Here is a 70,180-nt window from a genome sequence, read left to right on the forward strand (position 1 = left end):
CCTTGGCTCTGCAGTGTCACAATTGGACTCCTGGTTAAAGGAGACCCCAAAGTGTCACAATGGATCCTTGTTGCCATAAAGTCTCACTGTGTCACCATATTCTCATCAGTTCCATCAGGCCCCACAGTGTCCCAATGGTCTACTTGGCTCAGCAGTTTTGAAATGGCCTTGGTTCCATGAGGCCCTGCTGTGCCACACAGACCCTTGGTTACACAAGACCCCACAGTGCCACAAGGATCCCCTTTGCTTTCATAACACCCAAAAGTGTCATAATGGCCCCTTGGTTCTCGGAGGCCCCTCAATATCACAATGGACCACTTGGTTTCCTTGGCCTCCCCTGTGTCACAAGGGTTCCTTTATTCCATGAGCCCTTGTAGTGCCACACTGCTCTCCTTGGTTCCATGAGGGCCTGAAGCGTCACAATGTCCCATTGCTTCTATGGGGCCCCAGAGTGTCACAATGGCCCCTTGGTTCCGCAGTATCGCAAAGGACACTTATGGTTCCTTGAGGCCCCAGAGTGTCACAGTGGCCCCTTGTTTCCGTGGGGACCCCAGTGTCATAAGGGTCTCCTTGGTTCCACAGTGTGACAATGCACCCTTGGTTACAGGAAGCCCTGCAGTGTCACAATGGACATTTGCAAGGCTGGAACTGCTCTGGAGCCAGGCTGAGAGAGCTGGAGCTGTTCAGCCTGGGTGTGAGAAGGCTCCAGGGAGACATTGGAGTCCATTCCAGCACCTAAAGGGGCTTTGAGAGAGCTGGAGAGGGACTTTGAACAAAGTGACAGGAATAGAGGGAATGGCCTTCAGAGTGACAGGACAACAGGGAATGGCCATGAGGGGAAGGAGGGCAGGTTTAGATAGGATACTGGGAAGAAATTCTTCCCAGTGAGGATGGTGAGGCCCTGGCACAGGTTACCCAGAGAGGCTGCAGACTCCCCACCTCTGGCCGTGTTCAAGGCCAGGTTGCATGGAGCAATCTGGTCCAGTGGAAGGTGCCCCTAGATTTGCCCCTCCTGCTCTCATTTAGCAGCAGGTTGACATGTTCCTTTTGCAGCCATTTCCTGCAAATACAGCAGCAGAATTAACCTTGCTCTGGATGTTGCCTGCAGCCTCCATCAGCTCCAGCTGAGCTTTGGCTTTCCTAAACACATGAACACACGCTCAGGTCAGATCACTGCATTCCTCCGCCATAGCTTGTCCTCACTTCCACCTCCTGGTCGTTGTGTTGTGGCTCATCCCTGTCATTTGTCCCTGAGGCAGCACAGCCCCCCTGCCCAGCACAGGCCCCACATCCCCCTCAGCAGACACGGCACAGCACAGGGTGTGTTTTGGGTGGGCAAATGTTCCAACCAGAGTGTCCACAGCAGACCTCAGTGTCCAGTTCCAACACCCACATCCCATGCCAGGGTTCACAGAGAGCCCTGCCCTGAAGACTGCCAAGGGCGGGGTGAGGAGGGAGCCTTGGCAGGACTGATGCTGCCCCTACACCAGTGCTGAAATCAGCAAGAAGAAGGAGATCACCACAGAACAAATAGATCAATAAACTGGGGTGAGTGCCCAGGTGTGCCAGTGGCTGATGGAAGAGGCTGGAGGGATGGTCAAAGCCCTGGGGCACCTTCTCACACTGGCCATGCCACCAAGGCCACAGACCAACCTCCTCAGTGCTGCACCTGCCAGTGTGGGATCCTTGCCAGGGGACTGGCACAGCACCACACACCTGCTGGAACGTGAGTCCTGGCCCTGCAGAGTCACTCAGCTCAGCTGACATGGGTGGATTTTATCTCCTGGACACTTCCCAGTTCAGCCCAGCTTCTGCCCAGCTCTGCCCACCTCTTCTGCCCTCAACCCAGCCCAGCCAAATCTGGGTAAACCGCATGGCAGTGCCTGCTTTGGGCTGCTCCAGCATTGGGTGCACTCACCGCACAGCCCTGACCCACTTGAAAGGCTCAGCAGCTGCTGAGGGGTGGAGAGGGAGATCAGGCTCCAGATCAGCCCTAGTGCTGGAGGATGAGAGACTCAGTGATGCTCCAGTAGTCCAACCTGTTCAAATACTTTCCTCAGAACCTTCTTGAGATGAGAGGTGACCACCAGAGGCCAAGGCCAGCCAAGGCTCTCTGTCCTGGCAGCTTTTTTCTCGAACAACCCTTGCATATAGGGAATTTTTCAGGGGGAGTATCAATTTTGCCTCTGGCCACCTCGATAGACAGATGGTTCTTTTCCATAGGAAGAAAAGCACTGAGGCACTATACTCCAGAGGCACTGATGAGAGGCAGCCCTCAGCATTACAAAATCAGCTGGACCTGTCAGGAGGCCCTTGGGAGGCCAAACCAGCCAGATCTGTTCCATGTTCCCTTGGTTCCATGAGGCCCTGTAGTGTCACAATGTTCTTCTTGCTTCTGAGGTGTCACATTGGCCCCTTGCTGCCATGAGGCCCAGCAGGGTCACAGTTGGTTCTGTGGGGTCCTGCAGTGTCACCATGGTCTCCATGATTCCATGTGGCCTTGCAATGTCACAATGGTCTCCATGGATCCACAGTGCCCTGCAGGATCACAATGGTTCACCTTTGGTTCTACCAGGCCCTCTAATGCAACAACGGCCTCTTGGTTCCACAAAGCCCTGCTGCTGCACAGTGGCCCCGTGGTCCCATGGGGCCCAGAAGTGCCACAATGATCCCCTTGGTTCCATGATTTCTCTCAGTGTAACAATGGTCCCTGTGATCCATGAGGCCCTGGAGTGTCACCATAGTCTCCACTGGAAGGAAAGCACAGAGCCCCAGTGCTTCAGGGGCTGATGAACGGCAGCCACCAGAGGCCATGGCCAGCCAGGTCTCTCTGTCCTGGCAGCTTTCATCTGGGAACAATGGAATAAATATCTTGGATTCTGTACCTTGGATATATGGAATTTTAGGGGCAGAATCCTTATTTCAGCCATAAGCACCTGCATGAGAAGGGCAGTACATTCCCATAGGAAGGAAAGCACAGAGCCTCAGTGTTTCATGGGCACATGAGAAGGGACCACCAACATGCCAAGGTCAATTTAGTCAGGCCAAGTCAACGAGACCTGTTCCCTGTTGTCTTGGATCCATGGGACCTCACAGTGTAGCAATGGTGGTGTCATATTGGATCCTTGGTTCCATCAGGCCCCGCTGTGTCCCATTGCCCTCTGGTTTCCGTGGGGCCCCATAGTGTCACAATGGTCCCCTGCTTCCATGAGGCCTTGCAGTGCCCAAATGGTTTCCTTGGTTCCATGGAGCTGCACAATGACACAGTGGCCCCTTAGTTCTATGAGTTTCCGCACTATCAGCAATTGTTCCATTGTTCCAACAAGGCCCTGCTGTGTCACAATGGACTCTTGGTTCCATGAAGCCTTTCTCTGTCACAATGTACTTTTGATTCCATGAGGTTCCAGAGTGTGACCATGGTCTCCTTGGATCTGCAATATCACAATGGGCCATTGGTTCCATTTGGCTCAGCTGTGTCAAAAAGGATTTTGGTTCCATGAGGTTCCAAGGTGTCACAGTAGAGTCCTTGGTTCTGTGAGGCCCCTCTGTAACCCAATCTACATAAATATCAGAATAAAACTCCTTAACACTAATTTGCAATTAAGAGGGCATCACTTATGCAGCCTCGAGGTCTAAAGTGGGGTAACTCATAATCTTACATGGACATGAGATTCTAAAAGTGTTTCTTATATACAGTTGCTACATGTGAATTACAATTTACCCATTATCATAAAACCAATCCCAAGTTCCCAGATTCACTCCTTGTTTCTTCTATCCCTGCACTCTTGAGCCAGATGTCTTCTACTTGTTTTACAACTGTCCTGGCAGGGAGAGCAGGCCCTGCTTGCCTTGTTCCTGTGCTAAAACCTCACAGGCACAGGAAAAGTTGAATTAAGCCTCCTGGATTCAAGCCCAAGGTTCTGTGTGGCCAGGCAGAGGCAGGCAGGACACAGAGCTGTCAGCAAAGGAAGGGCCCAGCCAGGTGGGGCAGCCGGGGGATGACGACAGCCTGCAGGGACAGAGGCGCAGGGCACGGACACCGTAGGACAGCCTGGGCTGCACAGGGCACAGGGATGGGCAGCAGCTGCAAGGCCCTGACAGAGCCAACTCCTGCAGCACTTTGGCCATGGCTGCTGGGCCTGGGCCTGAGCCATGAGGAGGAGACAAGTGACCCTTGCAGGCCTGGGGCCTCATTGCCTCCTTGTCCCTGCTCAGCAGCCTGGCAGGGGCCGCCCCATGGTGCTGCCCTTGGCATTGCACATCCCCACATCCCAGTGGGCCGGGAAGAACCCTGAGCACTGAGGGAGGGACAGGATGTACCTTGGCAGGGGCTGGGGCTCAGGCCTTTGCCCTTGGCATTCCTGAAACACATGCAGGTTTGCTCGACATCAGAGACACCTTTGCCTTGTTTGTCCCCACCTGTCATCACTGCCTCTAGTTTCCTGATCTAACTGATAACACTTTCTCAGTGAGACTTATTAAACTTCAAAAAAGTTTGGAGTTTTTAGTCTTACTTTGAGTTCTCAGAAAGTTTTTTAACCACTCTCTGAGGAACTGAGTCTGATGTAAACAACACCAAAGCCCCAAGAGGGTCATTAAAATCCTGGAACTGTGTCTGTGCTGCTGAGCTGGGCTGGGCTGCCGGCACAGAGGCAACTCTTAGCAATCAAGGAGACCTTCAAAAAGACATTTCTCCTCAGGAGCAGCTCCTCTCCCAGCCCAGCAGGGCTGAGGGCACTGCCAGCAGTTACCTGAGAGCTGTGAAGCAGACAGACACCTAAAGAAACTCGAAGGACAATTCTGAGATTACTCATGGACAAATCTTCATGACTCTTGAAAATTCTGAGCTTCTTCATGGAGAAATCTTCACCACTTCGGATGCAGTAAGTCACTGGCTGCAGGAATCTCCTAAAGCTGACCCAGGACAGGACTGACAGCACTGTAAGGATGGCTCTGCTGCCCTTTCTGCTTTGGGGGAGGATGTGCTCCAGAGCGGGGCTGCCCTGGGCACAGTCAGAGGGACAGGGCAGGACGGCTCCTGCTGCCAGGGACGGCTGCAGGGGCTGAAGCTGGGGCTGCAGCCAGGGTGCCCCGGGCTGTCGTGCAGAGCAGGTGCTGCAGCCCTGAGGGCTCTTGGCCAGGCTGGGGGATCTGTCACCTGCCAAGGGCAGCTCTCAGCCTGCCTGGGAGCTCCCATGGACTGTGGGGAGAAGCTGGAGGTGGAAGGAGCGACCCCATCAGGGCAGATTCCTCTTGCTGTGGAGATGGTGCTGCATGGCCAGGACTGCTCTCAGTTTTCACATAAAGGAAAGGGAAAGGGGCTGTCAGGGTTGTCTGCGTCACTGAGACTCCTGCACTGTCACCCTGGGCATCAGCAGATCTGTCTCAGATCTCCCTCAGAAAGTGCCTCCTCACCCTCCTCTACCTACAGACAGCACCAGCAGCACCTTGGCTTGCAGCATCTCTGTTGGTCTGAGCTGCCCTTAAGGCCCTGCTGCCAGGGAGATGCCCCTGGGCAGTGGCCTGGGCTGGGAGGGGTGTGCAGGGCTGAGCTCAGCCCCCAGGGCTGGGCTGGGCTCTGGGAGCATTGGCAGGGACAAGGCTTGGATAGAGAGAAACAGCTCCCAGTAGGCACAACTCCATGCAGCAGAGAGAGACCAGCCCTTGGAATCTGTCCCTGTCTAGCTGCACATGGAAAGAGAGAAGAGTTTAGAGAAATTCATTTTGAAACGGGAGTCTTCAAAAAGTCCACTTTGTTTTCCGAGCGTGTTTTAAGTGTGTCCATCCTGAAACAGAGGGAGGTGAAATGAACAAAAGGCACCTGTGTGGGGACCAGCAGGTCTGACTGCACTAGGGCACAGGGAGCTCTTTTTTCCCTCTGTGCTTCCCAGGGTTCAGGTTAAGAGTGATGCTGAAAATGAGGCAGTAACTCAGAAGCACAAAGATCAACTCAAAAAATTACTGAATTTCCTCCAAAACAACAGAAATAGTTTAAACGGATTCCTGATAATTCAGCATAGGATTGAATCAAGGAAATCTGTCACAGCTGGTCAATGTTCTTTCAACAGCTCACGATGCACAAAATGAAGAAATGTCCAACAGAAGCTCCATCAGCCATTTCCTCCTGCTGGCATTGGCAGACACGCGGCAGCTGCAGCTCCTGCACTTCTGCCTCTTCCTGGGCATCTCCCTGGCTGCCCTCCTGGGCAACGGCCTCGTCATCAGCTCCGTAGCCTGCGGCCACCACCTGCACAGCCCCATGTTCTTCTCCCTGCTCAACCTGGCCCTCACCGACCTGGGCTCCATCCTCACCACTGTCCCCAAAGCCATGCACAATTCCCTCTGGGACACCAGGACCATCTCCTACAAAGGATGTGCTGCACAGCTCTTTCTGTTTGTGTTTTTCATTTCAGCAGAGGTTTCCCTCCTGACCATCATGTGCTACGACCGCTACGTGTTCATCTGCAAACCCCTGCACTACGGGACCCTCCTGGGCAGCAGAGCTTGTGCCCACATGGCAACAGCTGCCTGGGCCAGTGCCTTTCTCTGTGCTCTGCTGTACACAGCCAATACATTTTCCCTGCCCCTGTGCCATGGCAATGTCCTGGGCCAGTTCTTCTCTGAAATCCCACAGATCCTCAAGCTCTCCTGCTCCAAATCCTACCTCAGGGAATTTGGGGTTTCTGTTTTCACTACCTCACTAGGACTTGGCTGTTTTGTGTTCATTGTTTTCTCCTATGTGCAGATCTTCAGGGCTGTGCTGAGGATTGCCTCTGAGCAGGGACGGCACAAAGCCTTTTCCATCTGCATCCCTCACCTGGCTGTGGTCTCCTTGTTTGTCAGAACCGTAGCCTTTGCCCACTTGAAGCCACTTTCAGTCTCCTCCCCATCCCTGGATCTGGCATTGTCAGTTCTGTACTCGGTGGTGCCTCCAGCCCTGAACCCCCTCATCTACAGCCTGAGGAACCAGAAGCTCAAGGCTGCAGTGTGGACTCTGATCACTGGACGATTTCAGAAACATTAAACTGCTGGCCAGTTTCTGCAAATCACTTGTAATAAACTTGTAATGATTGTGTCATCTTTGATAGCGTTGGTTTGATTGTCAGATTTTTTCCTTTTAGTTTTCAGTGATGTTCACAAAGCAATGATGTTCATTGTGTCCTTTCTTCTTTTCTTTCTCTCTAAGTTTTCTGTGGCCACAGACTGTGTCAGTGAAGAACTGCGCTCTCAGTGGCTTTTAAAGGAACTAAAGCATCTCCCAGGAGAGTTTTCACTGGAGATCCCGAGATTTTTTCCCTTCTCTGGAGCTGCAGCAGCAATGTCTGTGTGCAGAGCTGGGGGCAGATCAGGGCAGGCACAGCAGCTGTGCCCAGGAGCAGCAGCCCTTGGTGTTGGCAGTGCTGCTCCCGTGGCCCTGCCCCGCTGCCCTCCTGGCCCTGGTGTTGCTGTAGGGCCTGAGGGCTCTCGGGAATTGGGCACAGGGCTGGGGGTGGCAGTGCCGGGGCTGCAGCAGGGACAGGCCATGGGCACCGCTGGGGCAGCGCTGATGCCTCAGGGCAGGGCCTGGGGGCTCCCGGCTCCTTGCCCAGGCTCTCTCCAGAACACGCCCAGGCCAAAGCTCAGCAGAGAAAAGCCCCGTGAGCAGCCCCAGGATGGCTGTGGACAGGGTGGGGGCAAACAGCATCCCACCATGGGAGCCTCCCTTGGCTGTGTGGGGAAGCTGAGGGACCTGGGCTCCTGGACCTTCTGAATAAGAGGCCCAGGGCTCATCCTGCAACTGCTTCAAAGGTGGTTTCAGAGAATCACACAATCAGCAAGGTTGGAAATTACTTTGGAGATCATCAAGTCCAACCTGTGCCCTGACACCACCTTGCCTCCCCTGATCCTTCTCTCCTCCACGATAAAATGCCCAGACCCTTAAGCCATTCCTCATAGGACGTGTGTTCCAGACCCTTCACCAGCCTTGTTGCCCTTCTGTGGACACGCTCCAGCCTTTCAATGTCCTTCCTAAATTGGGGGCCCAGAACTGGACACAGCACTCGAGGTGCTGAGTCACCAGTGCCAAGTACAGGGGAAGAATCAGTGCCCTGGTCCTGCTGGCCACACCATTCCTGATCCAGGCCAGGAGCCATTGGCCTTCTTGGCCACCTGGGCACACTGCTGACTCTTTTCCAGCCTGCTGTCCAGCAGTCCCCTCAAGTCCCTTTCTGCCTGGCCACTGTCCAGCCACTCTGTCCCCAGCCTGTAGCACTGCAGGGGTTGTTGTGGCCAAAGTGCAAGACCCGGCCCTTGGTCTTGTTAAACCTCCCATTGTGGGATTTGGGCCCTGGATCCATTCTGTCCAGGGTCCTGTGCAGAGCCCTCTTACCCTCCAGCAGATCCACACTCACACCCAGCTTGGTGTCAGCTGCAAATTTGCTGATAGTGGACTCAGTCCCCTCATCCAGACCATCAATGCAAATATTGAAATCCACACTGGCTGGGTCTGATCCCTCGGCCATCCTGTGGGTGCCATGTGATGGCACTCAAGGTGATCTGTTCCATAACTTTGCTGGGCACCGAGGTCAGGCTGACAGGCCTGGAGTTCCCCAGATCCTCCTGCCAGCCATTCTTGGGGATGGGCTCACATTGGCACCTCCAGTCCTCTGGGACCTCCCTGGGGAGCCAGGACTGATGAGAAATGATGGAGAGCAGCTTGGGGAGCTCATCCACCAGCTCCCTCATCCCCCTAGGAGGGGTCCCATCTGGTCCCAGAGACACCTGTGAGCATCTGAGTGGCTCAGCAGGTCAGCAGCTGCTTCCTCCTGGATTACAGGGGGGCTGTTCTGCTCTCTGTGCCCATCTACCAGCTCAGGAGAACACTTGTCCTAAAGACAACCTGACTGATTGTTGAAAACTGAGGCAAAGAAGGGGTTAAGTACCTCAACCTTTTCCTCATTTTTGGTAACCACATCCCCCCAATAAGGAATGGAGATTTTCCTTACCCATCCTTTTGCCATTAATGTATTGATAAAATCATTTGTATTATCATTAACAGAGGCAACCTGCTTAAGTCTTAATTGAGCTTTCACCTCTGTAATTTTCTTTGTTCATGACCTAGCAACATTCTTTAATATTTCCTGAGTTTCCTCCCCGTCTGTCCAAAGGTGATGCACCCTCTTTTTTCCCCTGAGTTCTTGCAAAAACCTTATGCCCAGCCAGGGCAGGCATTTTCCTTTCCAGCTCATATTTTGGCACAAAGGGACACGCTGTTCCTGCTCCTTCCAGATTTCTTTCTTGAAGTGTGTCCAGCCATCTTGAAATCTTTTGTTTTTAAGGGCCGTTTCCCTTAAAAAAATTGGTACCTGATTTGGCACTCCCCAAATCTGCATCCTGAATAGGTCAAAGTCTGCTCTCTCTAAGTCCATTGCAGCATTTTGTTGATGCCCCTCCTTTTTTTCACAGACGATTTAAAACTCAATAATTTCATGGTCACTTTGTCTGAAAATGCCTCTGACCACCATTTATCTCCCACCAGCCCTTTTCTATTTTGGAACAGCAGGAGACAGAGCTTTCCTTGGCAGTGGGAAGACAAGGAAACCTCCCCAAAGCTTGAAAGGTTCAGTGTGGAGGTGATCAAAAAGAAAAGTCCCTCTAGGGCAGAATTTTGGTGCAGGAGGTGTCCCAGTGTGAGGCTGGGCCATGGCCTGGCTCTGTGTGCCAGGAGCCGGCAGCGCTGGGTGCAGGGAGCCCAGGGAGGGCACAGAAATGCTGGGCTGAGAAATGCTGGGGGGACAGTGAGATGGGCGTGTGCAGCCGGCCAGGGCACAGCAGCAGCACGCACAGGGGGCACAGCCTGCAGGACACATGGCCAAGGGCTGGGCAGGGCTGGCAGGGCCACAGGCACCCAGGCCTTTGTCCCCTGGGCTCTGCCAGCGCCTCTGCAGGCCCCACAGAAGGAACTTTCCTTTCAGGGGCTGCACTTTGCTCCTGCCCGGCCCCTCCCTGAGGAGGCTGGCAGGCCTTGCAGCTTTGTGCCATTTGTCCTTGCTGCCCCTCCCATCCCACTGCCCCACAACCAGCCCCGAGCCACCCGGGAGGGACAGGCCCTGCTGTGCCAGGCCTGGGCTCAGGGCTTGGCCTTTCTGCTCCCTCCAACCAGCCCAGGCCTTGCTCAGCATTGCAGTTCCCTGCTCACAGCCTGCGGCTCCCTGCAATCCTGGCCTCAAGGATCTGCTCTCAGCAGTCCGTGGGGAGCCTTTGGCACTCCCTGCCCTCAGTGGGGCCCAGGGATGCTCCAAGGGACTTGGAGTTTTGCTTCTGCCTCCTTGAGCAGCTTCTTCAACCCTCTCTCCATGCCTAAGCGTCCTGGACTCAGCCCCAAATCCAGTGTGGGGCTCATGAAAATACAGAATACCTTCACGAGCTCTTTCTCTCTCTTAATTTGTCTTCAAGTCTCCAGGGCTTGTGCAGCTGCTTGGAGTCAGTTTGGAGTTCTCTTATGGAGGAAGATTTCCAAGTGCATCTCATGATTTTTTTTTCTTTTCTTTTTTTTTTTTTTTTAATCAAGGGCACTTTTTTTAATATTTCAGTTCATTGAAGAAGTGACAGAAGCATTCCCCAAGTGATCTTAATTCGGAATGTCTCCTTAGGAGGTCTGGGCATGGTGAAGAATGAGCCCCTTGCAGGCTGACCTTGTTTGGACAACCTGCTCCTCACCCCAACCTCACCATATCTAACCTCACCCACCAAGGCCTGACATCCCAAAACATAAAAAAATTATGTTTTTTAAAAAATAAAATGTAATTATTTTTAAATTATAATTATATTTTCCAGATTTATAATGTTATTACTGTTCTTTACATACCTAATTTTATATTTATATTGAAAAAGGTATACATTTTTAGCAACTAAAAAAAAATTGGCCATTTGTTCTAAGTAACACTATTCCCTTCATTAATTCATTGACCTCTATTGGCTATTGATTTGTCCCTTCTTATGCTAATTAGTCCTGTTTTTAGTCCTTTTGTAATCGTATTCATCATTTTCTCAGACAGGGTAAAAGGGGCTACTTTGGGGTCCACGGAGACGTTTCTGGGGCACATTTGGGGATGTTTTGGAGCTGGGGAAGGAATTTCTAGAGAACTTAAGGGTCTGGAGGACACTTGGGGGAGCCGCGTGGGCCCTTGGCGGGGCACTAAAGGATTCTGTCGGATAATTCGGGGTCCGGGCGGGCACTTGGGGGGCCCTGAGGAGACTCTCTGGGGCGCGGGGGATGATGGGAGTTGTAGGCGCGGGTAGAACACGGTGTAACGGGGCCGCGGAGCATCACGGGAGTTCGAGGCGCATCTCCAATGGCTGTCAGTGGGGCGCGGGGCATGGCGGGAGATGGAGTCACGGCTGCAATAGGGCTCTGTGTGTGCCGCGGAGCATGCTGGGAGCTGTAGTCCCGGAAGTGGCCCGAACGGGGCATTTGGGGTCCGGGAAGGCGCTTGGGGGACACTTTTGTGTCCGAGCCCTGACTTGAGGTCCTCTGGGGGAATGTGTAGGGTTCGGGAGGAATTGGGGGGAACTTGGGGAGCTGCAACCGGGCTCTTGAGGCTGTTACAAATGGCAGGACACACAGTTTCCTCCTTTAAATGCCTTAATTAATTAACAAGGGTCTCGAGGGGTGGCCTAGGCTGCTGCTGCTCTCTTTTGTTCACACCGCTGAGGAAGAGGTGCAATCCACTTTGCTGCTCGTGCTGCAAAGTGAGAGTTCTTGCCTCGTGGGGTTTCCAAAGATCTCTTCTTGGCTCATTGAGTCCAGGGGTGTTTTGCTCTTTAAGTACTTTGTAAGTTACGGTGAGATACAAAAGGCTTATGAAAAACCTTGGCATAAATACCCTTGTGTATGGTCAGTCTAGTGCTGTCTTTGGCAGATTTAAACTTTGAGTTGGCTCGTTTTGGCCAGGGGCTCTTGGTGTTGATATGGTCCCATCATGCAGCTGGGCTCTTTAATTCCCATAAGGGTGGCAGCAGCAGCCTGACTGACAGGCCGGTTGTCAGCAGGAAGTAGGAAGAGGATCTGACAGGAAGTGGAGCAAGCAGGGAACAAGCCAATGGGACAGGCTGGGTGCAGGCAGGGTGCAGGCAGGAAAAGCAGCAGCAGAAATGGAGAGCAGTGATGCCAGGGAGCAGCAACGGTTTGACTCGACGGAAAGGCGACGGAATCAGGTAAGTGGGATTTTGGGGTAAGGGATACAGAGTGGACAAAACTGCCAAACAGCATTATAACTCTTGAACTAAATTTAACAAAACATTACAACTCTATAACCAACAACTTATAACTTCATAACAATTCTTATCTATCACAAGGCCATGGGGCATGGCAGGAATTTTAGGCGCAGAACCGTGTTATGAGGGGCTCCGAGGCCAGGGGAGTTGATTGGAGATGAATTCCCTGAAGTCGCTCCAACGGAAATCTGTGGGGTTGGAGCATTCATGGGATCCAGGGATGCTTGGGGGGGGGGTGCTAAATGGACGCTGAGGGAACAGTTAGGGATCCTGGAGGGTCTGGGGGGCAATTGTTCACTTCAACGTGTTTCTTTGCTCGTGAAACATATGTATTGTATTTAAAACTTAATATTCCATAGGCGTAGGTTCCATAGGCATAGATATCAATAGGTCTAAGTTCAAAAGCAAATGTTCCATGTAACAGAATGATGTTCTCTACTGTTAAGAGCAAAATTAACACAAACAAACAAAAAAGAGAGTGTTAACAATTGATGAGAAAGGAACAGAAAAGTTTGTTACGCCACTGTAAACTTTGAGTCTACATTTCAAATAACAAAGGTGACCCATCAGAAGGAGGATTTCTCCTCAGGAGAAATGTCTTTCTAGAAGTTTTCTTTGTTGCAAGAAGCTGCCTCTGTGCCAGGAGCCCAGCCCAGCTCAGCAGCACAGACACAGCACAAGGACTTTAATGACTCTCCCGTGGATTTGGTGTTTACATACAACTCTGTCCCTGAGAGAGTGTTCAAAAAACTTCTCAGAACTCAAAGTCAAATTGAAACACTGAAGTTTCTTGAAGTTTTAACGGGACCCACAGAGAGACCAAATGGAGGAAGTGTCCCCAGGTTCCATCGCTGCAGGCACTGATGACAAGTGGGGACAAACAAGGCAAAGGTGTCTCTGATGCTGAGCAAACCTGCATGTGTTCCAAAAATGCAAAGGGCCAAGGCCTGAGCCCCAGCCCCTGCCAAGGCACATCCTGTCCCTCCCTCAGTGCTCAGGGCTCTTCCTGGCCCACTGGGATGTGGGGATGTGCAATGCCAAGGGCAGCACCATGGGGCGGCCCCTGCCAGGCTGCTGAGCAGGGACAAGGAGGCAATGAGGCCCCAGGCCTGCAAGGGTCACTTGTCTCCTCCTCATGGCTCAGGCCCAGGCCCAGCAGCCATGGCCAAAGTGCTGCAGGAGTTGGCTGTGTCAGGGCCTTGCAGCTGCTGCCCATCCCTGTGCCCTGTGCAGCCCAGGCTGTCCTACGGTGTCCGTGCCCTGCGCCTCTGTCCCTGCAGGCTGTCGTCATCCCCCGGCTGCCCCACCTGGCTGGGCCCTTCCTTTGCTGACAGCTCTGCGTCCTGCCTGCCTCTGCCTGGCCACACAGAGCCTTGGGCTGCTCCAGACTCCTTCGGGGGGACATGTTGCCCCACAGCCCTTCCCTGGGAGTGCAATTCCTTTCTCTTTGTCCTCAGTCTGGGCCTCCCCAGGTGTCCTTGGCATTAAGTCTTTCTTTGTCTGGCTGTTCTCTCGTATGTGAAAAGGATCCACCATCTCTTAATCCACCCTTCAATCCCTCCCAGGGCTCTCCACTGCTGTCCTCAGTCTCCACTCCAGTGAGCACAGAGCTCCTTTGTCCCTCTCTTGTGGTCATGTGGTTGAGGCATCCAAAACCTATGTTGGGAGAGCTCTGGGCCCTCTCCAAGTTTTTGAGAACTTAAAATGTTCTGCTAATAGTTTAAGAAAATTACCAGAGGCTAAGGCCAGACAGACCTGTCTGTAATGGCAGCTTTTGTCTGGGAGGAATCGTTGGGTAGACAGAAGTTTGGATGTAGAATTCCAATTTTGGCCATTGGCACCTAGATGAGAAAGGCAGTTTTAATCTACTGGAAGGAAAGCACTGAGCCCCAGTGTTTGGTAGTAGATTAGAGACAGCCCTTGGGAGGCCAAGGCCATCCAGACATGTCTTTTCTGGCAGCTTTTGGCTGGGAGCAAACCCATGGATATAGGGAACTTTTCAGGGGTTTCGAATTTCAGCCATAGGCACCTGGAAATAGGGATGGTTCTTTTCCATAGGAAGGAAAGCACAGGGCCCCAGTGCTTCTGTGGCAGATGAGTAGCAGCCCTCTACATACAGCTGGACTGGTCAGGAGGACCCCAAGGGGCCAAACCAGCCAGATCTGTTCCATGTTCCCTTGTTTCCATGAGGCCCGAGGCCTGTAGTGTCATGTGGAGAGTGTGATTGATAACTGGCTAGCTGCAAAAGGTCACGCAGACATGAGAGAGCTTTGATGAGCACACCGGCACTCTCATGAGAACCAGCAAGGCAGTAAGCTTCGCATGTCCTTGAGCACAGCTGGGATACGATAACAAGACCTTGTAGCTGAAAGATATGAGGGAGAAGCACGGTAAAACTAAAACTTACTCAAACTACGTAACCACAAAGAAATGTAGAAAGAGGCGTAGCTGACTTTTAGTCTGAGCACCAGTCCTGAGCCTAACTTTTGCAATATGCATGAGCTTATTAGTGTTATTATAAAAGCATTGTGAGAATTATCAATAAATGAGATTTGCCGATCACTCATATTGAGTGCCACATTTCTCCTGCCGCGGATTTCCCACAGTGTCAAAATGTTCTTCTCCCTTCTGAGGTGTCACAATGGCCTCTGGCTTCCATGAGGCCCAGCAGGGTCACAGTGGCCCTTTGGTTCTGTGGGGCCCTGCAGTGTCACCATGGTCTCCATGATTCCATGTGGTCTTGCAATGTCACAATGGTCTCCATGGATCCACAGTGCCCTGCAGGATCACAATGGTTCACCTTTGGTTCCACCAGGCCCTGTAATGCAACAATGGCCTCTTGGTTACACAAAGCCCTGCTGCTTCACAGTGGCCCCTTGGTCCCATGGGGCCCAGCAGTGCCACAATGATCCCATTGGTTCCATGAAACCCTGAGCTGTCACAATTGCCCCTGGAATCCATGGTACCCTGCAATGTCACTGTGGCCCCTTGGTCCCATGGGGTCCCCATCGTGTCACAATGGTCTCCATAGGAATGAAACAACCGAGCCCCAGTATCTCAGGGGCAGATGAGCAGCAGTCACCAGAGGCCAAGGGCAGCCAGATGAGATGGTGCTGGCACATTTTGTCTGGGAGCAATCCTTGGATATAGGGAATTTTATAGGCGGAATACCAGTTTTGTACATTACCACCTAGAGGAGAAGGATGGCTCTTTTCCATAGGAAGGAAAGCATGGAACACCGATGTCTGAGGGGCAGATGAAAGGCAGCCACCAGAGGCCAAGGCCAGCCAGACCTCTCTGTCCTGGTAGCTTTTGTCTGAAAGCAACCCTTGGATATAGGGAATTTTGGAGGTGGAATCCCACATTCGGACATTTCTGCGTTGATAAGTAGGATGGTTCTTTTCCACTGGAAGGAAAGCACATAGCACAAGTGTTTCAAAGGCAGAAGAGGAGAGAGGTGGATCCTGGGATGCCAAGATAGCCAGAGCTGTTCATCCTGGCAGCTTTTTCCTGGGAGGAATTCTTGGACATACAGAATTTGAGAAGAGGAATCTCAATTGTAGCCATGGACACCTTGACAAGAATGATGGTTCTTTTCCATTGGATGGAAAGCACTGAGCCCCAGTGTTTCATAAGCAGATGAGAGGCAGCCCCCAAGAGGCCAAGGGCAGCCTGACCTGTCTGTCCTGGCAGCTTTCCCTTGGGAGTAATCCTTGGATGTACGGAGTTTTGGAGGTGGAATCCCAGTTTTGGCCATGGGTGCCTGGTGGAGATGGATGGTTTTATCTGTAGGAAGGAAAAGCACGAAGTCCAAGTGTTTTGGAAGAAAATGACAGGTGGCCACCCATAGGCCAGGCCAGTCAGACTTGTCTCCCCTTGGCACGTTTTGTCTTTTTGTCACCTTTTTGGGGCAATCCTTGGACATAGGGAATTTTGGAGGTGGAATCTCAATTTTGGCCATAGCTGCTGGGGCAGGAAGAAGAGTACTTTATATTAGGAAGGAAAGCACAGAGCCCCAGTATTTCAAAGGCAGATGAGAACCAGATCTGTGGAAGCCAAGGACAGCCAGACTTGTCTCTCCTAGAAGCTCTGGTCTGGGAGCTATCCTTGGATATAGGGAATTCTGGAGGTGGATCCCCAGCTTTGGCCATGGGCACCTTGAAGTGAAAGGTGCATTTTTCCCATAGAAAAAAGAAGCACATGGTCCCAGTGCTTGAATGGCAGATGTGAGATGGACCCCAGGTTTCCAGGCCAGCCAGATCAGTCTCTCCTGGCAGATGTCATCTGGGAACAATCTTTCCATTTAAGGAAATTTGGAGGAGGAATCCCAAATTTAGCCACAGGCCCTTGGAGGAGAAGGACAGCTCTTTTCCACAGAAGGAGAACACAGAGCCCCAGAGCTTCCGGGGCAGATGAGCAGCAGCCCTCAACATGCCAAGGTCAGCCAGACCTGTCCAGCAGCCCCCGGGAGGCCAAACCAGCCAGGCCTATTCCACGTTCCCTTGCTTCCATGGGGCCCCTGAGTTTCACAGTGGTCCCCTTGATTCCATGAGGCACCACAGTGTCCCCATGGCCCCTTGGTTCTGTAGGGTTCTGTACTGTCAGCAATGGTCTCCTTGGCTCTGCAGTGTCACAGTGGCCACACAAAGGCCCAGGAGCTTAAAAGACGGATCACAAGCTCAGCCCATGGTGTGGACCCTCCTTCTCCTGGGGTTTGTGTCTCACCCACACGGGAACCCAAGCAGTTGCTAGCTATATGTGTGTCTTTGGATATAGATCTTCTGTCTTTCTCAATCTCTCTTTTTCTTCTCCTTCTAATCCTCTTTACCTGAAACATTTTTAGGAAATTTAACATCTTTATTGTTTAACGGTTTCCAGGTTATAAGGGTGTCTTGGTTTGGAAAAGACAGGTGTTTACTAGGGAGGGGCAGGGAGAACTCAAACCCCCTCCCTCCAAATTATTATAATTTTGAATTTTGAGGGGGCTCTTAGGCAAAGATATGGGGATAGGAAAAACAGTTCTTTTCTAGTATGTATAACAAGGCAAACAAACAACAAGAACAACAGCATTAACAACAAAACAGAACCAGGAACCTTGAGCGTCTTTGTTTCAGAAAGCTTGGGGCAGTCTGATTTTGGTGCCCCTGTGGGACTCTGAGAGCACCAAGTGAACAGTGAAAAATCCTGGGCTGGTGGGTAAGGTATATCAGAAGCTCCACGGTGGTAGCTGCATTGGCAGGGATGTCCCGGCAGGACAGGGGAGTGCAGGCCCACAGAGTAGCAAAAAGGGCTGTGCCGAAGAAGGGGCAGTGGTGAGACAGGGCCGGCCCAGCTCCAGCAGGGCAGGAGGAGGCAGCCCTGAATTCCTGGGAACACGAGCAGAGGGTAGATTTCCCAGGACCGGACTTGGTAGTGTCAGTGGATTCCTCCCACAGCATGCAGCAGCCTGGCCATCCTCTCTCCTAAATACGAGGGCAAGAGACAGCGTAGCTGCCCCCAGCCCCATCCTCTACCTGCCCCCAAAACTCAGATTATCTTCCCCCTCCGAGGGAAACTCCCAGAGACAAAAGAAGTGTAGTCCAATGCTACACTTACTCTCCTGACTTTTGGCTACTGCTTTGTTTTAGTCAAGCACCCACAAGTACCCAGCAGTTAGTCTCCTAGCAACTTATCGGACAAAATTCTGTAAGCAAAAAAGAAACAAATCTAACCCCCAACGATATCCACCCCAATTTTTTTTCCCATACCAACATATTACATTGAATTTAAACCTTTAAATAATATACATACATTCGCTACCTTAATTATATACATATATACATGCAAACATGGATACAGACACAGTGTCACGGGTAGTTCTCCCTAAAACAAGAATCACTTGAGGTATGCATCGGATCTCTCCATCCTTTTGCATCACCCACCAGCTGCAACTTTGTCCCTGAGCAAAGACAACCCCACGGATGGGATTGTCTTTGCTGAAGGCAGAATTAATCCAGTTTTTCCCAGCATATCTCTCATGTGTGCCACTGGAACCTTATCTCCATCTATTGTTCTCAGGGGCTCAGATTGGGCAGGGCTGCTCTGTTGGTGGAACCTCAAGAGTTCACCAACCAGGTGGCCTTTGCTAATTAATCTCCCAGTTCTTGAAAGTCTCCCCATCCAGTGCCTTCAAGATGGTTTTAAGCAGGTCATTGCACCATTCAACTTTCCTGGCCACAGGCGCGTGATAAGGAATATGGTACACCCACTCCATGCCATGTTCTCTGGCCCAGGTGTTGGTAAGGCTGTTCTTGAAATGAGTCGCATTGTCAGACTCGATTCTCTCAGGGGTGCCATGTCTCCACAGGACTTGTTTTTCCAGGCCCAGGATGGTGTTACGGGCAGTAGCGTGAGGCACAGGGTGGGTCTCCAACCAGCCAGTGGTGCCTTCCACCATGGCCAGCACATAGCACTTCCCTTGGAGGGTTTGGGGAAGGGTGATGTAGTCAATCTGCCAGGCCTCCCCATGCTTATATTTGGACCACCGCCCACCATACCATAGGGGCTTCACCCGCATGGCTTGTTTGATTGCAGCACACGTCTCACAGTCATGGATAACCTGAGAAATACTGTCCATGGTTAAATTCACCCCTCAGTCTCGTGCCCACTTACAGGTGGCATCTCTGCCCTGATGACCTGAGGCATCATGGGCCCATCGAGCTAGGAACAACTCTCCCTTGTTTTGCCAATCTAAATCTATCTTTGACACTTTTATCTTTGCAGCCTGATCTACCTGCTCCTCATTAGCCCGACTCTTGGGGACATGGGCATCTACATGGCGGACTTTCATAGGTAGCTTCTCTGCCCAAGTAACATCTCACTGTTCTCTAGTGGAAATGTCTTTCCATTCATCAGCAGCCCAGATTGGTTTTCCCCTCTGCTGCCAGCTGGCCTTTTTCCACCTTTCCAGCCAGCCCCACAGAGCATTGGCTGCCATCCACAAATCAGTGTAGAGGTAGAGCTTCTCTCTTTCAGCAATGTCCAGGGCCAATTGAACAGCTTTCAGTTCAGCAAGTTGACTCGATCCACCTTCTCCTTCAGTAGCTTCAGCAGCCTGTCTCCATACTCCCCTGCCTGGGGCTCCACACAGCTGCCTTCCACCTCCAGTTCATCCCTACGATGCAACAGGAGCTGTCAGTGAAAAGAGCGTAGAGTGTTTCTTCTGCTGGCAGTTGGTTGGACAGAGGAGCTTCTTCAGCCTTTGTCACTTGTTTCTGCTCCTCTTCATCAGTGAGACCAAAGTTTTCACCTTCTGGCCAGCTTGTAATTTTCTGTGAGCTGGATATAGAAACCTCATTAGGTAACACCATGTTGTCTAGCTTATCCTGGTTCGGATGGCACATGGTTGTGGCTGTATTCCTCCCATTTGCAGGCCCTTATCAAAACATGGGCCCTATAACTAAGGCTACTGTGTCTGTTATCTAGTTTGTTTTATGGGTTGATAATGTCGGAGTCCAGGGCATTCCTCTGGATGCCCTGGGAGGCCACAGACCTGAGCAAGAGGGTTTGAGATCTCTACAGGGGGGTTTTGGAGCTGTACAGGGGAGTTGGAGACCCTGGCACGGAGCTCAGGAAGACACTGTCTTTGACTTCAGTCCATGGGAACGGCTTCCAACATTGAGGGAAGAATTACAAACCACAAAGATGTGAAAAAAGTAGTTTAGTTTGGTATAGGATGAGAAAGGATGTAGTTTTGACTTTTTAGAATATAGGTACATGGGGGACAAGATGGAGGACTTAGGGTGTTGCCCTTAGTTCGTCCTTCTTCTCCCCTGGCCTCCATCTTTTGGTGACGGTGGCACAAAGTAGTTTAAGGAGATTGGATCAGAGTAAAGTTGACCATTTTACTATAGGTGATAGGTATTGGAATATAAGTGTAAACAGGTGATACGTAACTTTCTGTATAAAGGGACTGCGACGTCCCACTGTGGTCCCGTCGCCTCGTGTTCCAGCTGCTGTTCAGATCTCAGCTGGGCACGGAGAACATTTTAAGATATGAAACAATAAACAACACGAAATATCAAGAGAACAAGACCTTGAGGACTCCGCTTCTTTCTTGCGACCTGGCTCGGGGCTTTCAGAGGGAAAAAAGGCTTTTTACCATCTTCAAGCTCAGGTGAGGAGACCAAACCCAACAGATAAAATGAGGAATTCATGGATTTTTAACTTCTGCTTGAAGTTAAAGCACATAGATACATGGCTATCACATTCTAAGTGTATGTTTTTGGGGTTACTTTAAGAATGGTACTTTCTGTGAGGAAATGACAGCAGGGGAAGTTTTCTCCCAGCCCTTCAACCAGTTCTTTGTGCCTACCCCACCAGCTTCTGAAGGGCTCTGTCAGCCCCTGGAGTGGACACACAGGCTGAGCCAGAGGTGAGAATGGCAGAAGAGGCTGAGCTGAGAGGGACCCAGAGGAATGATGGAGTGCAGGCAATGGCGGCCTGGGCATCCCTGGGAGGGGTGTCCAAAGGCTCCTGGAGCTGCGGCAGCCTCGGGGCTGTGATCATTCCCTGGGGAGCCTGGTCAGTGTCCCAGCCCTCTGTAGGGGAAGGAGCTTTTGCTGCTCTCTGGCCCGGAGCCAGCCTGGCCCAGCCCCAGCTGTTCCCTGGGCTGCTGTCCCTGCTCCCCCGGGGCCCAGGTGGAGCTGCCCCAGCGCCGGCCCTGGCAAGGAGCCGCAGCCCCCGGGGAGCTTAGAGCTGTGTCTGCTGGGCTGCGGCCGAAGGAAGGCAGCGGCTGCAGAGCTGCAAGGAAAGGTCCTGGCCCTGGCTCTGGGCTGTGCCGGGGCCATGGGGAGAAAATCAACTTGCAGCTTGTGACCCACAGCAGGGAGGAGCAGTAATTGCTGGCTGAGAGAGACTCTTGCCAAGGGTCTGCAAGGAGAGGACACAGGGAAGGGCTTTGTGCTGCCGGGGCCAGGCTGAGATGGGATGTGGGCATGGACTTGTACCCTGGGAGGGCGGTCGGGCCATGGCCCAGGTTGGCCCAAGAGGCTGCGGCTGCCCCCGAATCCCTGGGAGGTTTTAAGTCCTGGTTGGAAGGGACTTCCTGCCCCGAAGTCATGGGATGGGATGCGATGGGATGGGATGGGATGGGATGGTGTAGGGTACCGTGGGGTAGGGTGGTGTGGAGCGGTGAAATGTGGGGATTGCACTGTGGGGGTGGTAAGAAACTTGGCAGGTGTAGGGATTGCAATGAGGTATTGGGTAATTTTTGCTCTTGGAGCAGTGGGTCTAGAGGAAGGGAAAGCAATAGGCACTTTTTGGAGGCTCCTGTTGCTTGTAGCAATTTTGGGGCCTAGAAGTGCATTCTGGGAGATCACAGTGAAATTGGCAAGGCAGAGGTAAAGGTCCCAAGCTGTGCAGGGCTGAGGTTACGTGGCACTGATTTGGGGAGGATAAGGGCACCACATTACAGAAAGAGAGGAAGGAAGAAAGGAAGGAAGGAAGGAGAGAGAGAGCGAGAGAGAGAGAAAGAAAGAAAGGAAAGAAAGGAAGATTAAATAAAAGGGACGGAGGGACTACTCCCCAAGAAACTACTGGGCAAGATAATATTGGGCAAGAAACTAATCCCCAAGAAACTATTGGGCAGGAAACTACTCCTCTAAAAAGTGCTGGGCAACAAAGTGTTTGAAGTGCAATCACTGTGATTTATGGCAAGACTGCAGGAAAAAAAAAGAAGCAGAGAAGGAAGGATAGAAATATTTGTCCAGACTGTGAAATTATCGCCCTTGTTTTTGCCATGTTCCTGTCTCAGCAAGATGAGCGGGAATTCTGCACCAGAAAATGCAACAGCAGTTACTGAGTTCATCCTAGAGGGTTTCCCAGAGCATGATCCAAGACTGCGGATGTTTTTATCTCAGGTCCTTCTGCTCATGTACCTGACAACAGTGATGGGGAATGAAACCATCCTTTTCCTCCTGTGTGTGGATCACCACCTGCAAACCCCCATGGACGTTTTCATCTGCAGCCTGGCCTTCCCGGAAATCTGGTTTACATCCTCCACAAGCATCAAATGGTTTGTGATGCTGAGTTCTGGTCAGAACACTCTCTCACTAGGCAGCTGCTTTGCCCAAAACTATTTTTATTTTGCCCTGGGCTGCACAGAGTTTTTCACTGGTTGTCATGTCCTTTGACCGCTGTGTTGCCATCTGCCACCCTTTGCTCTATGCTGACATCACAAAGCCTCAGCTCTGTGTCCACCTGGGTATTGCTGCTTGGGTCCTCGGCTTTGTCCTGCTGAGCTACCGCTGCTCTTCCTCTCTGAGCTGTCTTTCTGTGGCTCCAAGATCCCCCATTTCCTCTGGGACAACTCCCCCTTGTTCAAACTGTCCTGCTCTGACACCAGCCTGCTTTGGGAAACAGACTCTGTCTTCTTACCGTGTGTCGTGCTGGGCTCCTTATGTTTGACTCTGGCATTTGACATCTGCGTCCTTTTCTGTGTTCTGCATCTTCCAGCAGCCTCTGGGAGGAAGAAAGCTTTGACCACGTGTTCTTCCCACCCCGTCACCTTATCCATTGCCCGTGGGAGCTGCATTGCTCTCTGCACGTGTCCTGCAGAAGATGTTTCCTTGAGGACCAACAGAACTGGAGCTCTGCTGAACACAGTCCTGTTCCCATTCCTAAATCCATTCATCTGCAGCCTTGGGAACAAATCTGTGATCCTGGCCCTGAACAAATCCATTGCCAGGCCAAGAACAAAGCCTTTCCTCTAAGCATGGTGCATTTCTGGAAAGCCATCCCAAGGATCTGGTATCATCTGTTACACAAAACCAGTGCCTGTGTGTGCAGCCTCCAAACACGGCTGCCTAAGGAGATTGATGCTCCTGCTGGGTTGTGTCAGGTTGAGAGAGAAGAGACTCATCTGCACTCCCAGACAGGGCACCAACAATGGCAGCAGGACAAACTCAGTTCATTCTCTGCCCGGGCTGCTCCCGGGCCCATCTCAGGAGAGCCACCAGCTCGTTAAGAGCCCATCTCTGGAACAGAGAAGAGCTCAGAGGAACAGTGGCAAGTGACAATCCAAATTACAGCTCCTGAGCGATGGACACCTAGTCCCAGCTCCTTTCCTGGCACAGCCATCAGCCCTGCTTTGAAATCCCAAAGTTTGAAACCCCAAAGTCACCCTCCCAGTAAAGAAAGACTTTCTCCTGTGCAGTCCAAACCCTCCCTGGTACAGCTTTGAACCATTCTCACACGTTCCATCCCAGGATATCAGGGAGAAGAGAAAGGGAAATGCAGGGCAGAGCCAGGGGGGCAGCGAGATGGGAGTGTGCAGCCTGCAGGGACACAGCAGCAGCTCTGGGACAGCGCAGGACAAGCTGTGCTGGACGTGGCCAAGGGCCTGGCAGGGCTGGCAGTGCCCAGGAGAAGCCAAGTCTTGGTGCCCTGGGGCACAGCAGGGTCTGTGCCACCAAGGGCTGGGAGGGGACATCTTGTCCTGAGGCCCTGGGGCCTCCTGACACAGCCCCAGCAAGGCTGGGCACTGTCACCCCCTTGTCCTGCCCTCAGCATCCCCCCACATCCATCCCAGTGGCCCCAGGGATCTGCTGGGACCAGTCCCTGGGGAGCCTTGGTCAGGAATGGCCCTGGGGGGCTCCTCAGTGCTCCCAGGGATTGCAGGTTTTTCAAAGCACTTTGGGTTTTGCTTTTGCCTGGGAGTCTCTAAAGGGGTTTGTGCAATCACGGCCTCGAATTGTCTGCTGTAATTAGTCCCTTGAGATGTTTTGTCACTAACAACACTCAGTGGGGCTCATTAATGCCTCAAGTTACTCAAGAGTCAATAAAGTACTACTTTTTGACACTGAATCACTCTGAGAGGTTTGTGCAGTCATGGCCTCCAATTATCTGCTGTAATTAGTCCCTAGAGAGGCTTTGTACTGACACTCAGTGGGGCTCATTAATGCTCTGAGATACTCAATGTCTTTTAAGGTACTTTGGGTTTTCCTTCCCACACTCCATCTCTGAGAGGTTTTTGGGCACTCTTGGCCTCCAGTTCTCTCCTCCAAGGAGTCCATGAGGAGCCTGTGTTGGGGATGGATCTCAGTGGGACCCAGGAATGCTTTGAGACACGTTGGGTTTTTCCTCTGACTTGGACTCCTGGAAAGGTTTGTGCCATCTCCTCTCAGGCCCTGAGGGCTCAGCACCAAATGCACCACGGGGCTCTTTGGGATCAAGCAAGTCCTGACAAACCACGGCTCTGCCTTGATTTCCCTCTGCTCTGGTGCAGTTCATTAGGAAGGTTTTGTACTGCAGTTATGGAGAAAGATTTCAAAGAGCTTCCAAGAAATTCACATTCCTGTTATAAAGAGTGTGTTTTATTACTGTTCTCTTTAGAGGAGAGGTGATTGCAGCATTCTGTGATTGATATTGATCCAGAACCTCTCCTCAGAAGGCCTGACCTGGCCACAGAAGCTGTGCCTTGAGGTCTGACCCAGTGTGGACAACCTTGTTCCACATTCCCCAAGCCCATCCTGCCTGTCCTCACTCACCTGGGACCTGCTTTGCTCAGAGAGCTGCCTGCACTCAGACAAAAAGGACTTTTCTATTTTTGAAGGAACGTAAAACTTGTAATTTTCCCCACTGAAAACAGACACACTCCTCAAGTGTGTGCCAGCCCAAGGGGCGACCAAAACCACTCCAGCCCTGCCCTGGGCCGGCTGTGAGGGTGGATCAGCATCCCAACCTGCCCTGGGCCACTGCAAGGGGCTGTGGCCATGAACACTGCACTGACCCCACTGCTGGGTTTGGGAGCCACGGCAACCGGGAGCAGTTCAAATGTCCTTGGAAACACTGGGGAGGACTGGGACATACTGGGGGACACTGGGAACACTTTGGGAGACACTGGGACATACTTTGAGTGATACTGGGTGATACTGGGACAAACTGGGGACAATGGCAACACTGTGGGAAAGACTGGGGGATACTGGGGCGTTCCATGAAAGATACTGGGGGATACTGGAAGGGAATGGGACTGAACTCAGGTGTATTGGGAGGGACTGGGCTGTACTGGTGATGAAATGGGCTGTAAAGGGGGGGACTGAAGGGGCACTGGGGTAGAACTGGGCTGTACTGGGGCAGAACTGGGCTGTACTGGGAAGGACTAGAGGGGTTGAATCGGCTGTTCCCGCCTCCGCAAACTCCCATTTGCCGAGGCTCCCGCCCGTCACCGCCAGCACCCAATCAGTGCCAGGAAACCGGGCTCTCGGGGCGGTGCCTGGTGTCGGTGCCACGTTTCGGTTTTGCCTTCAACTCCCGTCATGCACCGCGGCCCAATTGAGCCCCATTGCACCCCGGACTACAATGCCCATCATGCCCCGCGCTCCACAGAACCCCGCCCCCGTATCCCCCCTTCCATCTCATGTGTACCCTACGTTTCCCTCAGACCCTCCAGGACCCTTAAGTGCCCCCTCAGTATTTATGTGGAACCCCCCAAAATCGTCCCCAACTCACCTGAATGCTCCCAACCCCAGAGATGCCCGTTAGAGCCACTTCTGGGAATTCATCTCCGATCATCCCCCGTGCTCTCAGAGCTCTGCCGAACACAGTCTCGCGCCGAAAATTCCTGCTGCGCCCCATGTCCTAAAGCGCCCGGTTCGAGCTCCCCAAGTTCCCCCCAATTCCTCCCGAACCGCACACGTTTCCTCCGAGGGCCTCAAGTCGCGACTCGGACGCAGAAGTGTCCGCCAAGCGCCTTCCGGGACCCGCCACAGCTCGGCTTTATGCACTCCCGGGACTACAGCTCCCAGCATGCTCCGCGGCGCACACAGAGCCCTATTCCAGCCGTGACTCCATCTCCCGTCATGCCCCGCGCCCCTCCGACAGCTATTGGAGATGCGCCTCGAACTCCCGTGATGCTCCGCGGCCCCGTTACACCGTATTCTACCCGCGCCTACAACTCCCATCACCCCCCGCGCCCAAGAGAGTCCCCTCAGGGCCCCCCAAGTGCCCGCCCGGACCCCGAAGGGCCCCAGATTCCCCTCCCTGACCTCCAAGTGCCCACCCGGCTCCCCCAGATGTTCTTCAGACCCCCAAATTTTCTTCAGATTCCATCCCCAGGTTTAGAACTGCCCCAAATGTGCCCCAGAAATGTCTCCGTGGACCCCAAAGTAGCCCCTTTTACCCTGTCTGAGAAAAGGATAAGGAAGATGACAAAAGGAGTAAAAATAGGACTAATTAGCATAAAGAGGGAGGAATCAATAGCCAGATGTTGTCAATGAATTAATGAAGGGAATTCTGTTACTTACAACCAATGACCAATAATTTTGTGGGTTGCTAAAAATGTATCGGTTTTTTAAAATAAATGTAAAACTTAGGTAAAAACATATATAATAATATTTTATATATTTTAAAATATTATTATAATTTCCTGATAATTTTTTAAAAAACAAAAAATTCATAATTTACAAAAATTATTTCAGATGTCAGTTTTTGGTGGATGATTTCAGACACGGTGAGGTTGGGGTGAGGAGCAGGTTGTCCAAACAGGGTCAGCCTGCAAGGGGCTCATTCTCCATGCCCAGACCTCCTAAGGAGACATTCAGCATTAAGATCACTTGGGGAATGTTTCTTTCACCTCTTCAATGGACTGAAAAATAAAAAAAAAATGCAGCCTTGATTAGAAAAACAAATCAGGAGATGCACTTTGAAATCTTCCTCCATAAGAGAACTCCAAACTGGCTCCAAGCAGCTGCACAAGCCCTGGAGACTTGAAGACAAATGAAGGAAGAAAAGGAGGTCGTGACTGCTTTCTGGATTTGAATCAGCCCCATGATGGATTTGGGGCTGAGTCCAGAAGCTCCAGGCACTGAGAGAGGGTTGAAGAAGATGCTCAAGGAGGCAGAAGCAAAACTCCAAGTCCCTTGGAGCATCCCTGGGCCCCACTGAGGGCAGGGAGTGCCAAAGGCTCCCCACGGACTGCTGAGAGCAGATCCTTGAGGCCAGGATTGCAGGGAGCCGCAGGCTGTGAGCAGGGAACTGCAATGCTGAGCAAGGCCTGGGCTGGTTGGAGGGAGCAGAAAGGCCAAGCCCTGAGCCCAGGCCTGGCACAGCAGGGCCTGTCCCTCCCGGGTGTCTCGGGGCTGGTTATGGGGCAGTGGGATGGGAGGGGCAGCAAGGACAAATGGCACAAAGCTATGTGACACTCCCGATCCTCATGGCACTGAGGGCCAGTGTGACACAGCAGGGCCTCATGGAAACAAGAGGCCATAATGAGCCTGCGGGGCTGTAACACCCCAGAACACTGAAATAATGGGGGTGCCCAAAGGTTCTCTTACTCATGTTTGGTGCACAAGGAGAAATGCCAACCAGATAATCTCAGGATGAACAGATGCACAGAATATTCTTATTTGCAAGGAACAGTCAAGGATCATAAGTCCAATTCTTAAGTTAATGGCCCATAGAGGGATGGAACCCACAACCTTAGTGATATTAGCACCATACTTTAACCAACTGAGCTAAGAGGTCAAAGCAACACACAGCTCTACTGGCAAAATATAGAAAATCAAGGAACTTGGAAAACCATTTAATAAAACATCCAACTCAAAATAAAACTCTTATCATAGCAGTAGCTTCATTGACTTAGCCCGTTTGACCTGGAAACCTTTACAGAATTACAGAATGACAAAATGACTAGATTGGAAGAGACCTCCAAGATCATTGAGTTCAACCCATGTCCCAACACCTCACCTAAGCCATGGCATCTAGTGCCACATCCAGTCTTTTTTAAAACACATCCAGAGATGGTGATGCCACCACCTCTCCAGTCAGATCACTCCAGAACTTTATCACCCTTTCCATAAAAATCTTTTTCCTAATTTCCAACCTATATTTCCCTTTGTGCAGCCTTAAGACTCTGTCCTCTCGTTCTGTCAGTGGCTGCCTGGAGAAAGAGACCAAGCCCCACCTGACTACAAACACCTTTCAGGGAGTTGTAGAGAGTGATAAGGTCATCTCTGACTCTCCTTTTCTCCAGGCTAAACAACCCCAGCTCCCTCAGTCGTTCCTCACAGGAGTTATGTTCCAAGCCCCTCACCAGCCTTGTTGCCTCCTCTGGACACATTTAAGCATCTCAAGGTTATTCTTAACTGAGGGCCCAGAACTGGACACAGCACTCGAGGTGTGGCCTCACCAGTGCTGAGTACAGGAGAAGAATGACCTCCCTGCTCCTGCTGGCCACACCATTCCTGATTCAGGCCAGGTGCCATTGGCTTTCTTGGCCACCTGGGCACACTGCTGCCTCATGTTCAGTTGGCTGTCGACCAGAACCCCCAGGGCCCTTTCTGCCTGGGCACTGTCCAGCCACACCGTCCCCAGCCTAGAGCACTGCAGGGGTTATTGTGGCCAAAATACGGGACTCAGCACTTGGACTTAATAAACTTCACCTTGTTGCACTCTGCACACCCATCCAACTGTTCCAGGTCTCTCTGCAGAGCCCTCCTACCTGCAAACAGATCGACAAATGTTCCCAGCTTAGTGTCATCTAAAAATTTACTAATAAGAGATTCAATAGCCCCATCCATGTCATCAATACAAATGTTGAACAGAGCTGGCCCCAGCACAGACCCCTGAGGAACACCCCTGGTGACTGGCTGCCAGCTGGATGCAGCACCCTTTCTCACCACTCTCTGGGCCCGGCCATGCAGCCAGTTGTTAACCCAGCAAAGAGTGCTCCTGTTCAAGCCGTGGGCTGCCAGCTTTTCCAGGAGCGTGCTGTGGGAGACAGTGCCTAAGGCCTTGCTGAAGTCCCAACAGACAACATCCACAGCCTTTCCCACATCCACCACACAGGTCACCTGGCCATAAAAGGAGACATAAAAACTGGTCAAACATGACCTACCCCTCCTAAACCCATGCTGGCTGGCTCTGATACCCTGGCCATGACACAATATAAACTGCTCCATGACCTTTACCAGGTACTGAGGTCAGGCTAACTGGCCTATAATTACCAGGATCCTCCTTCCCACCCTTCTTGTGAATGGGTGTCACATTGCCCAGCTTCCAGTCATCTGGAATCTCACCAGTGGGCCAGGACTGTTGGTAAATGATGGAGAGCGGCTTCACAAGCTCATCTGCCAGCTCCCTCATCACCCTGGGGTGGATCCCACCTGGGCCCATTGATCTATGAACATCCAAGCAGCTCAGCAGTTCGCTGAATGCCTCCTCCTGGATACTAAGTTCCCTCCCACATCCAGTACAGAGCTAAGGTTGGCCTTCCTATTGCAGTTAAGGTATTTGAAAAACTTTTTTTTTAATATCCTGTACAAAATTGCCCAATTAAGTTTGAATTGAGCGTTGGACTCCCAAACACTTTTCCTACATGCCCTAGCAATCCCCTTAAATACTCCTTGACCTGACCCTCCTTCCAAAGATGATACATCCTTATTTTATTCCTAAGTTCCTTCAAAACCTCCTTGCCCATCCAGGCTGGACGTTTGCCTTGTCAGCTCATCTTTTGGAACACAGGGAAAGCCTGTTCCTCTGCCCTCAAGATCTCTGCTTTGAAGCACGCCCACCTTCCCTGGACTCCTTTGTTTTTAAGGGCTGCTTCCCTAGCAACTCCCTGAATAAGTCTCGTAAATAGGCCAAAGTCTGCTGATTGGAAGTCCAGTGTAAAAGTCTTCTTGATGTTCTTCCTGATTTCACCAAATATCGAGAACTCTATAATTTCATCATCACTGTGTCCCAAGGAGCCTCCAACCACCACATCTCCCACCAGCCCTTCTCTATTTGCAAACAACAGGTCGAACATAGGCCCTCCCTTGGTGGGGCTCACTCACCAGCTGCAACAAAAAGTTGTCCTCCATACACTCCAAAACCTTCCTGGACTGCCTCTTTCCTGCGGCATTAAGTTCCCAGCAGATATCTGGCAGCTTAAAGTCACTTACAAGAACAAGGGCTGGTGATCCTGAAACATTCTCCAGCTGCTTATAGATTAAGTTGTCCACCTCTTCTTCCTGGCTGGGTGGATGATAACAGAGTCCCAGTAGGTTCCCCTGGTACCCCATCCTGTTTTCTTAGGGTACAATGGTAACAATGAAAACCTTACCAAGGGCACAACTCCCAAGTCCACAAGGAAAAGAACAGACAAGCTGTCAAGTTCTTCAAATATTTGTCCTGCTTTGCTGCAAGAATCCTACTGCACACACGGTGTGGAAAGCCAAGGGAAGCTGCAGTTGGTGGCACGTCTTGTGACAGAAGCTGCACCTCGTTCTCCAGGAAGTGTTCTTGGAAAGAGCAGACAGGAGTGTGGAGAAGATTCTAGGAAAACTGAAGGAGCTTTTAAGAAATGAAATGAAAATGTAAAGAAGCAATCAAAGATGTCCTTGTCAAATGATTTTGATGCTCCCCTTTTCCGTCTTGCACTACTTCTCCATCCCATGAACTACAAATGGATCTCACCTCTAAGATCCATGATTTGGCAAGTTGGAGACGCTGTAAAATACCATGAGCTACACACAATTTGCCTTCCCCTGTTTTTCTTGGAAAGCAATGCTGGAGACACAAGTGCAGTGCTTGGGCCAGGTACGAATTCTGGATTCAGGGAACGTGCTGTCTTGGTTTAGGAAGACAGGTATCTGCTAGGTAAAATTACAATCAGAGGCTCTTTGACAAAGATTTGGGAAATAGGAATAGCAGTTCTTTACTAGTATGTAATACAAAGCAAACAAACACAAAAAAAACTCCCCCCCCACCAAACAACTACAGCATTAATGACAAACGACAACAGTACCAAGAACCTTGAGGGCTTTGTTTCACAAAACCCAGGGCAGTTTGGTTTCGGTGTCCCTGCAGGATCCTCAGAGCACCAAGCTGGAACAGTGGAAAAGTCCCGGGCTGGTAGCTGGGATGGCAGGGTGTCCCGGCAGGCAGGGGCAGGATGTCCCGGCAGCGCAGGGAGTGCAGGGTCACGATGCAGCAAGAGGAGCAGCGCCGAAGAAGCTCGAAGGCGAGGCAGAAAAGCGGCCCAGCTTCTGCTCGGCGTGCTTTGCGGCGGCTGAGATCCTCGAGGAGCGGCCGACACGCGTCTCCCGAACGCCGGAAGAAGAAAAGCACGCAGCTGCCTCAAGCCCTGTCCTCTACCTGCGTCATCTCCCCCCTCCACCTTTTGTCCACCTCTTTGTTTCAGCCAAGCACTCTCAAGTATCCAACACCCGGTCCCCTTGGCAACCCGTGGGGAAAAAATTCCCCAGAGAAAGAAGGAACAAACCCAACCCCCAACACGTGCTCTGACAGTGTCTGACCCTCAGCAGGGACAATGCACAGCAGCAACGAAGGGGATTGCTCTGCCACAGTGCAGGAGTCAAGACTCTGGGTCTTGGCTACTGTGGGCAAAGTTCCCGTGTTTGGACAGGCTCGGGGCTGCCCCCGGGGAGCTTGGGGCTCGGCGTGGGGCTGAGCGGCCAACGAACAAACGGACCCGGGGAAAAACGGCCCCGGGGCTTCAGTTGCTACGGCAGCAGCGGCAGCAGCAGCGGCAGCATCAGCAGAAAAAGCGACTTTTGTCGACTTCCTCCTGCTTTTCCTCTCCCTCTCCCGCAGTCCCGCACCCTCTCCCGATCTCCCTGTTTCGGTGTCCCCGTCCTCTCGCAGTCTCCCTCTCCCCTGCAGGGCCGGGCCATGCCCCCGGCCCGCCCCCGGCCCCGGGCGGGGCTGCCCTGTCCCCGCCCCTGGCCCCGGGCCTCCCGCCGTGGTCTCGCCTCCGCCGGGCTCTGGCTGTCCTGGCGATGGTGGTGCCGGACAAGGATCAGTGCCTGGGGCTGCGGCGGCATCGCCGCCCTTTGCCTCCGCCTGTGCCGAGCCCAGCCCCAGCCCCGGCCCTCGCCCCGGCCCCGGCCCCGGCCCCTCCCGGGCCCCGCGGAGGACACATGCGGCACGGCCGCTCCCGCCGCCTTCTCTGCGGCTTCCCCGGCCCGAGCTCCGCTGCTCGGCAGCGTGGCCGCCGGCCCCGAGCTGCCGCTGTCGCGTTGCCAGGAGCGAACGCCTGGGGATTCCCGGCCCGGGGCGGTTGAGGGGCGCTCGGGGGCTGTTCCTGGCCCCGGGCCGAGAACTGACAGCCACGTCTCGCCGGCAGGGAAGGTGCAGCAGGGCCTTCAGGAGCAGTACCGGCTGGGTTTGCTGCTGGGGCGCGGCACCTTCGGAAGAGTCTTCGCAGGGACGCGGCTCTCGGACGGCGCACCGGTGAACGGCGGGGCTGGCGGCGGGCGCAAGAGGAGGAGGGTGGAGGAGGAAGAGCATGGGGCTGGGCAGCGTGGGCAGCGAGCTCAGCCCGCTGCTCCCCTTGGCTTGCAGGTGGCCATAAAAAGGGTGCCACGGAACCGCGTCCGGCACTGGGGAGAGCTGGTGAGTGAGCGGGGGCCAGCGGGAAAAGCCGGGGCGTGCCGGGCGGGGACGAGCCGAGGCCCGGCAGAGTGGAAGCCGCCAGGATGCCTCGAAGGAGAGCGGGCGTGGGGCCAGCGGAGGGTGCAGAACATCCCGGGCTGGGTGAGGGCTTCCCCACCCCTGGCACGGCCTCAGCCTTACTGACGGCATCATGGTCCTCCCACAGCCCAACGGCACTAGCGCACTGCTGGAGATCGTGCTGCTGGACAGGGTCTCCACTGGCTTCCCTGGTGTCATCCAGCTGCTGAAGTGGCTTGAGCTCCCCAGTGAAATCGTGATGGTGCTGAAGGACCCGGAGCCGTGTCAGGACCTCCAGCATTTCATTCGGGCACGGAGGTTCCTGGCCGAGGAGGTGGCGCGGGAGCTGTTCCGCCAGGTGCTGGAGGCCATGCGGCACTGCACCAGCTGCGGGGTCCTGCACAGAGACATCAAACCAGAGAACGTCCTGGTTGACCTGGCCACCGGGCAGGCCAAATTGATTGATTTTGGCTGTGGCACCTACCTTCAAGACACGGCATACACTCAATTTGCAGGTGAGCCCATGCAAGGATGTGCTCCCAGCTCCTGACATCTCATGGCCCAACATCTCACAGCCCAACCTGGGTGTGGCAGTGGGGATTCTCCCTTTTGCTGCTAGTCATGGCACTGAGACTTCAGGTGAGTTGCTTTTAAGCAGGGGTGGGTTGGGGCCCAGCTTCCAGCCCTGCTGGCAGCCTTTGCCAGCCACTCTGCCCAGGACTGGGGCTGGGGCAGCCAGCCCAACAGAAACACCCGTGGGTGGGGGTATCAGAGAGCGTGGAGTCAGAACCTGTGCATCAGCCAGTTTGGTGTGCAGGTGAGAAAGGGCTTGGACTGCTCCTATGGCCTTCTTTGTCTTGTGTTCATAATGTTATTTGGGGCAATGCAGGCAGGGAGGAGGAAGGCATGGTTTTCCTCCTGCTCTGAGTGGGTTTTTTCTTGTTCTGGCCAGGCCTTTCCAGGGCTTCTGCCACCCTTTTCCTACACCAGTGGTTTCTTTTCCAATGGCAATTTTTCACACAAGTCCCAGGTCCTGGTGGGAAGGCAGCGGGTCACACCATGTGCCACTGGGGCAATCCCCACCTGCCCAGGGATGCTGGGGCCAGGCTCTGGGAGCAGCAGCATCCCCCTGATGAACTCCATCTGTATTCCATAGGAACACCAGCATACAGCCCCCCAGAATGGACCGACTTTGGCTGGTACTATGGCGAGCCAGCTACCATCTGGTCCCTGGGCATGCTCCTGCACCAGATGGTCTGCGGGCAGCACCCTTTCAGGAGTGGCTGGAACATCAGCTGGGGCCAGCTCCTGCTGCCACAACGGCTCTCTCAAGGTGGATCCTCATCTCTGGGCACGGGGGGAATACCAGTGCTGGGAGACAGCAGTTGGCTCGTGAGCATCCTGCTCTGGCAGCTGCTGAGGAGGTGGCACATGTCCTGCTCTCCTGCTCTCCTCCAAAGCAGGGAATTGATGGGAAAGTTTAGGCCCAGCTCTGAGCACATCCAGCATGGCCTGGGCATGGGAATATGGGGCAAAGCAGCCAGGGGCCTTCTCCAACTGACTGGCAGTTTCTGGTTTCTCTTCCCAGAGTGCAAGGATCTCATCAGGTGCTGTTTATCCGTGGATGACATGGAAAGGCCTTCATTAGAAGACCTTTTTGGTGATCCTTGGATGCAGGATATTCATCTGGAGTAGAAGAAGGGAGAGAGCCACAGGCTCATTTTGATGCAGGGCCCTGGTAAGTTCCAGCTGCACACATGCCTTGGCAATCAGAAGCAAAGAAACCCAGACTTTTTTGTGCTGCCTGTGTCACTGCACAGGGGTCATCAGGTGGGCACAGGCAGCCCTTGTGCTGGAGCTGAGCTGCTCTGCCCACCACTGGTGGCTGCCGTGCGAGTTGTTTTGGCTTGTGCTGGTTCACTGACAGCTGGGGCCCTGGGCAGAACACTGACAGCCTGGTCTCACCCCCAGGGAAGGAGAAGGAGCCCCTGGAGAAGCTGGACCAGGTGGGGCTGCTGCTGCTGGAGACAGCGAGGATGACAACAAGGATGACAACCTCTTCCTGAACCTGGCCACCAGCAATTGAAGGTGATGGACTTCAATTCTGGCACCTTCTTCAAAGCCAGGCTCCACAGCCAATTTGCAGATGAGTTCACACACAGGGGGATGCTCCCAGATTTGGGCATTGCACAGCCTGGCCAGGAACCAAAGGTTCCCCCCTTTACTGGGGCTGATGCAACTGATTGTTCAGTGGGCTGCCAAGCTGCTTTTTGGCAGGGCTGGGGGCACGGGCTGGGGTGGTTCTGAAATGGGAGTCGGCTCCTGGCCCTGCCAACAGCCGCCACCCCCCACCATGCCCTGGGCTGGGGCTGGGGCAGCCAGCCTGACACAAACCAACCCCCAAGGTGGGAGCAGAGGTGGGACTCCAGAACCTGTGCTCGGCTGCTTTGCTTTGCCGGCAAGGAAGGACTTGGGCTGCTCCACTCCCTTTGTTTTCTTTGGGATCACCATTATTTTGGAGGGCAGTGTAGGGGGGGAAGAGTGAAAGCATGGGCTTCCCTCACTGGTGGGTGGGTTTTTCCCTAGCATGCAGGGCATGGGGGCTTCCTCAACCTCTGACAGAGATAGGATCTTTTACCTTTTCCCTCTTTTCCCTTTTTTGTCTGTAATCTCTTTTTGTTAATTTGATGATTTTTTATCTAAAGGAAGCCTTCTAGGTGGTGTCCAGTCTTGACTGGGAAGTGCTTGGGACCAGCTGTGGAGTGGATGAAGGAGAAGGCTGGGGATGTGGTTTGGGAGCAGCTTTTCTTCCCGCATCGGATGGCGTGAGGTGTGTCCCCGTCTTGTTGGCACGGGTGGGGTAAGAGCTTTTGGGAGATGGCAGCCAGCACAGGAGCATCCTGCTCTGGGCAGCTGCTGGGGAGGTGGATCTGCCCTGGCTGGCTGCAGGCTGGGCACGTGTCCTGCCCTCCTGCTCTGCTGCCAAAGGCAGCAATGATGGGCAGCTTTGGGCCCCGCTCTGAGCACGGCCAGCATGGCCTGGGCACCGCGGGCGGCTGGGACAAGGGCACAGGAGCCTTCAGCTGACGGGCAGTTTCTGTTTTCTGTCCTTGCAGCCGGGCTCTGCGGATGCTGAGGCTGCTCTGGGCTCTGCCAGGGCTCTGCTGGAGCTCAGCACCGGGCCGGGATCAGCCAAAGAAGAAACGGTGTGACCTGCAGCAGACTTGCCTTGAGCATTTTGGCAATGCAGCTCAAGTTTGCAGAGGGTGCATCTCCAAGGAAAAACATGACACCCCCCCAAAATAAACTTGTTTAATACCTTCTGAAATGAAATCAATCTGGAGTGATGCCAAATGACATTTTTCAGCTTGCTCAAGCTTTAGCTCAGCCCTTCTCTGAACAGTTCTGTCCCCCACCTGCATTTTCCTTCACAACTGCTCCCTATTTTCCCCCAGTGAGTGCCCAGCTAATTGCAGTCTCCATCACACTATTGCCATCCTTGGTGCCCGTCACCATGAGGAAGACCGAGCCCCAGGCTTAGGGACTCATCCTGTCACTGGCTGAGGGGCAGCAATGCCTCAGAGGTCTGGTGGCATTTTAGTGTCATTCAGAGCTGCTCTCTTGCCCTCAGCTCTCCTCACTGCTGAGTTCCCACTCCCTTTTCCTCATCCTTCCAGCAGGATGAGCTCTGTGAAGTCCCGTGAGCCACCCTACTCTTCCTGGCCCACCCACCCACCTCAGTTAGGCTGAAGATGAAGCTTCTTTGTCTCCTCTGGCACACCAGTACAGTCCCCTCTGCGGGGAGCCCAGAGCACAGCACACAGCAGTGCAGTCCGGGCTGGACCAGCTGCCCTCCACCCATGGCTTGGCTGTTTGTGGCAACCAAATGCTCCCTGTTTGCAGCTGTCCCTGCAGGATGGCCCCAGGGCAGAGCCCAGCCGGGCTCCCACTGCATCCCCTGGAGCTTGGGGCAGACAGTGGTGCCAGAGCCGAGGTTCATGGGGAGCAGCCAGAGCTGTGGCCTGCAGTCAGTGTTTGCAAGTGTTGTGTTCTCATCTCCTGCAGCTCGTGGGGAAGACAACGAGTGTTGCCAGGCCAGCAGTGCCCCTCTGTGCAGGGCCAAGGCTGAAGGGCTTTCCCATTTCAGAGGAGCCGGCACTGAGCCTTGGCAGGGCTGGAGCCGGGTCTTGCCTGCTATGCAGGACTCGCTGCCCACCAACCGCCCCCACCCGCCGCGCTCCGTCCTACAGGGACAGAAGGGTCTGTGTGTGCCAGGGGCTCTGGGATGTCTCTGTACCCATGGACAGAAGGGTCTGTGTGTGCCAGGGGCTCTGGGATGTCTCTGTACCCATGGGTAGAATGGTCTGTGTGTGCCAGGGGCTCTGGGATGTCTCTGTATCCGTGGACAGAAGGGTCTGTGTGTGCCAGGGGCTCTGGGATGTCTCTGTACCCATGGGCAGAAGGGTCTGTGTGTGCCAGGGGCTCTGGGATGTCTCTGTACCCATGGACTGAAGGGTCTATCTATACAAGGGATTCCATAACATCTTTGTTCCCTTGGGTATGGAATGAACACAGAGTGAAGGTGTCAGTCATGTTGCTTCTGCACTCCTTCCTTTCCATACAAGACATATCTATGCACACCCCCACATACAGATATTTTAAAAGGATAGGGATGGATAGAGATTTCCCACAGAGCTCTAACTTTGACATAACTCACTTGTAAGCCAGTGGCCAGGGGATTTTTTTTTCCCAGCTCTGTGTGGGTCGGTGTCCAAGAGTTGAGGGGAGCAGCATTCAGAAGCAGTTTCAGGATTTCTAGGCAGGAAATGGAATTGACAACCATCAGTGTAACTCACCCTATTCATTGGGATGGGCTGCTGGTTCCTTAGGAATATGGCTGTTGTGCAGAGCAGGTGCTGCAGCCCTGAGGGCTCTTGGCCAGGCCAGGGGATCTGCCACCTGCTAAGGGCAGCTCTCAGCCTGCCTGGAGATCCTCATGGACCGTGGGGTGAAGTTGGAGGTGGAAGGAGTGACCCCGGCAGGGCAGACTCCTCCTGCTGTGGAAAGGGTGCTGCATGGCCAGGACTGCTCTCAGATTTGTCTTAAAGGAAAGGGAAAGGGCTGTCAGCTTTGCCTGTGTCACTGAGACTCCTGCACTGTCACCCTGGGCATCAGCAGATCTGTCTCAGATCTCCCTCAGAAAGTGCCTCCTCACTCTCCTCTACCTACAGACAGCAGCAGCAGCACCTTGGCTTGCAGCATCTCTGTTGGTCTGAGCTGCCCTTAAGGCCCTGCTGCCAGGGAGATGCCCCTGGGCAGTGGCCTGGGCTGGGAGGGGTGTGCAGGGCTGAGCTCAGCCCCCAGGGCTGGGCTGGGCTCTGGGAGCACTGGCAGGGACAAGGCTTGGATAGAGAGAAACAGCTCCCAGTAGGCACAACTCCAGGTAGTAGAGAGCAAGACAAGCCCTGGATATCCCTTCCTATACAACAACACAGAAAAAAAAAAAGGGAGAGAAAAGTGTTAGGAAATTAATTTTGAAATTACAGCTTACAGATAGTCCAGTTTAGTTTTCAAGAACGGTTTAAGTCCAATCACCCTGAAGTAGAGGGAGGTGTAATGAGCAAAGGGTATCTGTGCAGGACCAGCTGGTCTGATTGCACTGGGGCACAGGCTCTGTTTTCCCTCTGGGCTCCCCAGTGTTCAGGCTGAGAGCAATGCTGAAGATGTGGCAGTAACTAAGCAGCACAAAAATGAACTCAAAAATAAAACTTTACTGAATTTTCTGCAAAACAACAGAAATACTTTTGAGGGAATTCCTAATAAAATAGGATTGAATCAAGGAAATCTGTCACAGCTTCTCAATGTCTTCTTTCAACAGTCCACCATGCCCAGGGTGAAGAAATGTCCAACAGCCGCTCCATCAGCCACTTCCTCCTGCTGGCATTGGCAGACACGCGGCAGCTGCAGCTCCTGCACTTCTGCCTCTTCCTGGGCATCTCCCTGGCTGCCCTCCTGGGCAACGGCCTCGTCATCAGCGCCGTAGCCTGCGGCCACTGAAACTTTAATTTTGAAGAATTAAAGATTTTAGTTTAACCAGATATTGCTGAAGTAAGACAGGTAGACTTCCCTTTTGATAAGCAGAAGCCGGATTTAAGGAACTGATAAATCATGAGGCCTGTCAACTTATGTTTGTATATTCTGACTAATCAATAGGCTTCAAGAAGGACAATGAATTCATAAATCAAATACTCCTGGGAAAACAGGATTCAGTTGTCAAACAACACTAAAAGGTTAAAAAGTCAAAGTGAAGAAGACTCACTTACTTCATCATTTTGAGACCCTGCCCCATAAAAAAGACCACCGCCCCATTTCAAAGAACAAACCACGCATGCTTAATAGCTTTTGGCTAATTACCATACGAAGCGGGGAATGGGATGTACTAAAGTCATGAATATACATTTGTATTTTGGGTATTCAATACTTCTGTACATAAAAAGACCCTGTGATCTTCTGTAGGTGCGCGTGTGTTTGGGAGCTATCCCGCACGCTGCCCGGCGTTGTAATTAAACATACACTTTCTAACTTTAAACTGTTAGAGAGTCTTTTGGATATCGGCATTAGGGCGATATTCATATTTTTTTAATAATTCATTTTGGCGAGCCAGCCAGGAGACGCTCTCTCTCGCCGAGGGGGCCATCGGCGTCTAGGACCCTTTTGGGCGCCCCCCAGGATTTTCTGGGTAGAAGGCTCCTGCGACCCCCCTGACACCCCCGGAGACAGACCAGAGCCTGCTGGAACTATGGACAAAAAGGTGTGTTTAAAAAAAAATAAAATAAAGAACAAATACTGAAGACAGGTACCTTTGAATAGAGGCAGCTTGTAAGTCATAAGAGACGTCTTATGCAAAGCCGAGGCCTGAATGAGTTTTGGAAAAACTCCGCGGAGTATTGTAGATGGTTGTTTTGTTTCCAGGTAAAGAACCTGGTAGTTGGTGGCTGCATCCCGAGTGGAGGGGCAGCAACGGCGGCAGCAGAGCCGCCGGTCTTGGGTCTTGTTGGTTTTAAAGCAGTACTAGCTCCGGTTTCGGCTTGTAGTTTAAAGGTGCACCTTGATAATGCATAATCTGAGGGGCTAGTGCATAATGCATGGTAATGCATAATCTGAGTTTTGAGATGCAAAGGGTCCCGTCTTGAGTCGTGGTCCCGCGCACTGGATGTGTGTGTGTGTATTGCGGACAGACCTGTGTCTGTTTGGTGATCCCGAGGTTTTGTGATTGTGGATCAATTTTGTACCGTTTGTGTTGCGGTTTGTGAAATCTTGTGAAGTAGTCGTTTCAGTTTGTGTAATTTTGGAATGTGCTACTAATCTCTGTAAGTGTTTTTGGAACACGTAAGAGATTTTAAAACCCCCGCTGATTGGCAGAGGGATACCTCTGTCTGAGAAGGCGGAGGGATTTGGGAAGGCTGTGGCGTCTCACGGGAAGGCTGTGTGCTAGCTTTGATCGTTTAACTGATAGTGTGACTTCAATCAGTTTGTCGTTCAGTAGAAAAGCGTCGTGAGTGAATAAGCTGTTTACTGTTTGTAGAGAGAAAAAAAAGAGGAAAAAAAAAAGGAAAAAAAAAGAAAAAGAAAAAGAAGGAAAAAAAAGGGAACAAAACAGGCAAAGAAGGTTTTTTTTCCATCTCTTCGCATCCATGCCTGACATAGCCGGTGATCAAGGGTACTTAGTGTCACCTTGGTAGTCAGACAACAGGCTGAACTCACAGCCTAAGGCTATGTTTCCCAGCTCTTTGTAAAACGTGGAGGGATTTTTGGCGAATGGAAGTTTGCAATTGCCAGAGTGTGTGATAATATCTACGAAGTGTTGTAGTCCTCGGCTTCGACTGCAGAAGAGCGAAGGGGGAGTGTGGGATCGAGCCCCGCCCCCGCTTTCCTGCAGGAGGGTCTGTGCTGTGTCCCAGCCGAAGTCCGTGGATTTTAAGAATGTATTCAGAATCATGGGGGATCTCCCCCCCGCCACCTTGGCTGCTTCCTTTGCGAGCCTAAAACTGTGCCTGACTGATTGGAAAAGTTTTCGTTTGTCTGTTTCTGCTTTTTGTCTGTTTGCTTTAATAAAAAGACGTTTATCCTTTTCTTAACCATAAGTTCTTTTCACAACAGGTAATGCTTCGAGCCTTATTTTGAAAAGAATTCTTTTTTGCTTTTTATGTCTCAAGCCTTGTTTTTATTTTTCCTTTTTTTGCTTTTTAACTGTAATTCTTTCCTCAACAGCTGAAAGTACAGCTAACTTTTTCCTTTTTAAGGTTAACAAACTAGTTTTTGTTTAGTTTTGTTTCTTTGTTTTTTCTCTCTTGTGTTGATTTTGATATATGCCCAGAAATAGGAGGCACAAGAATTGGGAGGCTGGTTCAGAAAAGTTCCCTGCCCAAGGAGGGGCTGCTACTGTAATCAGCAGACTGTGCTTCGTGGTGCAGTCTGTCAAGGCTTGTGGGTCCGATAAAGGTACAGGTGGCTAGTACCTAAGAGTGGAACTATAAGCCTACGCAGCGGTAAAATGTTTGAGTTGCTGGAAAATGGGATTTCAGAGATCTTAAAGAAACCAGTACAAATTCCTAAAGTTGAGTGTGGCCAGCATATTTTTGTACCAGAAGAATACCAAGTGAAACTTAAGAATTAGAATAAGATCAAAAAGCATTAAAAAAAAAAAAAAGAGAGAATTCTTAATAGACACAGGGGCAACATTTTCAGTGCTGAATATGGCCCTAATACCTGTAACCAATGACTATGTTGTGGTAAAAGGAGCGACTGGCCAATCTGAGAGATCTTATTTTTTGCAAACCATTGAAGTATAAATTGGAAAACAATGGGGAATTCATTGATTTTTTTTATATGCCTAAAGCTTCTTCTGCACTTTTGGGAAGAGATCTGCTAGAGCAGCTGGAGACAAAAATAATATTTAAGAATGGGAAAATTATTTTGGAGGTAAAAGATCAACAATATGTAGAGCTGTTAAGCTTGATAATGATAACCAAAGAAATTGAAGTTGCCAATGAAGAAGAGAATTTCAGGAAAATATTAGATCAAGTTTTTCCTGGGGTGTTTGCTTCTGACATACCAAGCAGGGCGAAGAATGCACTGTCAGTATAGGTCAAACTTAAGGAAAGAGGGCAGCCAGTAAAAGTTAAACAATACCCCCTAAAGAAGGAAGACAGAGAAGGGATTAGTCCAATTATTGAAAACATTTGAAGATAGGACTACTAAAAGAGTGTCAGTCTCATTTTAACACTCCTATCTTGCCAGTGAAGAAGCCTAACAGATAATACAAGCTAGTACAAGACTTAAAGGCTGTTAATAAGATAACTGAAGACTTGTATCCAGGAGTTGCTAACCCTTATATATTGTTAACTCGTTTAATCCCTGAACTAACCTGGTTTACTGTTTTAAGTTTGAAAGATGCTGTCTTTTGCCTCCCTCTCCATGAAGCCAGCCAGAAAATCTTTGCATTTGAGTGGGAGAACCCCAAAACTGGACGAAAAACTCAGCTCACATGGTGTGTTTGCCTCAAAAGTACAAAAACTCCCTCACCATATTTGGGGAACAGCTTGCAAAGGATTTGGAGTCTTGGGAACCTCCACCAGGAGAAGGACAGTTGCTCCAGTATGTGGATAGCCTCCTAATAGCCACCCAGACCCAGGAAACATGTGTGGACTGGACGGTAAGCCTCCTAAACTTTTTGGGCCTACAGGGGTATCGGGTGTCCCAGAAGAAAGCCCAAATGGTGAGGCAAACAGTAATTTACCTGGGCTATGAAGTGAGTGCTGGACAGAGAACCTTAGGGCAAGATCGCAAAGAGGCAATATGCCAGACCCCAAAGCCTGAGACAGTGAAAGAACTGAGAACCTTCTCAGGCATCACAGGATGGTGCAGACTGTGGATTTATAATTATGGATTACTTGTTAAACCTCTGTATTCCTTGATCACAGAAGGAAGCAGAGATCTTCAGTGGAACAAAGAAGCAGCTCGAGCCTTCGACCAGCTAAAGAAAGCCCTCATGTCAGCACCAGTCTTGGGACTTCCAGATGTAAGTAGGCCATTCTTTTTGTTTTCTCACGAGAAGCAAGGGATCGCTTTAGGGATACTAGCACAAAACCTGGGCCCGTATCAAAGGGTAGTTGCCTACCTCTCTAAGCAGCTAGATATGGCAGCTAAGGGGTGGCCAGGGTGCCTCAGAGCCATTGCAGCAGTGGCAGTGAACATCCAAGAGGCACGCAAGTTCACCCTGGGCCAGAAGATGACAGTGCTAGTGTCTCACACAGTGTCTACAGTCCTGGAAGCGAAAGGGGGGCATTGGCTCTCCCCACAGAGATTCCTGAAGTACCAAGCTATACTGGTGGAACAGGATGATGTTGAGATTGTGGTAACTAACATTGTGAACCCAGCTTCCTTCCTCAGCGGAAGTATGGGAGAACCAGTGATCCATGATTGCCTGGAGAGCATTGAAGCCACCCACTCCAGTCGCCCGGATCTGAAAGATAGCCTGCTTGAAAATGCCGAAACCTGGTTTACTGATGGGAGCAGCTATGTCATCAGTGGGAAGAGGCATGCTGGGTATGCAGTTACCACAAGCAGAGAGGTAATAGAGTCCAAACCATTACCAACGAACACCTCTGCACAGAAGGCTGAGATAATAGCCTTAATTCGAGCCCTAGAGCTGGCAGAAGGAAAAAGAATTAATATCTTCACAGACTCAAGGTATGCATTTGGAGTTGTGCATGCCCATGGAGCCATTTGGAGAGAGAGAGGACTGTTAAACTCACAAGGGAAGGATATTAAACATGCACAAGAAATATTGAGACTGTTGGAGGCAGTACAATTACCTGAGAAGGTAGCCATCATGCATATCAAAGCACACCAGAAGGTGAGCTCAGAATTGGAAGAAGGGAATATGCTGGCGGATAGAGAGGCAAAAGAAGCAGCAAAAGGTGAGATACCTGATGAGACAATTGAAGCAGCATTAATTCCAGATGGAAAAATTTCTATTGAGGGTAAGCCAATATACAGTAAAAAGGATAAGAAACTCATTAAGGCAGAAAAGGCAAGTTATAACCAGGAGGGATGGGCTGTAACAGAAGAAGGGAAACTTGTAGTACCCTCCTATTTGTTGTGGGCATTAGTACAGAGGGAGCATGAGAAAACACACTGGGGAATAGATGCCCTGTATAACTATTTAAAAGAAAGGATCATGGCCAGGAAATTGCAGGGCACAGTGATACAAGTAATTCGTCAGTGTAGCCTTTGCTTCCAAACTAATCCCAAAAATACTCCAAAGCCTAAAGTGGGACAAATTGGGAAGGGCTGTGGACCTGGGCAACAATGGCATATTGACTTTAGAGAGCTGCCCAGGAAGGGAGGATATCGTTACCTATTGGTGTTAACCGATACCTTTTCAGAATGGCCAGAAGCCTTTCCTGCCAGAACAGCTAAGATCTGAAAGGTAACCAAAGCACTGTTACAAGAAATAATACCGAGGTTTGGAGTTCCAGCCACCATATCCTCAGATAGAGGGCCACACTTTATTTCAAAAATTGTGCAGCAAATAAGTAATCACCTGGGAATAGATTGGGAATTGCATACCCCATACCACCCTCAATCTAGCGGTCAAGTGGAAAAAATGAACCACTTGATTAAACAACAAACTGTGAGATTGGGGCAAGAAGTAAATTTGCCCTGGCCCCAGGCTTTCCCATTGGCATTATTGCAAATTCGGACAAAACCAAGGGCAAAAGAGAAACTAAGCCCTCTTGAAATACTGTATGGAAGGCCATATGCAGTTCAAGAAGGAACAACACCTATGCAAGTAGGGGAAGAGACCCTACATAGGTATATGGAGGCCCTGAATAGACAACTTAGAGAAATTGCGAAATATGTGGTCGGAGCTCAAAACAGAGAATTAGATGGGCCAGTATGTATATGTTAAGTCTTTTGCAGAAAACACCTTGGAACCACAGTGAGAAGGACCATTCCAGGTGCTTCTTACTACCTTCACTGCAATCAAGATCAAAGAACAGAAAGCCTGGATCCATGTCCTGGGTTGAATTACATTCTATCACCATCTTCATGAACTGTTGAAACCAGGTGAGGCAGTGCTCCCTGCCTCCTCCACTCTGGTTTATCTTCTGTTAATGGGCCCATCAGGACCTTTGCTGCACAGCTCACAGATAACCCCCTCCTGGACAACCTCCTGTTAATGGGCCCATCAGGCCTTATCACATGACTCACCATCCCATTGTGGGATGCTCCGCCCAGAGGGAGAAACCAAGCATTCCAGCCTGGATATAAGCTGAGACTCTGAACACCAGAGGGGCGCTTACCCACTGGATTCCCAGAGGACCTGAGCTACCAGACCTTTCTACAGGATCACTGCTTCAGGAAGACCGCCTCATCTGGACTGCTTCCATCACTACGCTCAGGTTGTATTCTGACTCTGTCAGTGGTCTTTTGTATTATTGCATCTATTTTATTTTACTTTCTTTCCTTTTTTCCTATTAAATTGCATCTCTGACTTGGAGCCTCTCATTTGTTTTGCCTTCAAACTACTACATTTTTGGCGCCCAACATGGGGCACGAGGCACTGAGAAAAGTCAGAATTACAATTTTGTATTGAAGAAGACACCTGTTCGCTATGATACTCAACATGCTTACATGTGTCTTATATCTATCTCTCTATATTTTTCCACAACTGGGGTACTATCTGCCTGTCTTAATGCTCCTGCGTAGACCAGGGTATGGTACTAAAATTGCTTTAGTGGTTTATTATGTCCATTGCTTGATAAACTCCGAGGCAATGAACATTATTCAGAATATACACCCACTTTTGTTTTCTTGTTCTGGTCTAGGATGCTACATCTGGGGCCTCAACAATCTCACCCAGCCCCTGTGGGGAGGGGTGAAGAATGATTTTTTCCAGCTTTTCAGGCATGACACAGCAGTTTTTGAAAATATGGAATACCCTCTGGATGCCAAGGACAGCATGATGTTGTTGTTAGTCCTGCTTTGTCTTCTCTGCACAGCCCGCACCATGCTTACAGTACCTAGTGTGATACAGCGTGTTCTGGAGGAAGAGGGAAAAAGAAGCAGAGCAACAGTATCAGTGTCTACACAGAGTGTCACAGAGGCGAAAGGAACCAAAGGCAAGGCAACAGTGTCCTCATCTACACAGACCCTCACAGAGGAGAAAGAAGCCAAAAGTGAGGCAACTGTGTCCACATCTATGCAGACTGTTACGGAGGAGAAAGGGACTAAGGGTGCCATCAGCATCTCCACACAAACCATCACTGAACCGGAACAGCCTAAACCAGTAGCAGTTGCCCCCGTTCAGAAGAAGAAATCAAGGACCAAATCAGTCCGCATAGTGACTGATGAGGATGCAGCAGGACCTTCACAATCAGCAGAAGAGACAGAGCCAGAAATCATCACTCCCTCTCTGTCTCTGGGTGAGCTGCGTGACCTGCGGACGGAATTCACCCGCCAGACCAATGAGTCCATCCTGACCTGGCTGCTCCACATGTGGGACGCTGCAGCCAATGACACCATTCTGGATGGAAGTGAGGCCAGGCAACTGGGATCATTGTTCCGGGATGTGGTCATTGACCAAAAAATTGGGAAAAGCCAAGAACCTCTCAGCCTCTAGCAGCAACTGCTAACAAGTGTAAAGGATAGATACCTTTCTAAAGAAGACCTCCAAGTGCACCAAAGAAAATGGAACACAATAGAACAAGGTATCCAATGCCTGAGGGAATTGGCTGTGTTGGAAATCATTTTTTCAGAAGATGAGAGATTTCCTAAAAACCCAGATGGTGTCCAGTGCACATCACGGATGTGGTTGAGATTTGCACGGCTTGGACCCGAGATGTACTCACGTTACCTGGCAACACTGCAATGGAGGGAAGGTGAGGACAGGGTAGGTGTCTTGGCTAATAAACTAAGAATTTACGAGGACACTGTCACTGCTCCAGTTCGTACCCATGTCTCGTCTGTGGAAACAAGACTGGCTGAGCAAGTCCGGAACTTGATTGAAAAAGGCCATCAGAAACTGAAAAAAGAACTTAAGGAAGAAATTTACCATATCCAACCAGAGCCAATGAGAGTCTCTGCCATTAGGAGCAGGCGCTCCCCAGCCAGGGAGAGAGGATACACACCACGAGGTAACCTCTGGTCTTTTCTTCGGGAGCATGGAGAAGACATGAGGAAGTGGGATGGAAAACCCACCTCCTCCTTAGCAGCCCGGGTGCGTGAACTGAAAAGAGAAACACCTACCACAAAGAGCCCATCTAGAATCAATGTTGCTCCGGTCTCTCGTGCACAGAACTCCAGACGGTACAGGAATGATGATATGACTGATCCTCTTGAAGGAACCTCAGAAACATATTTACAAGAAGAGAGCAATGTATGCCATGACCAGGAATAGGGGGGCCCTGCCTCTAGCCAGGTAGAGGAAAGGGACAATCGGATCTACTGGACTGTGTGGATCCGATGGCCTGGAACATCTGACCCACAAAAATATACAGCTCTGGTTGATACCGGTGCTCAGTGTACTCTGATGCCATCAAGGTATGTGGGAGCGGAACCCATTTCCATTTCTGGGGTGACAGGAGGATCCCAGGAGCTGACTGTACTGAAAGCTGAAGTAAGTCTAACTGGGAAAGAATGGCAGAAACACCCCATTGTGACTGGTCCAGAGGCCCCATGCATTTTGGGCATAGACTATCTCAGAAATGGGTATTTCAAAGACCCAAAAGGATACCGCTGGGTTTTTGGCATAGCTGCCCTAGAGACAGAAGGCATCAGACAACTAAGTACCTTGCCTGGACTCTCAGACAACCCCTCTGCTGTGGGACTACTGAAAGTTGAAGAACAACAGGTGCCGATCTCCTGAGCAACAGTGCACCGTCGGCAATATTGCACCAACAGAGACTCTGTGGTCCCCATCCATAAGATGATTCGTGAGCTGGAGAGCCAAGGGGTGGTAAGCAAGGCTCGTTCACCCTTTAATAGCCCTATATGGCCCGTGCGTAAGTCCAGTGGAGAATGGAGACTGACAGTGGATTACCGTGGCCTGAATGAAGTCACACCACCACTGAGCGCTGCCGTACCAGACATGTTGGAGCTTCAGTATGAGCTGGAATCCAAGGCAGCAAAATGGTATGCGACCATTGATATTGCAAATGCCTTTTTCTCCATTCCTCTGGCAGCAGAATGCAGGCCTCAGTTTGCCTTCACCTGGAGGGGCGTGCAGTACACCTGGAACCGACTGCCCCAGGGGTGGAAGCACAGTCCCACCATTGGCCATGGACTGATCCAGGCTGCACTGGAAAAGGGTGAGGCTCCAGAACACCTGCAATACATTGACGACATTATCGTGTGGGGAAACACTGCAACAGAAGTCTTTGAGAAGGGAGAGAAGATCATTCAGATTCTCCTGAAGGCCGGCTTCGCCATCAAGAGGAGCAAAGTCAAGGGACCTGCTCGAGAGATCCAGTTTCTGGGAGTGAAGTGGCAAGATGGACGGCGTCAGATTCCCACTGAAGTCATCAATAAGATCACTGCAATGTCTCCACCGACCAACAAGAAGGAAACACAAGCTTTCCTAGGTGCCATAGGCTTCTGGAGGATGCACATTCCCGAGTATAGCCAAATCGTGAGCCCTCTCTACCTGGTTACCCGCAAGAAGAACGATTTCCACTGGGGCCCAGAACAGCAGCAAGCTTTCGCCCAGATCAAGCAGGAAATTGCTCATGCAGTAGCCCTTGGCCCAGTCAGGACGGGATCAGAGGTGAAGAATGTGCTTTACTCTGCAGCCGGGAGCCATGGTCTGTCATGGAGCCTTTGGCAGAAGGTGCCGGGTGAGACTTGGGGACGACCACTGGGATTCTGGAGCCGAAGCTACAGAGGATCCGAAGCCAACTACACTCCCACAGAGAAGGAAATCTTAGCCGCCTATGAAGGAGTCCAAGCTGCCTCAGAGGTGATTGGTACTGAAGCACAGCTGCTTCTGGCACCTCGACTACCGGTGCTGGGGAGGATGTTCAAGGGAAAGGTTCCTACCACACATCCCGCCACCGACACCACGTGGAGCAAATGGATCGCCCTGATCACGCAGTGCGCCCGTATTGGAAACCTGAATCGCCCTGGGATTCTGGAAATTATAACAAACTGGCCTGAAGGTGAGACCTTTGGATTATCCTCTGAAGAAGAGGAGGAGCAAGTGACACGGGCCGAGGAAGCCCTGCCATATAACGAACTACCGGAGAGTGAGAGACGATATGCCCTTTTCACCGACGGTTCCTGCCGAATTGTAGGTGCTAACCGGAAATGGAAAGCTGCTGTATGGAGCCCCACACGACGAGTTGCACAAGCTACCGAGGGAGAAGGTGGATCGAGTCAGGTCGCAGAGCTTAAAGCTGTCCAGCTGGCTTTGGATATTGCTGAACGAGAGAAGTGGCCAAGGCTCTATCTCTACACTGACTCATGGATGGTAGCTAATGCTCTGTGGGGATGGCTGGACCGCTGGAGAAAGGCCAACTGGCAGCGCAGAGGGAAACCCATCTGGGCTGCTGAGATTTGGCAGGACATCGCCACCCGAGTAGAAAGGCTGACCGTGAAGGTTCGACACGTGGATGCGCACGTACCCAAGAGTCGGGCTAATGAAGAACATCATAACAACGAGCAGGTGGATCGAGCTGCCAAGGTGAAAGTATCTCAGGTTGATCTAGACTGGCAGCACAAAGGAGAATTATTCCTAGCTCGTTGGGCTCATGATGCCTCTGGTCATCAAGGGAGAGATGCAACATATCGATGGGCTCGTGACCGAGGGGTGGACATTACTATGGACAGCATCTCCCAGGCTATCCATGACTGCGAGACCTGTGCTGCGATCAAACAGGCCAAGCGAGTGAAGCCTCTGTGGTATGGCGGACGATGGTCAAAGTATAGGTATGGGGAAGCCTGGCAAATTGACTACATCACCCTTCCCCAAACCCGCCAAGGCAAGCACTACGTGCTCACCATGGTGGAAGCAACCACTGGATGGCTGGAGACCTACCCTGTGCCTCATGCTACTGCCCGGAACACCATCTTGGGCCTGGAAAAGCAGGTCCTGTGGAGACATGGCACCCCTGAGAGAATTGAGTCAGACAACGGGACTCATTTCAAGAATGGCCTCATAAGCACTTGGGCCAGAGAACACGGAATCGAATGGATATACCATATCCCATACCATGCACCAGCTGCTGGGAAGGTGGAACGCTGCAATGGACTGCTTAAAACTACCCTTAAGGCACTTGGTGAAGGGACCTTCAAAAATTGGGAACAGAACTTAGCAAAGGCCACCTAGATGGTCAATACCCGAGGGTCCATCAATCGAGCTGGTCCTGCCCAGTCTGAATCCTTGCATACAGTGGATGGAGATAGGGTCCCTGTGGTACACATGAGAGGTATGTTAGGAAAGACTGTTTGGATTAATCCCACCTCGGGCAAGGGCAAACCCATACGTGGGGTTGTCTTTGCTCAAGGACCTGGTTACACTTGGTGGGTGATGCAAAAGGATGGGGAAACCCACTGTGTACCACAAGGAGACCTTATTTTAAGTGAGAACTATGTGTAGGATTTCATTATATATATATGTGTGTGTGTGTGTAGTTTAAGGAAGGTATTGATTTGGGATGATGTAGATGGTAATAGAATAAGGGGTGGATAATGTCCTGGGTTGAAGTATAGTCTATCACCATCTTCATGAACTGTTGAAACCAGGTGAGGCAGTGCTCCCTGCCTCCTCCACTCTGGCTTATCTTCTGTTAATGGGCCCATCAGGACCTTTGCTGCACAGCTCACAGATAACCCCCTCCTGGACTACCTCCTGTTAATGGGCCCATCAGGCCTTATCACATGACTCACCATCCCATTGTGAGATGCTCCGCCCAGAGGGAGAAACCAAGCATTCCAGCCTGGATATAAGCTGAGACTCTGAACACCAGAGGGGCGCTTACCCACTGGATTCCCAGAGGACCCAAGCTACCAGACCTTTCTACAGGATCACTGCTTCAGGAAGACCACCTCATCTGGACTGCTTCCATCACTACGCTCAGGTTGTATTCTGACTCTGTCAGTGGTCTTTTGTATTATTGCGTCTATTTTATTTTACTTTCTTTCCTTTTTTCCTATTAAATTGTATCTCTGACTTGGAGCCTCTCATTTGTTTTGCCTTCAAACTACTACAATCCATTACGCCCGAGTGAAGAACGCCCCAGAAGGAATCTGGAAGATCACACCAGGTGATAACGAACTGAAGCTGAAGCTCACTCGGAACTACGAATAGATAGACTAATAGTTATCATGGACATTATGTGGAAAATTGTAATTATTGCAGTAATTCCTGTAACTATAACAAGAATCAACGCAATACCACGTAGGTACAATGTGACCGATATAAACAGGTGTCAAGGGAGAGCTTACGATGCTTACTCTCGTAAGGCTTTAAATAAGATGCTAAAAGTCACGAATGCAAGCTTGTGGGAAAGAAGAAATGTGTGGGGTTGTAAGTATGCATTTGTACAGGACGGGTTCCATGAGGCTTACCACCCACCCATGAGACCCATCCGAATTAGTCCTGAATGCTGTGACAAATACTCGAGTAAATGCCCTCAGTTTAGACTCAAAATAGAAGAGTGTGCAATAAGACCAAAATTGGGCTGATAATTAACCCAAAGTGGTCTTTAAAACAAGTAAAAATGGGAGTACAAGTAAATAACCAGAATGTGCTCCATCTCTCAAGAACTCCTTTATGGACTGGACCACTTGGCTCCAAAAGAGTATGCCTTCTAATTTTAGAAGTAAGAGGGATCTCACCGGATTGCTAGGAACAGGGTTGGGAGTACTAAATACCATAGATTCTGAAGTACTGATGAATAAATTAGCCTCAGTAGGGAATGATTTAGTTCAACTACAGCAACCTTTGCAATCCTCTCTACTTGCACTGGGTAACAATCATTGGAAATTGATCCAAATACTACCAGAATGGGAAAACACAGAAGAGCGAGATCATGAGGCAATAATTAATGCGCTAAGTCCAGCTAGTGAAAACATTTTGCTAGCTCTAGGATGTACTCAAGCACAACTGTGGATGCAATCAGTGGCTGCTGCAGTTATCAGAGAAGGTGGAGAGGGAACATTTCCTGCCAAAAGTTGCAAAATTGTTTGGGACAATGCCTCTGATATGGAGAAGGAGCTTCAGTCTTGGTAGGTGTTAGTCAATTTCACCTATAACCCTGAGACTAGTATAGTGACAGCTTTTGTTTTAACCATACACGATGCCTCAGTGGACCTAATACACCCAATAGTGCCCTTAGGGTTAAACCATGAGGGAGCTGTATTGTACCCTTCTGAACACAGGATGTGGGCACAGAAATTGAAGGAAAATAGCAAACTGTTAATCTAGAACCCTGTACTGCAAGGAGACAACTAGGATATATATGTGAAAAGACATTAGAAAGTGACAAAGACACTTGTTTAGATACAGACCAAAATATTTGTCACTTTGAAACACATCCAGGCAAACAGAAAACTTCATTGGTGTATACAGGACAGGGGTGCGTCTGTCTAAGGACAGCATGCCCCATCATAAGGGTAGATAACCAAATTGCAAAAGAGACGCAATTCAATTTTTGTGTTTGTAATTTTGTTAGGAGATGTGATTTTTCCTATCGAGCACCTGTAGTATCACATCAATATGTAAAGACTAACCTAACCACTGTGGAGAAGATACTGCCTGTGCCCATAAGAATGAATCTGACTCTAGTCACTCAACTGATGAGACATCCTGAATGGAGAGAAATCTTAAAAAAAATTAAGGAAGAGGGGAAAAAGATGTTAATTACAATACACCATGACACAGAGACCATCAAAGGAGTTTTTAAAAGGCTTGAGGAACATGTGTCTCATCGTTGGTGGGATGAGCTTTTTGGGTGGTCTCCGACAGCAACCGGTATACTAAATACCTTAGTCCACCCTATAATTGTGTTACTTATTTTAGTTAGTATAAGTTTAGTTTTATCTGTAGTGATACTTATTTGGAATCGGAGGATGCTACGAAGAGTAACAGCCTTAACTTCACTATCGGAAGCATATGGATTGGTCTTGAGAGACACTAGTTGTACAACTTGGATAGATGAAGAAGACTCTATATATTGAGTAAAATAATTTACTCACTTTAAAGAGGAAGGGGGGAAATGAAACATTAATTTTGAAGAATTAAAGATTTTAGTTTAACCAGATATCACTGAAGTAAGACAGATAGACTTCCCTTTTGATAAGCAGAAGCCGGATTTAAGGAACTGATAAATCATGAGGCCTGTCAACTTATGTTTGTATATTCTGACTAATCAATAGGCTTCAAGAAGGACAATGAATTCATAAATCAAATACTCCTGGGAAAACAGGATTCAGTTGTCAAACAACACTAAAAGGTTAAAAAGTCAAAGTGAAGAAGACTCACTTACTTCATCATTTTGAGACCCTGCCCCATAAAAAAGACCACCGCCCCATTTCAAAGAACAAACCACGCATGCTTAATAGCTTTTGGCTAATTACCATACGAAGCGGGGAATGGGATGTACTAAAGTCATGAATATACATTTGTGTTTAGGGTATTCAATACTTCTGTACATAAAAAGACCCTGTGATCTTCTGTAGATGCGCATGTGTTTGGGAGCTATCCCGCACGCTGCCCGGCGTTGTAATTAAAAATACACTTTCTAACTTCAAACTGTTAGAGAGTCTTTTGTCCGTCATAGTTGGATATCGGTATTAGGGCGATATTCATATTTTTTTAATAATTCATTCCTTGGGCAGAACCCCAGGAAAAACACTCATAACTCGTGGTCTAGACATCCCTGTCTGGTCGAGTGCTGTTCAAGTTATGGTGACGAGGCAAAATCCAGCTCTGATTGCTGTCAGGTTCTCTATGGTTCTGCCGACCCAGAGTGGTTTGTCTTAGCCCTTGGTTTCATGTTGGCTCGTTGTTTTTGGGGGTTTTTTCCGCTCCTTCTGGGCGCTGAGGTCCGTGGGAGTCTTCTTCATTTACATACTGGGTGGAGTCACCGGTTGCCGTGCGGGAGCCACCAGGGCGGGAGCCGGCAGGGCAGGAACAGGTACTCGACGGTGAAGAATACAGTTCTAAAGGAAGAGACTTTGAGGTAAATAGCATTTAACAAATAACAATGGGTATGGGGTAAACAGTATTTAACAAAGCAGACCTTTCAATAGGTACGAGATAATGCGATAAGTAGTCTTTAACGAGAGAAGGCAGGTATGAGGTAAACGGTATTTAACAAAAGAGACCTTTCAATAGGTACAAGACAACAAGGTCACCAGTATTTTAACAGAGAGAAGGCACCTTACAGTCGAAATCTTTAACTGAGTTTAGAAACTTGTATTTTATTTCTTACATTGGAGACATGAAGACAACTGAAGAGAGAGAAAGAGCTCGTGAAGGTATTCTGTGTTTTCATGAGCCCCACACTGGATTTGGGGCTGAGTCCAGGACGCTTAGACATGGAGAGAGGGTTGAAGAAGCTACTCAAGGAGGCAGAAGCAAAACTCCAAGTCCCTTAGAGCATCCCTGGGCCCCACTGAGGGCAGGGAGTGCCAAAGGCTCCCCACGGACTGCTGAGAGCAGATCCTTGAGGCCAGGATTGCAGGGAGCCGCAGGCTGTGAGCAGGGAACTGCAATGCTGAGCAAGGCCTGGGCTGGTTGGAGGGAGCAGAAAGGCCAAGCCCTGAGCCCAGGCCTGGCACAGCAGGGCCTGTCCCTCCCGGGTGGCTTGGGGCTGGTTGTGGGGCAGTGGGATGGGAGGGGCAGTGAGGACAAATGGCACAAAGCTGCAAGCCCTGCCAGCCTCCTCAGGGAGGGGCCGGGCAGGAGCAAAGTGCAGCCCCTGAAAGGAAAGTTCCTTCTGTGGGGCCTCCAGAGGCGCTGGCAGAGCCCAGGGGACAAAGGCCTGGGTGCCTGTGGCCCTGCCAGCCCTGCCCAGCCCTTGGCCATGTATCTTGCAGGCTGTGCCCCCTGTGCGTGCTGCTGCTGTGCCCTGGCCGGCTGCACACGCCCATCTCGCTGTCCCCCCAGCATTTCTCAGCCCAGCATTTCTGTGCCCTCCCTGGGCTCCCTGCACCCAGCGCTGCCGGCTCCTGGCACACAGAGCCAGGCCATGGCCCGGCCTCACGCTGGGACACCTCCTGCACCAAAATTCTGCCCTAGAGGTTTCCTTCTCATCCCAGTGCCAAGGAAAAGTCTGTCTGCTGCTGTTGACAAACAGAGAATAGCTGGTGGGAGATGTGCTGATCAGAAGCTGTTTGGGGTACAATGACCACGAAATTATAGAGTTTTTATATATTCTGTGAAAGAAGGAGGGGCATCAACAAAATTCTGCAGTGGATTTACAGAGGGCAGACTTTGACCTCTTCAGGATGCAGATTTGGGGATTGCCAAATCAAGTACTGACATTTTTAAGGGAAACAGCCCTTAAAAACAAAGGATTCCAAGAAGGATGGACACACTTCAAGAAAGAAATCTTGAAGGAGCAGGAACAGCGTATCCCTCTGCGCCAAAATATGAGCTAGCAAGGAAAATGACAGACCTGCTTGGACATGGGGCTTCAACAGGAACTCATTGGAAAAAAAGGAGGGTTCATTGCTATTGGACAGAGGCGCAGGAAAATCAGGAAATGTTGAAGGATGTTGTTAGGTCATGCAGAAAGAAAACTAGAGAGGTGAAAGCTCAATTATGACTTAACCAGGTTGCTTTTGTAAAGGATAATACAAATGGTTTTATAAATATATTACTGGCAAAAGGAGGTATACAGACAACCTCCATTATTTATTGGATATGGTTGGGGGGGAATATAGTAACTAAATTGAGGGAAGGGCTTAGGTACTTAGCCCTTTCTTTGCCTCCATTTTCAAAAATAAGACACATCCTCAGGACGAGTGTTCTCCTGAGCTGGTAGATGGGCAAAGAGAGACGGACAGCCTGCCTGTAATCCAGGAGGAAGCAGCTGCTGACCTGCTGAGCCACTCAGATGCTCACAGGTGTCCCTGGGACCAGATGGGACCCCACCTAGGGGGATGAGGGAGCTGGTGGATGAGCTCCCCAAGCTGCTCTCCATCATTTCTCATCAGTCCTGGCTCAGCAGGGAGGTCCCAGAGGACTGGAGGTGCCAATGTGAGCCCATCCCCAAGAATGGCTGGCAGGAGGATCTGGGGAACTCCAGGCCTGTCAGCCTGACCTCGGTGCCCAGCAAGGTTATGGAACAGATCACCTTGAGTGCCATCACACGGCACCCACAGGATGGCCGAGGGATCAGACCCAGCCAGCGTGGATTTCAACATCTGCATTGATGATCTGGATGAGGGGATTGAGTCCACCATCAGCAAATTTGCAGATGACACCAAGCTGGGTGTGAGTGTGGATCTGCTGGAGGGTAGGAGGGCTTTGCACAGGGCCCTGGGCAGGCTGGATCCAGGGCCCAAATCCCACAATGGGAGGTTGAACAAGACCAAGGGCCGGGTCCTGCACTTGGGCCACAATAACCCCTGCAGTGCTACAGGCTGGGGACAGAGTGGCTGGACAGTGGCCAGGCAGAAAGGGACTTGAGGGGACTGCTGGACAGCAGGCTGGACATGAGGCAGCAGTGTGCCCAGGTGGCCAAGAAGGCCAATGGCTCCTGGCCTGGATCAGGAATGATGTGGCAAGCAGGAGCAGGGAGGTCATTCTTCTCCTGTACTCGGCACTGGTGAGGCCACACCTTGAGTGCCATGTCCAGTTCTGGGCCCTCAGTTTAGGAAGGACATTGAGGATCTTGAGTGTGTCCCGAGAAGGGCAACAAGGGTGGTGAGGGGCTTGGAACACAAGTCCTGTGAGGAGTTGCTGTGGGAGCTGGGGTTGTTTATCCTGGAGAAGAGGAGGCTCAGGTGAGACAAGGTGGTGTCAGGGCACGGGTTGGACTTGATGATCTCCAAGGTCTTTTCCAACCTTGCTGATTATGTGATTCTCTGAAACCACCCTTGGATCAGTTGCAGGATGAGCTCTGGGCCTCCTCTTCCGAAGGTGCAGCAGCCCAGGTCCCTCAGCTTCTCCTCACAGCCCCAAAGCCCATCCTGTCAGTCTTGCAGAGCCTCTGCAGCCCCTCCTCATTGCCCAGAACAGGGAACCCCACAGCCAGACACAGCAGCCCAGATGTGCCCCCCTGGCCTGTGGTGCCTCTGGCAAGGGAACAGCACCAGGCACTGCAGGAGACTGCAGAGAATTCCTGAAGCACTTGTAGGATGATCCTTCTCCCCAAGGGACATGCCCATGGTGTGATGCTGTTTGCCCCCAACCTGCCCACGGCCACCCTGGGGCTGCTCACGGGGCTTTTCTCTGCTGAGCTTTGGCCTGGGCGTGTTCTGGAGAGAGCCTGGGCAAGGAGCCTGGAGCCCCCAGGCCCTGCTCTGAGGCGTCAGCGCTGCCCCAGCGGTGTCCATGGCCTGTCCTTGCTGCAGCCCCGGCACTGCCACCCCCAGCCCTGTGCCCAATTCCCGAGAGCACTCAGGCCCTACAGCAACACCAGGGCCAGGAGGGCAGCGGGGCAGGGCCACGGGAGCAGCACTGCCAACACCAAGGGCTGCTGCTCCTGGGCACAGCTGCTGTGCCTGCCCTGATCTGCCCCCAGCTCTGCACACAGACATTGCTGCTGCAGCTCCAGAGAAGGGAAAAAACCTCGGGATCTCCAGTGAAAACTCTCCTGGGAGATGCTTTAGTTCCTTTAAAAGCCACTGAGAGCGCAGTTCTTCACTGACACAGTCTGTGGCCACAGAAAACTTAGAGGGAAGGAAAAGAAGAAAGGACACAATGAACATCATTGCTTAGTGAACATCACTGAAAACTAAAACAGAGGAAAAAATCTGACAATCAAACCAACGCTATCAAAGATGACACAATCATTACAAGTTTATTACAAGTGATTTGCAGAAACTGGCCAGCAGTTTAATGTTTCTGAAATCGTCCAGTGATCAGTGTCCACACTGCAGCCTTGAGCTTCTGGTTCCTCAGGCTGTAGATGAGGGGGTTCAGGGCTGGAGGCACCACTGAGTACAGAACTGACAATGCCAGATCCAGGGATGGGGAGGAGACTGAAAGTGGCTTCAAGTGGGCAAAGGCTACAGTGCTGACAAACAAGGAGATCACAGCCAGGTGAGGGAGGCAGGTGGAAAAGGCTTTGTGCCGTCCCTGCTCAGAGGCAATCCTCAGCACAGCCCTGAAGATCTGCACATAGGAGAAAACCATGAACACAAAACAGCCAAGTCCTAATGAGGTAGTGAAAACAGAAACCCCAAATTCCCTGAGGTATGATTTGGAGCAGGAGAGCTTGAGAATCTGTGTGATTTCACAGAAGAACTGGCCCAGGACATTGCCATGGCACAGGGGCAGGGAAAATGTATTGGCCGTGTGCAGCAAAGCATTGAGAAAGGCACTGGCCCAGGCAGCTGCTGCCATGTGGGCACAAGCTCTGCTGCCTAGGAGGGTCCCGTAGTGCAGGGGTTTGCAGATGGACACGTAGCGGTCGTAGCACATGACAGTGAGTAGGAAACACTCTGCTGAAATGAAAAATACAAAAAGAAAGAGCTGAGCAGCACATCCTGCATAGGAGATGGTCCTGGTGTCCCAGAGGGAATTATGCATGGCTTTGGGGGCAGTGGTGAGGATGGAGCCCAGGTTGGTGAGGGCCAGGTTGAGCAGGAAGAAGAACATGGGGATGTGCAGGTGGTGGCCGCAGGCTACAGCGCTGATGACGAGGCCGTTGCCCAGGAGGGCAGCCAGGGAGATGCCCAGGAAGAGGCAGAAGTGCAGGAGCTGCAGCTGCCGCGTGTCTGCCAATGCCAGCAGGAGGAAGTGGCTGATGTAGCTGCTTTTGGACATTTCTTCATTTTGTGCATCGTGGGCTGTTGAAAGAACATTGACCAGTTGGGACAGATTTCCTTGAGTCAATCCTATGCTGATTTATTAGGAATCCGTTTAAAACTATTTCTGTTGTTTTGGAGGAAATTCAGTAATTTTATGAGTTGATGTTTGTGCTTCTGTGTTACTGCCTCATTTTCAGCATCACTCTTAACCTGAACCCTGGGGAGCCCAGAGGGAAAAGAGAGCTCCCTGTGCCCTAGTGCAGTCAGACCTGCTGGTCCCCACACAGGTGCCTTTTGTTCATTTCACCTCCCTCTGTTTCAGGATGGACACACTTAAAACACGCTCAGAAAACAAAGTGGACTTTTTGAAGACTCCCGTTTCAAAATTAATTTCTCTAAACTCTTCTCTCTTTCCATGTGCAGCTAGACAGGGACAGATTCCAAGGGCTGGTCTCTCTCTGCTGCATGGAGTTGTGCCTACTGGGAGCTGTTTCTCTCTATCCAAGCCTTGTCCCTGCCAGTGCTCCCAGAGCCCAGCCCAGCCCTGGGGGCTGAGCTCAGCCCTGCACACCCCTCCCAGCCCAGGCCACTGCCCAGGGGCATCTCCCTGGCAGCAGGGCCTTAAGGGCAGCTCAGACCAACAGAGATGCTGCAAGCCAAGGTGCTGCTGCTGCTGTCTGTAGGTAGAGGAGGGTGAGGAGGCATTTTCTGAGGGAGATCTGAGACAGATCTGCTGATGCCCAGGGTGACAGTGCAGGAGTCTCAGTGACACAGACAAAGCTGACAGCCCTTTCCCTTTCCTTTAGGACAAAGCTGAGAGCAGTCCTGGCCATGCAGCACCCTTTCCACAGCAGGAGGAATCTGCCCTGATGGGAGTCACTCCTTCCACCTCCAACTTCTCCCCACGGTCCATGAGGATCTCCAGGCAGGCTGAGAGCTGCCCCTGGCAGTGACAGATCCCCTGGCCTGGCCAAGAGCCCTCAGGGCTGCAGCACCTGCTCTGCACGACAGCCCTGGGCACTCCTGGCTGCAGCCCCCACTTCTGCCCCTGCAGCCGTCCCTGGCAGCAGAAGCCATTGTCCTGTCCCTCTGACGGTGCCCATGGCAGCCCCGTGTCACGATCCGCTCACACAAGCGGGGTTCGTGATGGTTCGTTTTAGGGATCTCAGAGCGCAAAAGACACAGCGGGGGACAAACTCAGTTTACTCAATCACAAATGCACCTTTATTTAGTGCCAACAAATGCGATAGTAGGGAGAGAAAAAGAGAATAGTTAGAAAAACAGAAAAGAGGGGAAGGGGATTATAGCTACCAACATGGAGGGTCGAGTCCTCGAGGCTTTTGAAGATGCCTATAGACGCGAGTTTCTCCAGTGGGGTGATCACAAAAGTGAGCGGGGGTCTCCAGGGTTTTTATAGTCCTCTCCGAAGCGACAGGCAGTTGGCCAAACAGGTGGGGGAAATTATTGCAATGTGTTCATTTAGAGAACCCAGAACAAGTCGGTCGTCAGCAGGTACAGTGTCAACCAGTACAAGTCAGCAGGCGCAGTCACTTCACCGTGACTTGCCCATTGTTTCTGCTCAGGTTCTGATGTTCCGATATGGGTGCTGGGTTTTTCCATCGAACACACCTGCAGGCAGCACTTGGCCAACATCCCACCTCAGCCAGGCCAGAACTCCTGTATTGAGATTTTAAAGTCCCTTTTAGGGGTTTCAGTCTCTGTCCTTGACGATGGTCGTGAGGCAGATGAGGGATCTTCGGACCGTCTCTTACACCACCCCGTGACTCACGATTGTCGTCAAGAGAGCTCCTTCTGCAGGGTTCCGTAGTCTTGCGAAGTCTTCAGGACTCGTCCATGTCAGTAGCATATCCCGGAAAAAACAGGGACAGTAGAGAGTGTGTGTGAAAGAGAGAGAGAGGGAGAGAGAGAGAGAGAGAGAGAAATAGGAAAAGGAAATAGAAACAAAACAAAATCAATCAATATTGATTAAAACAATTTCATCAAAATAATTAGAACAAATCATCAAATTTCTTAAAGTTATAACAATTTTCAAACAAAAGCTTAATTTTGATTACAATATAACATAATTAAAACAAATAACAATAATCAAGACAAGCAATTAACATTTTCAAATTAATCTGCTGTTGGAGGCCTAATTTTTACTGTTAGGGTAGTACATCTCGTGTCAATAACTTTGGGAGGGTCTTTTGCAAAAGGGGTATTGATTAAACTGTGTGCTTCCATTAGAAATGCCAAGTGTGTCAACTTTTTCATCATTTTTCAATTTAGGATGTATAAAATGACTGATAAGACAAAACCAATCAAAACCAAAATCAAAAGAACAACAATGGGATAACACACTTTGTTCAGGATACCTGTGGCAGTAGGTGACTACCCAAAAAGGGTATCCCACCACCTGTGTTCAGCATCTTTTCTTACCCTTTCCATGACATGATGCATTTTTCTCACTTTGTAATGAATAGTTACCAGGGCTTTCTGTCTGTTTTTCTTGATCTTTTTCTAAATCTCAGGTAAGTCCTGATGAAGCAACAATTGCTTCACCAAAGTAAGATTCATCCCAATAGGGGGAGGCAATAATTTGTGCATCACTGTATAATCAGATTGTAAAAGGTGATAAGAGGTAACTGGGGCTGAGTAAGAAAAGTCACATCTTGTAATTGTGGTAAAGTTACAAATACAAAATTTTGAGTGATTCTTAAGATTCACTACTATTTCTTCTACAAACACTACATCACAAGCAGTTTTAAAGCATGCACAGCCATTGCCTATATATATTAGCACTGTTTCAGAAGTCTGGTTAGGGTGAATTTCAAAGTGGCAGATATTTTGTTCAGTGTCCAGACAAATGTCTTGAGCTATGATTGCATTACTCTCACAGATGAAACCTTACTGTTCCTGAACAATACTGATTCTAAATTGACAGTTTGCCATCTCTCGCCATTTTGACGGGCCCATTCTCTGTGCTCAAAAGCATAGAGAATAGCTCCATCATGATTCAGTCCTAATGCAATGATAGGAAATGTCGAGTGTACAGAGGCATTACATATGGTTAACACAAAAGCTGTAACTGTGTTGGTATTGGGGTTATAGGTAAAGTTTACTAATTTCCACCAGGATTGGAATTCCTTTTCAAAATCATTTGCATTGTCTCAAATTATTTTCTAAATTTCAGTAGGAAAAGTGCCTTCTTCTCCTTCCCTTATGGTTGAGGCAACAACTGTCTGCATCCACAGCTGTGCCTGGATGCAGCTAAGAGCCAAAGAGACATTGCTTTGTGTGGCACCAAGTGTATCAATTATCAATTTGTGATCATTCACATTCACTTTTTCCCAATTTGGTAATATGTTTGATAGCAACCACTGATGTGTCCTCAAAGCCAATAAGGATAACTACAATGGTTGTTGTAATTTGGTCAAATCCCTAGTTTTGGCAGCCAATTTTTTCATTAACACTTCTAAAACTTCCCAATTTAAAGTATTTATCATGGTTTACATGGCCTTTATGTCCCTCGGAGTTCTCCTGTAAAAAGTAAGCACAACAGAATCTGCCACCAAAAGGCAGAAAGTTAGAATGATGGAAATTCTCCAGTGTGCATTTATTCGATACTCTTTCCCTAGAGCATCAAAGGTTACCCATGTGTATTTATTCAGAGGGGGTTTTAGCACTTGTGGTACCTCTCCCACCGTGGGGAGGTCCACCAAAACAGGTTGTCCAGGGTAATGTGCTGGATTCTTGGAATCACTTGGTCCCCGTAGTGAGGGAACTATGCTTGGAGCTGTTGGGCCAAAAGGAAAAGCATCAGTAAACCAAGGACTTGCTGACTGTTCGGGGGAAAAGGGAGGGGTAATGACTGAGGCAGGTTTGTCTTGGATGCTATCCAAGTTTTCTGCTTCTTGTACTGCCAGTTTTTTCACAGCTCCTTCGGTTATTGAGATGTTACAATAATGTTCAATCTGAGCATACCACTTTCTTACTGAGGCTGTTTGGGCCACCCCGTCAGATGGGGGAGTCCCAGTAGTGACTGACTTAAAAACTTGGAAAGGCCCTCTCCAAACAACTGGTTGTTGTTGTATAATCTTCTCTACTTCTAGGAGAGCTAGGCTAACCACAAACAAGCCTTTTTCCCAGGTAGTATACCTCTTTTCAGCATCTCTGAAACCACGGGAATAAAAATCAACAGGCCATGTCGGACCCTCAGGACCCCACTGCCATATGTGTACTGACAACTCTGAGGAAGCAAATCCCCATTCTACCTGAAAAGGATCTGTTGGGTGGATCGGGCCTAGGGCCTGATGAGCAGTTGCTTCAAAAATCAACAGTTGTAATACTTTTTCCTGAGAAGGGCTCCAGTCCCATTTTACTCCTTTTCTCAACAAATCATAAAGAGGTTTGGCAAAAATTGAAAAATCTGCAATGTGTTTTCCCCAAAACACTAATAATCTCAAGGCATGCTGTAGATCTTTCCTGGACTCAGGCACTTTAATTTGATCTAAGGAGGTTAGGGTGTCAGGTGGGATGCATGTCATACCTCTTTTCCACCAGATACCCAAAAATTTTACTTCTTGAGAAGGTTTTTGTATTTTTTCTGAGGGGATTTGCAAACTAAGGCTTTCTAAGTGGGAAGTTATTTTCTGTTGAATACCCCCCACTTGCTGTGTCTCATTGTTTAAAACTTGTGCTAGGGAGTGCTGTGGCTTGTTGCCCAAGGTTTGTGGAAGAGGAGGTGCGCTGGGTTGTTGGTTGGATGATTCCAACACAATGGGTTTGGGACAGGGCCAATTAGAAATTATTTTAGCCAATTTATCATAAGGCAATTTATCTATAATTTTTTGCGCCACTCCCCTTTTCAGTCCTAGTGACCACAGCTGCTGCTGGTTGGAAATTTGTTTTCCCTTTTCTGGTATTTCATTAGGAGAAGCAATGTGCCTGACTCCTCTGGGTTTTTCTAGTTTTTCCTCTGAGTACTTCACTGGTTCACATTTTCTACTGTAACTTATTAACTCCTCTGCTACCTCACTCCATGTCCAAACTTTATGACTGCTGTTATATTGTGTGCTAGAAGTTGTAAAAGGTGAGGAGTCAGTGGAGTCAGTGGAATCAGTTTGATCTCTTGTGTGTCTAAGAAATCTTTCAAGTCTATCTACCGGAGAGATAGATGCTATTGTTTTTTGAAGAATTGCTGTTGGTTTAAGAAACTCTGGCAAACCTCGAATTAAAGAGGTCATAATCTCAGGTTTGACAGGCTGTTGCATTGGTGACTCACAGCCAGAAATTAATTTTCTTTCCTGTATCATTTGCAAGCATGCAACTTTGTGTATGTTTTCTAGGAGTTGGTCTGAGGTGCCGACTATTGCCAGAGGGTCGCCCCTCTCAAGGGGGTTTAACCCCCCTGCCCAGTGAGCTGCACACTGTGTCAGGGACCATGGAGCATGTGTATTTCCTGTTGTTAAGAAAACTCCATGTCCCCAATAGCCACTTGCTTCTTGTTCACTTAATTTAATTTGGTCGCCCCCTGTGAAGAAAACTCTAAAAACATACTCCATCTCTGATTCACTAGGGAGGCGGGAGTATTCTTTCTTTAATTTAGCTAATTCAGTGGCCGTGTATGGTATTTCTTTGGTGGTTTTGTGGGGATCATGATCCTCTTCATTTATATAATTATATTCTGTTTTGATGAGAGGTCTCAAGTTGGAGCAACAGTGTTCCCCACAATTTTGCATGTGTACTAATTCTTTCTGAGGGTATATTTGTTTAATGTTGTATGTCTCCTTTCCTTCTATTTCTGTGGGTGAATCTACAGATTTTAAGTTTTTGCTTCGGTCTTCTGCAAGAGAAATTTGCAGCAAATAATTCTGATTTCTTTCCTGTTCTAATTGTTTTTGCAAAGCTTCTACCAAATTTTGCAGGGATTCTATTACTGCTTTTTCTTCACTTACCCGCTCAGAACGGGTCTCTATGGCTGCCGAAAGGCAGGCCCCCAAAACTGAGCAAAGAATGGTTTTATTTCTGCCCAGTTTGTATCTAGCATCATGTTGTAAAGAATATATTCTATCTACAATGTTTTCAAAGTTAAACCAATTATTCTGTGCCCACCTTTCTCCGTCTGGAGAAGGTCTAGCACTATGTTTTGCTAGCAAAGCATAAAATGCATTCTTATGTTTTTCACTCATTTTGTGAAGGGACCAAAACCACTCTCAGGGAGGTACGCTTAAAGTTACACCAAAGGCACAGCTAAAACTGTGTTTCCCTTCGCTTCCCTGGAATGGGCGAGGAGACCAAAACTGCCTGGGAGGTTCACCTTAGTTACAAATGGTTGTCTCCTCAACTACACCAAGCAGCCCAAAACACAAAAAAAACCAAAACCTAACTACAGTCCCATCTTTTGCACAATGAGATCCTTTTGTGAAATCCTGATGACAGGGAGTGCTACACGCCTGGGTGTATACAGTTTGCGGGAATTTTCCCTCGCCCCCCTTGCTTTCTAACAGCGCTCACCGAAGTGGCGTGCTAGGTGCGGCTGAGACGAGGGTCCTTCCCCTGTTACAAACTATATAAAACCCGCAACCCCTCTGTCCATCAAGATCCTGTCCGTGACGCCAATTTAATGTCACGATCCGCTCACACAAGCGGGGTTCGTGATGGTTCGTTTTAGGGATCTCAGAGCGCAAAAGACACAGCGGGGGACAAACTCAGTTTACTCAATCACAAATGCACCTTTATTTAGTGCCAACAAATGCGATAGTAGGGAGAGAAAAAGAGAATAGTTAGAAAAACAGAAAAGAGGGGAAGGGGATTATAGCTACCAACATGGAGGGTCGAGTCCTCGAGGCTTTTGAAGATGCCTATAGACGCGAGTTTCTCCAGTGGGGTGATCACAAAAGTGAGCGGAGGTCTCCAGGGTTTTTATAGTCCTCTCCGAAGCGACAGGCAGTTGGCCAAACAGGTGGGGGAAATTATTGCAATGTGTTCATTTAGAGAACCCAGAACAAGTCGGTCGTCAGCAGGTACAGTGTCAACCAGTACAAGTCAGCAGGCGCAGTCACTTCACCGTGACTTGCCCATTGTTTCTGCTCAGGTTCTGATGTTCCGATATGGGTGCTGGGTTTTTCCATCGAACACACCTGCAGGCAGCACTTGGCCAACATCCCACCTCAGCCAGGCCAGAACTCCTGTATTGAGATTTTAAAGTCCCTTTTAGGGGTTTCAGTCTCTGTCCTTGACGATGGTCGTGAGGCAGATGAGGGATCTTCGGACCGTCTCTTACACCCCGCTCTGGAGCACATCCTCCCCCAAAGCAGAAAGGGCAGCAGAGCCATCCCTACAGTGCTGTCAGTCCTGTCCTGGGTCAGCTTTAGGAGATTCCTGCAGCCAGAGACTTACTGCATCCGAAGTGGTGAAGATTTCTCCATGAAGAAGCTCAGAATTTTCAAGAGTCATGAAGATTTGTCCATGAGTAATCTCAGAATTGTCCTTCGAGTTTCTTTAGGTGTCTGTCTGCTTCACAGCTCTCAGGTACCTGCTGGCAGTGCCCTCAGCCCTGCTGGGCTGGGAGAGGAGCTGCTCCTGAGGAGAAATGTCTTTTTGAAGGTCTCCTTGATTGCTAAGAGTTGCCTCTGTGCCGGCAGCCCAGCCCAGCTCAGCAGCACAGACACAGTAGAAGGACTTTAATGAGCCTCTTAGGGATTTGATGTTGTTTACATCAGACTCAGTTCCTCAGAGAGTGGTTAAAAAACATTTCAAGAACTCAAAGTAAGACTAAAAACTCCAATCTTTTTTGAAGTTTAATAAGTTCCACTGAGAAAGTGTTATCAGTTAGATCAGGAAACTAGAGGCAGTGATGACAGGTGGGGACAAACAAGGCAAAGGTGTCTCTGATGCTGAGCAAATCTGCTTTTGTTTCAGGAATGCAAAGGGCCAAGGCCCGAGCCCCAGCCCCTGCCAAGGCACATCCTGTCCCTCCCTCAGTGCTCAGGGCTCTTCCCGGCCCACTGGGATGTGGGGATGTGCAATGCCAAGGGCAGCACCATGGGGCGGCCCCTGCCAGGCTGCTGAGCAGGGACAAGGAGGCAATGAGGCCCCAGGCCTGCAAGGGTCACTTGTCTCCTCCTCACGGCTCAGGCCCAGGCCCAGCAGCCATGGCCAAAGTGCTGCAGGAGTTGGCTCTGTCAGGGCCTTGCAGCTGCTGCCCATCCCTGTGCCCTGTGCAGCCCAGGCTGTCCTACGGTGTCCGTGCCCTGCGCCTCTGTCCCTGCAGGCTGTCATCATCCCCCAGCTGCCCCACCTGGCTGGGCCCTTCCTTTGCTGACAGCTCTGTGTCCTGCCTGCCTCTGCCTGGGCACACAGAGCCTTGTGCTTGAAACCAGAAGGCTTAATTAGACTTTTCCTGTGCCTGTGATGTTTTAGCACAGGAACAAGGCATGCAGGGCCTGCTGTCCCTGCCAGGAGAGTTGTAAGAGAAGTAGAAGACATCTGGCTCAAGAGTGCAGGGATAGAAGAAACAAGGAGTGAATCTGGGAACTTGGGATTGGTTTTATGATAATGGGTAAATTGTAATTCACATGTAGCAACTGTATATAACAAACACTTTTAAAATCTCATGTCCATGTAAGATTATGAGTTACCCCACATTAGACCTCGAGGCGGCGTAACTGATGCCCTCTTAATTGCAAATTAGTGTTAAGGAGTCTTATTCTGATATTTATGTAAATTGGGTTACAGATGGGCCTCACAGTACCAAGGACTCTACTGTGACACCTTGGAACCTCATGGAACCAAAATCCTTTTTGACACAGCAGAGCCACATGGAACCAATGGCCCATTGTGATATTGCAGATCCAAGGAGACCATGGTCACACTCTGCAACCTCATGGAATCAAAAGTACATTGTGACAGAGAAAGGCTTCATGGAACCAAGAGTCCATTGTGACACAGCAGGGCCTTGTTGGAACAATGGAACAATTGCTGATAGTGCAGAAACTCATGGAACCAAGGGGCCGCTGTGTCACTGTGCAGCTCCATGGAACCAAGGAAACCATTTGGGCACTGCAAGGCCTCATGGAAGCAAGGGACCATTGTGACACTATGAGGCCCCACGGAAACCAGGGGGCAATGGGACACAGCAGGGCCTGATAAAACCAAAGATCCAATATGACACCACCATTGCTACACTGTGAGGTCCCATGGATCCAAGACAACAGGGAACAGGTCTCGTTGACTTGGCCTGACTAAATTGACCTTGGCATGTTGGTGGTCCCTTCTCATGTGCCCATGAAACACTGGGGCTCTGTGCTTTCCTTCCTATGGGAATGTACTGCCCTTCTCATGCAGGTGCTTATGGCTGAAATAAGGATTCTGCCCCTAAAATTCCATATATCCAAGGTACAGAATCCAAGATATTTATTCCATTGTTCCTGGATGAAAGCTGCCAGGACAGAAAGCCCTGGCTGGCCGTGGCCTCTGGTGGCTATCGTTCATCAGCCCCTGAAGCACTGGGGCTCTGTGCTTTCCTTCCAGTGGAGACTATGGTGACACTACATGGCCTCATGGATCACAGGGACCATTGTTACACTGAGAGAAATCATGGGACCAAGGGGATCATTGTGGCACTGCTGGGCCCCATGGGACCAAGGGGCCACTGTGAAGCAGCAGGGCTTTGTGGAACCAAGAGGCTGTTGTTGCATTACAGGGCCTGGTGGAACCAAATGAGAACCACTGTGATCCTGCAGGGTACTGTGGATCCATGGAGACCATTGTGACATTGCAAGGCCACATGGAATCATGGAGACCATGGTGACACTGCAGGGCCCCACAGAACCAACTGTGACCCTGCTGAGCCTCATGGCAGCAAGGGGCCAATGTGACACCTCAGAAGGAAGAAGAACATTGTGACACTACAGGGCCTCATGGAACCAAGGGAACATGGAACAGATCTAGCTGGTTTGGCATCCCAAGGGCCACCTGACAGGTCCAGCTGATTTTGTAATGTTGAGGGCTGCCTCTCATCAGTGCTTCTGGAGTATAGTGCCTCAGTGCTTTCCTTCCTATGGAGAACCATCTGTCTTTCCAGGTGGTCATGGGCAAAATTAATACTCCCCCTGAAAAATTCCCTATATGCAAGGGTTGTTCGAGAAAAAAGCTGCCAGGACAGAGAGCCCTGGCTGGCCTTGGCCTCTGGCTGTCACCTCTCATCTCAAGAAGGTTCTGAGGAAAGTATTTGAACAGGTTGGACTACTGGAGCATCACTGAGTCTCTCATCCTCCAGCACTAGGGCTGATCTGGAGCCTGATCTCCCTCTCCACCCCTCAGCAGCTGCTGAGCCTTTCAAGGGGGCCAGGGCTGTGGGGTGAGTGCACCCAATGCTGGAGCAGCCCAGAGCAGGCACTGCCATGCGGTTTACCAAGATTTAGCTGGGCTGGGTTGAGGGAAGGGAAGGTGGGAAGAGCTGGGCAGAAGCTGGGCTAGACTGGGAAGTGTCCAGGAGATAAAACCCACCCATGTCAGCTGAGCTGTGTGACTCTGCAGGGCCAGGACACGTTCCAGCAGGTGTGTGGTGCTGTGCCAGTCCCCTGGCAGGGATCTCACACTGGCAGGTGCAGCACTGAGGAGGTTGGTCTGTGGCCTTGGTGGCATGGCCAGTGTGAGAAGGTGCCCCAGGGCTTTGACCATCCCTCCAGCCTCTTCCATCAGCCACAGGCACACCTGGGCACTCACCCCAGTTTATTGGTCTATTTGTTCTGTGGTTATCTCCTTCCTCCTGCTGATTTCAGCACCAGTGTAGGGGCAGCATCAGCCCTGCCCAGGCTCCCTCCTCACCCAGCCCTTGGCAGTCCCCAGGGCAGGGCTCTCTGTGAACCCTGGCACGGGATGGGAGTGTTGGAACTGGACACTGAGGTCTGCTGTGGACACTCTGGTTGGAACATTTGCCCACCCAAAACACACCCTGTGCTGTGCTGTGCTGTGTCTGCTGAGGGGGATGTGGGGCCTGTGCTGGGCAGGGGGACTGTGCTTCCCCAGGGACAAATGACAGGGATGAGCCACAACACAACGACCAGGAGGTGGAAGTGAGGACAAGCTATGGTGGAGGAATTCAGAAATCTGACCTGAGCGTGTGTTCATGTGTTTAGGAAAGCCAAAGCTCAGCTGGAGCTGATGGAGGCCTCAGGCAACATCCAGAGCAAGGTTAATTCTGCTGCTGTATTTGCAGGAAATGGCTGCAAAAGAAACATGTCAACCTGCTGCTAAATGAGAGCAAGAGGGGCAAATCTAGGATCATGGAATGGCCTGGGTTGGAATACTAAAGATCATCCAGTTCCAATCTCCTGCCATGTCCAGGGACAACTTCCACTGGACCAGATTGCTCCATGCAACCTGGCCTTGAACACGGCCAGAGGTGGGGAGTCTGCAGCCTCTCTGGTAACCTGTGCCAGGGCCTCACCACCCTCACTGGGAAGAATTTCTTCGCAATATCCTATCTAAACCT

The 70,180-nt window shown here is 50.5% G+C and overlaps 4 protein-coding genes across 4 annotated transcripts; 3 read left to right on the top strand and 1 right to left on the bottom strand.

Moving 5' to 3' along the window:
- The first annotated feature begins 6,091 nt into the window (after positions 1 to 6,091).
- On the top strand, positions 6,092 to 7,024 carry LOC136302567 (olfactory receptor 14J1-like). The gene has a single exon (XM_066206038.1). The coding sequence runs from the start codon at positions 6,092 to 6,094 to the stop codon at positions 7,022 to 7,024; it is 933 nt and encodes a 310-aa protein (XP_066062135.1).
- A 15,070-nt stretch (positions 7,025 to 22,094) lies between these two features.
- Positions 22,095 to 22,973, top strand: LOC136302558 (olfactory receptor 287-like; the record flags this gene model as incomplete). The annotated part of the gene is given in 3 exon segments (XM_066206030.1): positions 22,095 to 22,405; positions 22,407 to 22,537; positions 22,540 to 22,973. Coding segments are annotated over 3 exon segments (831 nt in total), but the record flags the coding sequence as incomplete, so codon positions are not given.
- An 8,935-nt stretch (positions 22,974 to 31,908) lies between these two features.
- LOC136302497 (serine/threonine-protein kinase pim-1-like) lies at positions 31,909 to 49,053 on the top strand. The gene is made up of 8 exons (XM_066205971.1): positions 31,909 to 32,469; positions 32,581 to 32,631; positions 32,837 to 33,203; positions 33,845 to 34,021; positions 34,277 to 34,371; positions 42,434 to 42,499; positions 43,052 to 43,296; positions 49,047 to 49,053. Exons 1-8 carry the CDS (start codon positions 31,909 to 31,911, stop codon positions 49,051 to 49,053), a joined length of 1,569 nt encoding a protein of 522 aa, XP_066062068.1.
- Positions 49,054 to 57,763: 8,710 nt separating this feature from the next.
- On the bottom strand, positions 57,764 to 58,696 carry LOC136302573 (olfactory receptor 14J1-like). The gene has a single exon (XM_066206043.1). The coding sequence runs from the start codon at positions 58,694 to 58,696 to the stop codon at positions 57,764 to 57,766; it is 933 nt and encodes a 310-aa protein (XP_066062140.1).
- Positions 58,697 to 70,180: the final 11,484 nt, after the last annotated feature.

This window comes from Chamaea fasciata, unplaced genomic scaffold (genome assembly GCF_029207755.1).
Source record: "Chamaea fasciata isolate MVZ Bird 193981 ecotype frontalis unplaced genomic scaffold, bChaFas1.0.hap1 SCAF_29, whole genome shotgun sequence".
Taxonomy (NCBI): domain Eukaryota; kingdom Metazoa; phylum Chordata; class Aves; order Passeriformes; family Sylviidae; genus Chamaea; species Chamaea fasciata.

Excerpts from the sequence above, each read along its gene's own strand:
- LOC136302567 (XM_066206038.1), top strand. The coding sequence starts at position 6,092 with ATGTCCAACAGAAGCTCCATCAGCCATTTCCTCCTGCTGGCATTGGCA.
- LOC136302497 (XM_066205971.1), top strand. The coding sequence starts at position 31,909 with ATGCCCCCGGCCCGCCCCCGGCCCCGGGCGGGGCTGCCCTGTCCCCGC. Across the intron at positions 32,470-32,580 it reads GGCTCTCGGACGGCGCACCG|GTGGCCATAAAAAGGGTGCC; the intron begins GTGAACGGCGGG and ends CTTGGCTTGCAG. Across the intron at positions 33,204-33,844 it reads GGCATACACTCAATTTGCAG|GAACACCAGCATACAGCCCC; the intron begins GTGAGCCCATGC and ends TGTATTCCATAG.
- LOC136302573 (XM_066206043.1), bottom strand. The coding sequence starts at position 58,696 with ATGTCCAAAAGCAGCTACATCAGCCACTTCCTCCTGCTGGCATTGGCA.